The sequence below is a fragment of the Pseudophryne corroboree genome, chromosome 1 (genome assembly GCF_028390025.1).
Source record: "Pseudophryne corroboree isolate aPseCor3 chromosome 1, aPseCor3.hap2, whole genome shotgun sequence".
Taxonomy (NCBI): domain Eukaryota; kingdom Metazoa; phylum Chordata; class Amphibia; order Anura; family Myobatrachidae; genus Pseudophryne; species Pseudophryne corroboree.
The window spans coordinates 37,308,829-37,380,917 of NC_086444.1; positions in this window are offsets into that span (position 1 = coordinate 37,308,829).

Consider the following 72,089-nt stretch of genomic DNA (forward strand, 5'->3'; position numbering starts at 1 on the left):
TGACTCATCTGGGCAAAGAGGGTATGTGTAAACTAGTAAGAGCCTACTGGTGTGCGCCAGGATTCTCTTCTCATGCGGGTAAGAGAGCAATGACATGTCTTATCTGCTTGAGGAAGAATATTGGAAAGTCAATACCAACAGAACCATCCCATATCCCGCCAACAGATGGCCCTTTTCAGGTAATACAAATTGATTTCATACAGTTGCCACCCTGCAGAAATTTAAAGTATGTGTTGGTTTGTATTGACGTGTTTTCAAATTGGGTAGAAGCATTCCCCGCTGCCACAAATACTGCTACGTTCACTGCAAAGAAGATCATGCAGGAATTTGTGTGCAGATATGGTATCCCTAGGATAATTGAAAGTGATAGGGGTACCCATTTTACAGGTGAAGTCTTTCAGGTTATGTGCAAACTGATGGGAATTAATAGTAAGCTGCATACTCCGTACCGCCCACAGGCGAGTGCGAAAGTGGAAAGAGTAAACAGCACTATTAAGAACAAGCTGAGCAAGGTGATGGCTGAAACTGGATTGTTGTGGCCAGAAGCTTTGCCGCTTGTATTATACAGCATCAGAACCACTCCCAGGTCCCCCTTAAACCTATCACCCTTTGAGATTCTTTTTGGTCGACAACCCCATGTGATGATTGACCCCCAGGATGATTTGAAATGCAATAATGAAGTGACTGTGAAATATTTGGTTAAGATGAGCAAGCAGTTGAGGAATCAAAACAGCAATCTAAAGCTGGTGATTCCTGACCTGCCAGACAGTAATTGTCATGACATTGAACCTGGGGATTATGTAATGATTCGAAATTTTCTACGCTCAGGTTGCCTTATTGACCGGTGGGAAGGACCGTACCAAGTCTTACTAACCAGCACGACAGCATTGAAGGTTGCCGAGAGAGAGACTTGGGTCCACTCGTCCCACTGTAAGAAGGTCGCTGACCCAGAGAAAGCCCGTGACAAAGAGCAGAGTGTGGAGGAAATCGTATCACTGGAGTGCTTGTTCCGGGAAGGTTGAGAGGCAGGACTGTTGTCACGGCACCTGAGCACAGAGAACTACAAGACCAGAGGCGGTTGTCGCACCAAAACTTCTTTTTACTTTTTATTATTTTCTCCATCTCCCATTACCTTCCTTTCCCCCCTTCCTTGCTCCTTTTTCTCTCCCCCTTAACAAGATGGACTTACCCCAAGAGACTGCATTCCGGGTTTTCCTGTTGACCCTGTTGTTGACCAGAGCAGTCTGTTTCGGCGAGAGTACCAGAGAGGTCGAGAAAGGATCTGGAATGGGTTCTGATGGCAAGGACGGATTTGTAGAATTCCAAGAGCAACACATTCACCGAGCAAAGGCGAGTATCAGAAAACGATCTGGTAGTCACGAAACTAGGAGGCACTATGAAGGGTTATTGGCTGAGGAAAATTGTATTTGTAGAAACTGTGAAAACATAGTTGAGGACGGGTGCATCCAGAGATGTCAGTCCAGCCTTAATATCAACATGGACCGTCATCCATTGAGTGACTATCACTCATTAGTGGGTAAGGTTTTAAACCAAACAGAATGCTGGGTGTGCTCACAAGTACCTCAAGGTCAGAGCAAGTCAGGAATAGTACCGTATCCCTTAACAATAGATGAGGTACTTGAATTAAGGGGTGGGAGACCGGTGGACAAGAAATTTAATATTTCTAGGCCCCCTAGTTTGAAGCTCCACCAATATCATGTGGATAGGTCCTTAGTATGTTTCAACATTTCCAATCCCCGAAAGCCGGGAAATTGGGAAGTGAAATGGAATAACCAAACCATGGCATTTTCACACAGAGCCAATAGAATGCCCGTAGACTCAGAACTTATACGCCAAATAGCCGACGGTGGAAGGTATTTTCGGTACAGGTATACTCTAGGAAGTAGGACCATGCGGGTTGGAGAAGTATCTCCAGGGTACTGTGCACATATCATACAGCCTGATACGTGTACTGAACAGATGAGAGAGTTAGGGGTAGGATTTTTCACTTGGAAGGTTTGCAATATGGTAATGTCATATTCTGTCCCATATGTTCTCCCCGATGATGCATATTTCATATGCAGGAGGAAGGCGTATAAGTGGCTTGCCCCAAACTCAGAGAGATTGTGTTACATTGGAAGAGTGTTGCCAGAAGTAATGACCATAACCCATAATAAGATGAAAGACGTTCACCGCAATGCTCAAGCTCCTTACACTCACACTCATTATGAACACATCGTTAAGAGACACCTTATAGATAGGACAGAGCACGCAGCCTCTGATTTGATCCACGAATCCACCGGGATTCAATTCCTACTCGCGTTAGATATCACCCGTACCACCAGAGGAATTATAAATTTTAGGTATATTCATGCGCTAGCGAACCTGATAGATAATATCACCAAAATGTATGATGACACCTTCAGGTATACAGGGAGGGAATTGCAAGCTTACAAAACGGAACTGATCCAGCACAGGATGGTTCTCAATTACATCACAGCGGTGACAGGCGGGTACTGTGTCACCCTAGCAACTCAGTATGGTGTGAAGTGCTGCACGTATATTACAAACAGCACTGATGACCCAACCGAGGTCATAGATCAAAAGATGGACGATATCTTGCAGTTGAAATGGGAGTTCCGAAGGAGACACAACCTTACCCTTACTGCTGTGAGTAATGAACTGACCGGCTGGGTCTCATGGTTGAACCCACGCAATTGGTTCTCTGGTTTAGGAGAATGGGCTCAAAATGTTATCGTGAGTGTAGGAAAGTTTCTCCTTTGTATCCTGGGAGTCGTCGTAATGATTGGTTTGATATTTAGATGTGTTCGATCTTTAACGCGGCGCAAGCGCAGTACCAAAGTGATGAGTTTGAGGAGCGAGGGCATTGTTACACAAATTGATTTAATTTATGACCCATCAATTGAGACAATGGCCCTCATTCCGAGTTGTTCGCTCGGTAAAAATCTTCGCATCGCAGCGATTTTCCGCTTAATGCGCATGCGCAATGTCCGCACTGCGACTGCGCCAAGTAAATTTGCTATGCAGTTAGGAATTTTACTCACGGCTTTTTCATCGTTCTGGCGATCGTAATGTGATTGACAGGAAATGGGTGTAACTGGGCGGAAACAGGCCGTTTTATGGGCGTGTGGGAAAAAACGCTACCGTTTCCGGAAAAAACGCAGGAGTGGCCGGAGAAACGGAGGAGTGTCTGGGCGAACGCTGGGTGTGTTTGTGACGTCAAACCAGGAACGACAAGCACTGAAATGATCGCAGATGCCGAGTAAGGTTGAAGTTACTCAGAAACTGCTACGAGGTGTGTAATCGCAATATTGCGAATACTTCGTTCGCAATTTTAAGATGCTAAGATTCACTCCCAGTAGGCGGCGGCTTAGCATGAGCAAATCTGCTAAAATCCGCTTGCGAGCGAACAACTCGGAATGACCCCCAATGTTGTGATAAGACGTGATTCCACGGTCCGTTTCTTTCACCCGTTTCTCCTTTGTTTTTCTCCCAAGCAAAAATACATCCATTCGGAAGAAGACTTTGATGGACATTCTACAGACTTTGATGGACATTCTAAACACTTTTATAGACACTCTAAAGACTTTGATTAACACCCACAGCAAGGATACACCCATCCGGACAAGACTTCAACCAACACCCAAGGATGATTGCACAATTGTTATGTGAATGTATTTGTGATACGTGTCTTATCTTCATCTCTACAACCTTCAGGTAGTATCACACATAGTCGACAGGTGATATCCACATATTAGCATTCACATGTTTTTCCCCCTCCATGTATCATCAACTAAATGTGCACCCCATTTGTTGGAACAAGAAGCCAAAAAGAGCTCGGTAGTGTTTGTTGGCCCACTTACAGACCCTTAATACGGGATAAGAAGGATTTAATGTATACTTCGCAATACCTCGAAGCTTATCTAGAACATGTACGGCTTGATGATACATGCCCCCCTGACATGGATTTCATACATACATGCTTTTACTATCCCACTAAGCCATACATTTCCCGCCTACTCCTCTCCTCCTACCACCCAATCATTTATAGATATCGTATTGTATATTTTTCTGTTTAATGTTTAGATAGTGGCAGTTATTGTTGACTGCCAAAGGGTGGGCTGTCAAAGTTGAAAAATATCATAATGCATATGCCTTGTACTAACCCCATGCACATGCCCGCTGCTCGTGCACTCAGTCCACCGTGCGTGCACATATCCGCAATTTGCGTAAGATCGCTCCGGCGATCATGCGCATGATATGGGTATTTACGGCGGAGTTTGTGAGCGTGTAGCGTGTTAGTAGAACATTGCATATTTAACCCATATAGCGTATATTGTAGATACAGTTCCCCTAGACCATGTCAGCGAGTATTATTAGTTTAAACAGTTCCTGGACAGAGAGATTCCTCTTTGCATGATAGGAAGGGTCAGATAAAGGTTGGAAGGTGATGTCTAGTATCCAGCTGTAGGGTATTTTGAGGGTAACATTCCAGTGTTAGTTAGAGAAAGATCGCTTGTTCCTGCGTATAGTTATGTGCAAAAGTAGATTATGAACATTAACTGTATTTACTGTAAATTACATATGCGGCGGGAATCCAGAGGATACCACCCACAAGAGCAGTTGGGAAAGACATTGCCCACCTTTTCAAATCCACCTATGACCTTTGCTGTAATGTGGAGACATATCTCTGTGTCCAATGAACAATGAGATTACAGTGACCATTGTATTGTGTATGCATGTTGTGTATAAAAGAACCATTGTTGCCTGGCCGGTCAGAAGACTCTAAACGCTATCTGTATGACCAGCGGAGGACCGGATTCGGGTTGCGCTTGCGAATAATCTCATGTACGTACATTCTCTGTAGCCATTATTCTGTTTAGATTTACTTGTTAGCCTGTAGTGTATAAATTGTATTGTTTTATCTTTTGGAATCAATCCACGGTGGCCTTAGAACCCTGTGGTTTCAACTACAAACTGTGTTGTGTTTTCACTTTTCTTGCATGGGCTTTAAAGTAGATTTATCTGTATAAGGTGTATAAGCATTGATAAGGTGTACGCACTGCGGGTACTGTGTATCGCCAGCGTTACTTAAGATTTAAAGTGTAAGCATATTATTACATTGAATCATTAACACGGTTTAAAGGTTATCCATTGTGTGAGCGCTCACTGTGTGTACTCCGTACACTCAGCGCAGCATGCGTACGCCAAGTGCGTACCACGTGCAGGACTCTGTACGCAAATAGCATACAAAGTGCGTAGCACGTGCACGTAGTCGAGCGGCCGTAGCGGCTCAACGGTAATAGTGTACAAAGGGGTATAGTTTTGCGGTCTAAGATAATACCGACATTATCAACAGCATCACAGTATTATCCACAACCAAACTTGTATAACAGCATCCCAGCATTATCCACAACCAAACAAGTATAACAGCATCCCAGCATTATCCACAACCAAACATGTATAACAGCATCACAGCATTATCCACAACCAAGCATGTATAACAGCATCCCAGCATTATCCACAACCAAACATGTATAACAGCATCACAGCATTATCCACAACCAAACATGTATAACAGCATCCCAGCATTATCCACAACCAAACAAGTATAACAGCATCCCAGCATTATCCACAACCAAACATGTATAACAGCATCCCAGCATGATCCACAACCAAACATGTATAACAGCATCACAGCATTATCCACAACCAAACATGTATAACAGCATCCCAGCATTATCCACAACCAAACATGTATAACAGCATCCCAGCATTATCCACAACCAAACTTGTATAACAGCATCCCAGCATTATCCACAACCAAACAAGTATAACAGCATCCCAGCATTATCCACAACCAAACATGTATAACAGCATCACAGCATTATCCACAACCAAACATGTATAACAGCATCACAGCATTATCCACAACCAAACATGTATAACAGCATCACAGCATTATCCACAACCAAACAAGTATAACAGCATCCCAGCATTATCCACAACCAAACATGTATAACAGCATCACAGCATTATCCACAACCAAACATGTATAACAGCATCCCAGCATTATCCACAACCAAACATGTATAGCAGCATCCCAGCATTATCCACAACCAAACATGTATAACAGCATCACAGCATTAACCACAACCAAACAAGTATAACAGCATCACAGCATTATCCACAACCAAACAAGTATAACAGCATCCCAGCATTATCCACAACCAAACATGTATAACAGCATCACAGCATTATCCACAACCAAACATGTATAACAGCATCACAGCATTATCCACAACCAAACATGTATAACAGCATCCCAGCATTATCCACAACCAAACATGTATAACAGCATCCCAGCATTATCCACAACCAAACATGTATAACAGCATCACAGCATTATCCACAACCAAACATGTATAACAGCATCACAGCATTATCCACAACCAAACATGTATAACAGCATCACAGCATTATCCACAACCAAACATGTATAACAGCATCACAGCATTATCCACAACCAAACATGTATAACAGCATCACAGCATTATCCACAACCAAACATGTATAACAGCATCACAGCATTATCCACAACCAAACATGTATAACAGCATCACAGCATTATCCACAACCAAACATGTATAACAGCATCCCAACATTATCCACAACCAAACATGTATAACAGCATCACAGCATTATCCACAACCAAACATGTATAACAGCATCACAGCATTATCCACAACCAAACATGTATAACAGCATCCCAGCATTATCCACAACCAAACATGTATAACAGCATCCCAGCATTATCCACAACCAAACATGTATAACAGCATCACAGCATTATCCACAACCAAACATGTGTAACAGCATCACAGCATTATCCACAACCAAACATGTGTAACAGCATCACAGCATTATCCACAACCAAACATGTATAACAGCATCCCGGCATTATCCACAACCAAACATGTGTAACAGCATCACAGCATTATCCACAACCAAACAAGTATAACAGCATCACGGCATTATCCACAACGAAACATGTATAACAGCATCACAGCATTATCCACAACCAAACATGTATAACAGCATCACAGCATTATCCACAACCAAACATGTATAACAGCATCACAGCATTATCCACAACCAAACATGTATAACAGCATCCCAGCATTATCCACAACCAAACATGTATAACAGCATCACAGCATTATCCACAACCAAACATGTACAACAGCATCACAGCATTATCCACAACCAAACATGTATAACAGCATCACAGCATTATCCACAACCAAACATGTATAACAGCATCCCAGCATTATCCACAACCAAACATGTATAACAGCATCCCAACATTATCCACAACCAAACATGTATAACAGCATCCCGGCATTATCCACAACCAAACATGTGTAACAGCATCACGGCATTATCCACAACCAAACATGTATAACAGCATCCCAGCATTATCCACAACCAAACATGTGTAACAGCATCACAGCATTATCCACAACCAAACATGTATAACAGCATCCCGGCATTATCCACAACCAAACATGTGTAACAGCATCACGGCATTATCCACAACCAAACATGTGTAACAGCATCACAGCATTATCCACAACCAAACATGTATAACAGCATCCCAGCATTATCCACAACCAAACATGTATAACAGCATCCCAGCATTATCCACAACCAAACATGTATAACAGCATCCCGGCATTATCCACAACCAAACATGTGTAACAGCATCACGGCATTATCCACAACCAAACATGTATAACAGCATCCCAGCATTATCCACAACCAAACATGTGTAACAGCATCACAGCATTATCCACAACCAAACATGTATAACAGCATCACAGCATTATCCACAACCAAACATGTATAACAGCATCACAGCATTATCCACAACCAAACATGTATAACAGCGTCCCAGCATTATCCACAACCAAACATGTATAACAGCATCTCAGCATTATCCACATCCAAACATGTATAACAGCATCCCAGCATTATCCACAACCAAATATGTATAACAGCATCACAGCATTATCCACAACCAAACATGTATAACAGCATCACAGCATTATCCACAACCAAACATGTATAACAGCATCCCAGCATTATCCACAACCAAACATGTATAACAGCATCACAGCATTATCCACAACCAAACAAGTATAACAGCATCCCAGCATTATCCACAACCAAACATGTATAACAGCATCACAGCATTATCCACAACCAAACATGTATAACAGCATCCCAGCATTATCCACAACCAAACATGTATAACAGCATCCCAGCATTATCCACAACCAAACATGTATAACAGCATCCCAGCATTATCCACAACCAAACAAGTATAACAGCATCCCAGCATTATCCACAACCAAACATGTATAACAGCATCACAGCATTATCCACAACCAAACATGTATAACAGCATCACAGCATTATCCACAACCAAACATGTATAACAGCATCACAGCATTATCCACAACCATACTTGTATTACAGCATCCCAGCATTATCCACAACCAAACATGTATAACAGCATCACAGCATTATTCACAACCAAACATGTATAACAGCATCCCAGCATTATCCACAACCAAACAAGTATAACAGCATCACAGCATTATCCACAACCAAACATGTATAACAGCATCACAGCATTATCCACAACCAAACATGTATAACAGCATCACAGCATTATCCACAACCAAACATGTATAACAGCATCACAGCATTATCCACAACCAAACATGTATTACAGCATCCCAGCATTATCCACAACCAAACATGTATAACAGCATCACAGCATTATTCACAACCAAACATGTATAACAGCATCCCAGCATTATCCACAACCAAACATGTATAACAGCATCACAGCATTATCCACAACCAAACATGTATAACAGCATCACAGCATTATCCACAACCAAACATGTATAACAGCATCACGGCATTATCCACAACCAAACATGTATAACAGCATCACAGCATTATCCACAACCAAACATGTATAACAGCATCTCAGCATCATCCACAACCAAACATGTATAACAGCATCACAGCATTATCCACAACCAAACATGTGTAACAGCATCACAGCATTATCCACAACCAAACATGTATAACAGCATCACAGCATTATCCACAACCAAACATGTATAACAGCATCACAGCATTATCCACAACCAAACATGTATAACAGCATCACAGCATTATCCACAACCAAACATGTATAACAGCATCCCAGCATTATCCACAACCAAACATGTATAACAGCATCTCAGCAATATCCACATCCAAACATGTATAACAGCATCCCAGCATTATCCACAACCAAATATGTATAACAGCATCACAGCATTATCCACAACCAAACATGTATAACAGCATCACAGCATTATCCACAACCAAACATGTATAACAGCATCCCAGCATTATCCACAACCAAACATGTATAACAGCATCACAGCATTATCCACAACCAAACAAGTATAACAGCATCCCAGCATTATCCACAACCAAACATGTATAACAGCATCACAGCATTATCCACAACCAAACATGTATAACAGCATCCCAGCATTATCCACAACCAAACATGTATAACAGCATCACAGCATTATCCACAACCAAACATGTATAACAGCATCCCAGCATTATCCACAACCAAACATGTATAACAGCATCCCAGCATTATCCACAACCAAACATGTATAACAGCATCCCAGCATTATCCACAACCAAACAAGTATAACAGCATCCCAGCATTATCCACAACCAAACATGTATAACAGCATCACAGCATTATCCACAACCAAACATGTATAACAGCATCACAGCATTATCCACAACCAAACATGTATAACAGCATCACAGCATTATCCACAACCATACTTGTATAACAGCATCACAGCATTATCCACAACCAAACAAGTATAACAGCATCACAGCATTATCCACAACCAAACATGTATAACAGCATCACAGCATTATTCACAACCAAACATGTATAACAGCATCCCAGCATTATCCACAACCAAACATGTATAACAGCATCACAGCATTATCCACAACCAAACATGTATAACAGCATCACAGCATTATCCACAACCAAACATGTATAACAGCATCACAGCATTATCCACAACCAAACATGTATTACAGCATCCCAGCATTATCCACAACCAAACATGTATAACAGCATCACAGCATTATCCACAACCAAATATGTATAACAGCATCCCAGCATTATCCACAACCAAACATGTATAACAGCATCACAGCATTATCCACAACCAAACATGTATAACAGCATCCCAGCATTATCCACAACCAAACATGTATAACAGCATCACAGCATTATCCACAACCAAACAAGTATAACAGCATCCCAGCATTATCCACAACCAAACATGTATAACAGCATCACAGCATTATCCACAACCAAACATGTATAACAGCATCCCAGCATTATCCACAACCAAACATGTATAACAGCATCCCAGCATTATCCACAACCAAACATGTATAACAGCATCCCAGCATTATCCACAACCAAACAAGTATAACAGCATCCCAGCATTATCCACAACCAAACATGTATAACAGCATCACAGCATTATCCACAACCAAACATGTATAACAGCATCACAGCATTATCCACAACCAAACATGTATAACAGCATCACAGCATTATCCACAACCATACTTGTATTACAGCATCCCTGCATTATCCACAACCAAACATGTATAACAGCATCACAGCATTATTCACAACCAAACATGTATAACAGCATCCCAGCATTATCCACAACCAAACAAGTATAACAGCATCACAGCATTATCCACAACCAAACATGTATAACAGCATCACAGCATTATCCACAACCAAACATGTATAACAGCATCACAGCATTATCCACAACCAAACATGTATAACAGCATCACAGCATTATCCACAACCAAACATGTATTACAGCATCCCAGCATTATCCACAACCAAACATGTATAACAGCATCACAGCATTATTCACAACCAAACATGTATAACAGCATCCCAGCATTATCCACAACCAAACATGTATAACAGCATCACAGCATTATCCACAACCAAACATGTATAACAGCATCACAGCATTATCCACAACCAAACATGTATAACAGCATCACGGCATTATCCACAACCAAACATGTATAACAGCATCACAGCATTATCCACAACCAAACATGTATAACAGCATCTCAGCATCATCCACAACCAAACATGTATAACAGCATCACAGCATTATCCACAACCAAACATGTGTAACAGCATCACAGCATTATCCACAACCAAACATGTATAACAGCATCACAGCATTATCCACAACCAAACATGTATAACAGCATCACAGCATTATCCACAACCAAACATGTATAACAGCATCACAGCATTATCCACAACCAAACATGTATAACAGCATCCCAGCATTATCCACAACCAAACATGTATAACAGCATCTCAGCATTATCCACATCCAAACATGTATAACAGCATCCCAGCATTATCCACAACCAAATATGTATAACAGCATCACAGCATTATCCACAACCAAACATGTATAACAGCATCACAGCATTATCCACAACCAAACATGTATAACAGCATCCCAGCATTATCCACAACCAAACATGTATAACAGCATCACAGCATTATCCACAACCAAACAAGTATAACAGCATCCCAGCATTATCCACAACCAAACATGTATAACAGCATCACAGCATTATCCACAACCAAACATGTATAACAGCATCCCAGCATTATCCACAACCAAACATGTATAACAGCATCACAGCATTATCCACAACCAAACATGTATAACAGCATCCCAGCATTATCCACAACCAAACATGTATAACAGCATCCCAGCATTATCCACAACCAAACATGTATAACAGCATCCCAGCATTATCCACAACCAAACAAGTATAACAGCATCCCAGCATTATCCACAACCAAACATGTATAACAGCATCACAGCATTATCCACAACCAAACATGTATAACAGCATCACAGCATTATCCACAACCAAACATGTATAACAGCATCACAGCATTATCCACAACCATACTTGTATAACAGCATCACAGCATTATCCACAACCAAACAAGTATAACAGCATCACAGCATTATCCACAACCAAACATGTATAACAGCATCACAGCATTATTCACAACCAAACATGTATAACAGCATCCCAGCATTATCCACAACCAAACATGTATAACAGCATCACAGCATTATCCACAACCAAACATGTATAACAGCATCACAGCATTATCCACAACCAAACATGTATAACAGCATCACAGCATTATCCACAACCAAACATGTATTACAGCATCCCAGCATTATCCACAACCAAACATGTATAACAGCATCACAGCATTATTCACAACCAAACATGTATAACAGCATCCCAGCATTATCCACAACCAAACATGTATAACAGCATCACAGCATTATCCACAACCAAACATGTATAACAGCATCACAGTATTATCCACAACCAAACATGTATAACAGCATCACAGCATTATCCACAACCAAACATGTATAACAGCATCACAGCATTATCCACAACCAAACATGTATAACAGCATCTCAGCATCATCCACAACCAAACATGTATAACAGCATCACAGCATTATCCACAACCAAACATGTGTAACAGCATCACAGCATTATCCACAACCAAACATGTATAACAGCATCACAGCATTATCCACAACCAAACATGTATAACAGCATCACAGCATTATCCACAACCAAAAATGTATAACAGCATCACAGCATTATCCACAACCAAACATGTATAACAGCATCCCAGCATTATCCACAACCAAACATGTATAACAGCATCACAGCATTATCCACAACCAAACAAGTATAACAGCATCCCAGCATTATCCACAACCAAACATGTATAACAGCATCACAGCATTATCCACAACCAAACATGTATAACAGCATCCCAGCATTATCCACAACCAAACATGTATAACAGCATCACAGCATTATCCACAACCAAACATGTATAACAGCATCCCAGCATTATCCACAACCAAACATGTATAACAGCATCCCAGCATTATCCACAACCAAACATGTATAACAGCATCCCAGCATTATCCACAACCAAACAAGTATAACAGCATCCCAGCATTATCCACAACCAAACATGTATAACAGCATCACAGCATTATCCACAACCAAACATGTATAACAGCATCACAGCATTATCCACAACCAAACATGTATAACAGCATCACAGCATTATCCACAACCATACTTGTATAACAGCATCACAGCATTATCCACAACCAAACAAGTATAACAGCATCACAGCATTATCCACAACCAAACATGTATAACAGCATCACAGCATTATTCACAACCAAACATGTATAACAGCATCCCAGCATTATCCACAACCAAACATGTATAACAGCATCACAGCATTATCCACAACCAAACATGTATTACAGCATCCCAGCATTATCCACAACCAAACATGTATAACAGCATCCCAGCATTATCCACAACCAAACATGTATAACAGCATCCCAGCATTATCCACAACCAAACAAGTATAACAGCATCCCAGCATTATCCACAACCAAACATGTATAACAGCATCACAGCATTATCCACAACCAAACATGTATAACAGCATCACAGCATTATCCACAACCAAACATGTATAACAGCATCACAGCATTATCCACAACCATACTTGTATAACAGCATCACAGCATTATCCACAACCAAACAAGTATAACAGCATCACAGCATTATCCACAACCAAACATGTATAACAGCATCACAGCATTATTCACAACCAAACAAGTATAACAGCATCCCAGCATTATCCACAACCAAACATGTATAACAGCATCACAGCATTATCCACAACCAAACATGTATTACAGCATCCCAGCATTATCCACAACCAAACATGTATAACAGCATCACAGCATTATTCACAACCAAACATGTATAACAGCATCCCAGCATTATCCACAACCAAACATGTATAACAGCATCCCAGCATTATCCACAACCAAACATGTATAACAGCATCCCAGCATTATCCACAACCAAACATGTATAACAGCATCCCAGCATTATCCACAACCAAACAAGTATAACAGCATCCCAGCATTATCCACAACCAAACATGTATAACAGCATCACAGCATTATCCACAACCAAACATGTATAACAGCATCACAGCATTATCCACAACCAAACATGTATAACAGCATCACAGCATTATCCACAACCAAACATGTATAACAGCATCACAGCATTATCCACAACCATACTTGTATAACAGCATCACAGCATTATCCACAACCAAACAAGTATAACAGCATCACAGCATTATCCACAACCAAACATGTATAACAGCATCACAGCATTATTCACAACCAAACATGTATAACAGCATCCCAGCATTATCCACAACCAAACATGTATAACAGCATCACAGCATTATCCACAACCAAACATGTATTACAGCATCCCAGCATTATCCACAACCAAACATGTATAACAGCATCCCAGCATTATCCACAACCAAACATGTATAACAGCATCCCAGCATTATCCACAACCAAACAAGTATAACAGCATCCCAGCATTATCCACAACCAAACATGTATAACAGCATCACAGCATTATCCACAACCAAACATGTATAACAGCATCACAGCATTATCCACAACCAAACATGTATAACAGCATCACAGCATTATCCACAACCATACTTGTATAACAGCATCACAGCATTATCCACAACCAAACAAGTATAACAGCATCACAGCATTATCCACAACCAAACATGTATAACAGCATCACAGCATTATTCACAACCAAACATGTATAACAGCATCCCAGCATTATCCACAACCAAACATGTATAACAGCATCACAGCATTATCCACAACCAAACATGTATTACAGCATCCCAGCATTATCCACAACCAAACATGTATAACAGCATCACAGCATTATTCACAACCAAACATGTATAACAGCATCCCAGCATTATCCACAACCAAACATGTATAACAGCATCCCAGCATTATCCACAACCAAACATGTATAACAGCATCACAGCATTATCCACAACCAAACATGTATAACAGCATCACAGCATTATTCACAACCAAACATGTATAACAGCATCACAGCATTATCCACAACCAAACATGTGTAACAGCATAGAGGAAAGGAAAAAGGTGCGCAATGATGCACATGACACATACGGTACAGAGAAGAAAAGGTGAGAATGCTCCAAAAGTACAGCGGGAAGAAAAGAAAAAAGGTAAGTATTGTCTACATAATGAAGTCTAATCAGGGCCGAACCCCCCACTCCCCAGGTGTCTTCAATAGCCTGTGCCCCCCCCCCCTTCCAGTATCACTGCAGTAGCTGTGTCTCTCTCCCTATATCTCTGCAGCAGCAGCCTGTATTTGTCTTATCCCTCCCCCGACCGCTTACCTGGCTCTTCTCTTTGCTCCTCCTTAAAGCATCAACGGTGACACGCTCCCCACACATTGGGGGTCATTCCGAGTTGTTCGCTCGCTGCCGTTTTTCGCAGCGCAGCGAACTGGTGGAAAATGCGCATGCGCTAAGTATTTTAACATCAAACAAAGCAATTTTACACAGGTCTGAGCGACGCTTTTCAGTCGCTGTGCTGATCGTGAGTGATTGACAGGAAAGGGGCGTTTCTGGGAGGTAACTGGCCGTTTTCAGGGAGTGTGCTAAAAAACGCAGGCGTGACAGGTAAAAACGCAGGAGTGGCTGGAGAAATGGGGGAGTGGCTGGCCGAACACTGGGCGTGTTTGTGACGTCAAACCAGGAACTAAACGGACTGAGCTGATCGCAGTGTAGGAGTAGGTCTGGAGCTACTCAGAGACTGCAAGAAATTATTTAGTAGCAATTCTGCTAATCTTTCGTTCGCTATTCTGCTAAACTAAGATTCACTCCCAGAGGGCGGCGGCCTAGCGTGTGCAATGCTGCTAAAAGCAGCTAGCGAGCGAACAACTCGGAATACGGGCCCTCATTCCGAGTTGTTCGCTCGCAAGCTGCTTTTAGCAGCTTTGCACACGCTAAGCCGCCGCCTACTGGGAGTGAATCTTAGCTTATCAAAATTGCGAACGAAAGATTCGCAATATTGCGAAAAGTCTTCTCTGTGCAGTTTCTGAGTAGCTCGACACTTACTCTGCCACTGCGATCAGTTCAGTGCTTGTCGTTCCTGGTTTGACGCCACAAACACACCCAGCGTTCGCCCACACAATCCCCCGTTTCTCTAGCCACTCCCGCGTTTTTTCCCAGAAACGGTAGCGTTTTTTCAAACACTCCCATAAAACGGCCAGTTTCCGCCCAGATACACCCACTTCCTGTCAATCACATTACGATCACCAGAACGAAGAAAAAACCTCGTAATGCCGTGAGTAAAATACCCAACTGCATAGCAAATTTACTTGGCGCAGTCGCACTGCGGACATTGCGCATGCGCATTAGCGACTAATCGCTCCGTTGCGAAAAAAAAATAACGAGCGAACAACTCGGAATGACCACCATTGTTCTTCAGCGTGCGTGATGTCATGACGTAACACATGCAGCGCTGATAGGGAAAAACAAACTTTCCATAAAAGGTGATCCTGGTAACCTGAATGAGGAAGGGGCTGCGGTGCTGGGGGGAAGGCTGGTTAGTAGGTTAGAGGAGCTTTTAAACTAAGACCCTTGGGGGAGGGTTTAGCTAGAAACTACGGGTCATGCAGTGAGAACAGTAAAGATGGGGGTAGTGAACAATTTGGGGGAGGAGTAGGGGAGAGCGTAAGATCAGCCGGCAAGGGCAAAGGTATTTGCATGGGTATTGGCACAGGATTTACTGACACAGGTATTGCCCACGATATTCCCAGTTTATTACTTAATGATGATTATGGCTCAACGATACGTTTTATAGAAAATGATGTTAGGTCTAATAGAGATAGTAGTGAGGAAGGCTGTATTAAGTATGATGGGGATGGAAAGGGAGGGAGGAGAAAAACAGTCAGTAAGGATAATTCTAGAAAGACACTCGTACGTATAGATAAGATACCATTAAAACAAAGAGGCATGGGAAATACTAAGCTAAAATGTATGTGTCACAATCCTGACTGTAGGTTTCATATTTGGTGACTTACCCCTGCCATCTGTCCCGGATCCTGTGTCTTTTTTAAACAGGTTGTCAGCTCTGAGTTTTCCTGAGTTCTCTGCCTGAAAGGTAATAGTTAATTAGCTCCATCTGTGGTGATCTCCTGTGTGAGGCTGAATTCAGTAATCTGAAGTTTAGGCCTAAAAGCCAGCATCTTATGTTTTGCAGAAGTTCAGGCTTCAGTGTTCTCTCGGCCTGCTAGGCCTCATTCTACATCACAGCCTTGGCTAGAGTAGTCACATGACAGTGACTGTTCACCTGACCCAGAGTTGTTCAATCCTCTGCCAGCCTGAGACTCTCTGCATCACCTAATCCTGCTCACCAATCACCAAGGACCAGGAAGTATAAATCAGGAGGCTGAGTTAGAAACTGGGCCAGTTCCTTGTGTCACACTCACAGATATGTGTGAGTCTTCAAGCTGAGCTCCCTAAAGGTAACCTTTATACTCTGGTTCCTGTGAAAACTCTGTTCCTTGTTACCCTGTTTGGTTTACTTTTGTGTTGCCACTGATGATCACTATTTCCTCGAGTTTCAAAGTAAAGGCACAGCTGCAGTGGTTCATCTTAAAGGCACAGTATTATATTCCATAGTCTCAACTGAAAACCACAGCTGCCATGGTTCATCTTTACTGCTGTTGTAGTTGTGATCTCCAGAGCTCCCGTATCCCTGCAGCATCTCCGTGCCTCAGCATCTCCGTGCCTCAGTACCTCCGTGCCTCAGTACCTCTGTGTCTCAGTACCTCTGTGCCTCAGCATCTCCGTGCCTCAGCATCTCCGTGCCTCAGCATCTCAGTGCCTCAGTATCTCAGTGCCTCAGCACCTCCGTGCCTCAGTACCTCCGTGCCTCAGCACCTCCGTGCCTCAGTATCTCCGTGCCTCAGTACCTCCGTGCCTCAGTACCTCCCAGCACCGCCGTGCCTCAGCACCTCGTGCCTCCAGCATATCCATGCTTCCAGCATCTCCGTGTCTCAGCACCTCGTGCCTCCAGTACCTCCGTGCCTCAGCGCCTCCGTGCTTCCAGCACCTTGTGCCTCAGCACCCCCGTGCCTCAGCACCTCGTGCCTCCAGCGTCTCCGTGCTTCAGCATCTCAGTGCCTCCAAGCACCTCAGTGTCTCTACGCACCCCAATGTCTCTACGCACCCCAGTGTCTCTACGCACCCCAGTGTCTCTACGCACTTCCGTGCCTCCTAGCACCTCAGTGTCTCCAAGCATCCAGTGCACTTTAGCGCAGTTGTACCTGGTATTCTTCACTGATTCATCAGCGCCTTTCCAGTTCTGTCTTTCAGGAGACCTTCAGCGCCCACACGTGCTTCCTGTCTGCCGACCTAATCCTGCATGAGAAGAACCTAGATTCGGCCATCTCTGCCGCGGTTCCTCTTCCCAGTCACCGGAAGAAACCCCGAGTCCACAACATTCCCAAACCAGGTCAGTGGTAGTATTCATATAATCCTCCAGTCGCCCGCACAGACTTCACTAACACCGGGTTCACAAAACCTCAGTCATGACAGTAGGAACTGGCCACATGGACCCGGCCGAAAGTGTTTGTCTGACGCAGGACCTCCTAAGCATTATTGCAGGACGCTTGGAAGGTCTGGAGTCGACTCAGCATCAATTGGCACAGTGTCTGCAGCGGAATTCGTTCTCCAGAGATTCTCTGACCTTCTGCACTAAGACTCCTGACCAACTGCAGATTTTCTACCAGATGTTATTACAGTTACAAGAACTTTTGTCGAGTATTCTTTCTGTGATGCCTGATCTCTTCAGGAATACTGCCAACGTTGTTGATCCTGTTTTGTCCCAACCAGTTAATAGAGTCTCTTCCTCTGTGCAAGGAAAAGTTGTTCATCAGAGCTACCCATGGCCCAAACTCTCTGAAGCTGAACGTCAGCGGCGTAGGGAGCTACACCTCTGTCTTTACTGTGGAAATTCCGGTCATTTTGTTAAACACTGCATTCTTCGTAAGCCAGGGAATGGTGACAAATCTCAGTATCACAGTGCTCATGTCTACAAGTCATCCACAGTAGCTGATCCTGCTACTGCTGACAGGGGTATCAAGATGGCTACTCTGAAAGAGACTCAAATTTATGACTGGGGTCCGGTGATTAAACGACCTTATCCCAAGTTGGGTGTCCAGAGAAGAATATTCAAGCCATTTAGAGTCACAGAGGAATCCGTGTCATTAGCCCAAGGAGGGGCATCCGTGTCATTAGCCCAAGGAGGGGCGTCCGTGTCATTAGCCCAAGGAGGGGCGTCCGTGCCTACAGCCCAAGGAGGGGCGTCCGTGCCTACAGCGCAAGGAGAGGCGTCCGTGCCTTCAGCCCAAGGAGGGGCGTCCGTGTCTACAGCCCAAGGAGGGGCGTCCGTGTCTTCAGCCCAAGGAGGGGCGTCCGTGTCTTCAACCCCAGTGAGGGGTTCAGAGCGTCCAGCCCCAGTGAGGGGTTCAGAGGGTCCAGCCCCAGGGAGACTACAGAGTGCTGCCCAGCCAGAGAGTCTACAGAGTGCTGCCCAGCCAGAGAGTCTACAGAGTGCTGCCCAGCCAGAGAGTCTACAGAGTGCTGCCCAGCCAGAGAGTCTACAGAGTGCTGCCCAGCCCCGTGAAGTGGGGGCTCTTGCCTCATCCCAGCCCCATGAAGAGGGGGCTCTTGCCTTAGCCCAGCCCCGTGAAGAGGGGGCTCTTGCCTCAGCCCAGCCCCGTGAAGAGGGGGCTCCTGCCTTAGTTCAGCCCCGTGAAGAAAGGGCTCAGCCCGTCCCGGTTCCAGCCGGTCCAGCAATACTCCAGGCCCAGCCTGGTCAGTCCGTCCCGGTTCCAGCCGGTCCAGCAATATTCCAGGCTCCACCTGGTCAGTCCTTCCCGGTTCCAGCCAGTCCAGCTATACTCCAGGCCCAGCCTGGTCAGTCCGTCCTGGTTCCAGCCGGTCCAGCAATACTCCAGGCCCAGCCTGGTCAGTCCGTCCCGGTTCCAGCCGGTCCAGCAATACTCCAGGCCCTGCCTGGTCAGTCCGTCCCAGTTCCATCTGGTCCAGCGATACTCCAGGACCAGTCTGGTCAGTCTTCGTTGGCTCCAGCCAATTCAAGTATCCTCAGATCCAATTCAGTCCTACTCATCCAGCCAAAGCTTTCTTCAGCTTCAGCCTCTAAGCTTTCGTCTGATGGTTTTCCACCTATTTACTTTGATGGAAATTTATTGCAATATGCCGCTCTGGTTGAACAATTTCTCTCTCGGATGGAGTCTGATCCTTTAGGTGCAGTAACTCCTTCCAACGTTACTCGATATCTGTTCCTGGCATTCAGAGGAAGAGCTTTGGAGTGGGCCAACATGCTTTTTGAGAGTAATGATCCTGTGTTCCATGACTTACAGACTTTTAGTAATGCTGTGGTTAAAGAATTTGGTCCTAAACCTTTGGAATCTAACTCGGTAAAAAATCATGCTCTAAAGGGAATGCAGAAGGAAGTTTGTGCTGTCCTCCCAGGGATAATCTAAGAATCTCCTTCGGAAATTCCGCTGTCCTTGGTTAAAACCAAATATTCCCGTAAGAAGAAGAGGCATCAACGAAGGTCCTAAATTCTTCTGTATGAATTTCTCAAGTTCCTCTAAGATTCAAGATGGGTGTCCGGAGTCCACCCTTGAAGAGGGGGATACTGTCACAATCCTGACTGTAGGTTTCATATTTGGTGACTTACCCCTGCCATCTGTCCCGGATCCTGTGTCTTTTTTAAACAGGTTGTCAGCTCTGAGTTTTCCTGAGTTCTCTGCCTGAAAGGTAATAGTTAATTAGCTCCATCTGTGGTGATCTCCTGTGTGAGGCTGAATTCAGTAATCTGAAGTTTAGGCCTAAAAGCCAGCATCCTATGTTTTGCAGAAGTTCAGGCTTCAGTGTTCTCTCGGCCTGCTAGGCCTCATTCTACATCACAGCCTTGGCTAGAGTAGTCACATGACAGTGACTGTTCACCTGACCCAGAGTTGTTCAATCCTCTGCCAGCCTGAGACTCTCTGCATCACCTAATCCTGCTCACCAATCACCAAGGACCAGGAAGTATAAATCAGGAGACTGAGTTAGAAACTGGGCCAGTTCCTTGTGTCACACTCACAGATATGTGTGAGTCTTCAAGCTGAGCTCCCTAAAGGTAACCTTTATACTCTGGTTCCTGTGAAAACTCTGTTCCTTGTTACCCTGTTTGGTTTACTTTTGTGTTGCCACTGATGATCACTATTTCCTCGAGTCTCAAAGTAAAGGCACAGCTGCAGTGGTTCATCTTAAAGGCACAGTATTATATTCCATAGTCTCAACTGAAAACCACAGCTGCCGTGGTTCATCTTTACTGCTGTTGTAGTTGTGATCTCCAGAGCTCCCGTATCCCTGCAGCATCTCCGTGCCTCAGCATCTCCGTGCCTCAGCATCTCCGTGCCTCAGTACCTCAGTGCCTCAGCACCTCAGTATCTCCGTGCCTCAGTATCTCCGTGCCTCAGCATCTCAGTACCTCAGTACCTCCGTGCCTCAGCATCTCCGTGCCTCAGCATCTCAGTGCCTCAGTATCTCCGTGCCTCAGCACCTCCGTGCCTCAGTACCTCCGTGCCTCCCAGCACCTCCGTGCCTCAGTATCTCCGTGCCTCAGTATCTCCGTGCCTCAGTATCTCTGTGCCTCAATACCTCCGTGCCTCAATACCTCCCAGCACCTCCGTGCCTCAGCACCTCGTGCCTCCAGCATCTCCGTGCTTCCAACATCTCCGTGTCTCAGCACCTCGTGCCTCCAGTACCTCCGTGCCTCAGCACCTCCGTGCTTCCAGCACCTCGTGCCTCAGCACCCCCGTGCCTCAGCACCTCGTGCCTCCAGCGTCTCCATGCTTCAGCATCTCAGTGCCTCCAAGCACCCCAGTGTCTCTACGCACCCCAGTGTCTCTACGCACCCCAGTGTCTCTAAGCACTTCCGTGCCTCCTAGCACCTCAGTGTCTCCAAGCATCCAGTGCACTTTAGCGCAGTTGTACCTGGTATTCTTCACTGATTCATCAGCGCCTTTCCAGTTCTGTCTTTCAGGAGACCTTCAGCGCCCACACGTGCTTCCTGTCTGCTGACCTAATCCTGCATGAGAAGAACCTAGATTCGGCCATCTCTGCCGCGGTTCCTCTTCCCAGTCACCGGAAGAAACCCCGAGTCCACAACATTCCCAAACCAGGTCAGTGGTAGTATTCATATAATCCTCCAGTCGCCCGGACAGACTTCACTAACACCGGGTTCACAAAACCTCAGTCATGACAGTATGCTTGCGAACGCAAGAAACCTATCAGGTAAAATAGGGGAATTGAAAAGGCTTGCATCAAAGTACAGGTTGAGTATCCCTTATCCAAAATGCTTGGGACCAGAGGTATTTTGGATATGCGATTTTTCTGTATTTTGGAATAATTGCATACCATAATGAGATATCATGGTGTTGGGACCTAAATATAAGCACAGAATGCATTTATGTTACATATGCACCTTATACACACAGCCTGAAGGTCATTGTAGCCAATATTTTTTGTAACTTTGTGCATTAAACAAAGTGTGTGTACATTCACACAATTCATGTATGTTTCAAATACACCTTATACACACAGCCTGAGGGTCATTTAATACAATATTTTTAATAACTTTGTGTATTATAAACAAAGTTTGTATACATTGAGCCATCAAAAAACAAAAGTTTCACTGTCTCACTCTCACTAAAAAAAGTCCGTATTTCGGAATATTCCGTATTTCGGAATATTTGGATATGGGATACTCAACCTGTATCAGTATGATATTATAGGTAGAGATGTGCGGCGGGCACTTTTCGGGTTTTGGTTTTGGATCTGGATAATTTAAAAAAAAAACATAAAAACAGCTAAAATCACATAATTCGGGGGTAATTTTGATCCTACGATATTATTAACCTCAATAACATTCATTTCCACTCATTTCCTGTCTTTTCTGAACACCTCACACCTCACAATATTGGCCCTCATTCCGAGTTGATCGGTCGCAAGGCGAATTTAGCAGAGTTACACACGCTAAGCCGCCGCCTACTGGGAGTGAATCTTAGCTTCTTAAATTTGCGACCGATGTATTCGCAATATTGCGATTACTAACTACTTAGCAGTTTCAGAGTAGCTCCAGACTTACTCTGCCTGTGCGATCAGTTCAGTGCTTGTCGTTCCTGGTTGACGTCACAAACACACCCAGCGTTCGCCCAGGCACTCCCACCGTTTCTCCGGCCACTCCTGCGTTTTTTCCGGAAACGGTAGCGTTTTCAGCCACACGCCCCTGAAACGCCGTGTTTCCGCCCAGTAACACCCATTTCCTGTCAATCACATTACGATCGCCGGAGCGAAGAAAAAGCCGTGAGTAAAAATACTTTCTTCATAGTAAAGTTACTTGGCGCAGTCGCAGTGCGAACATTGCGCATGCGTACTAGGCGGATTTTCACTGCGATGCGATGAAAAATACCGAGCGAACAACTCGGAATGAGGGCCATTGTTTTTTAGGCCTAAAAGTTGCACCGAGGTGACTGTATGACTAAGCTAAGCGACACAAGTGTGCAGCACAAACACCTGGCCCATCTAGGAGTGGCACTGCAGTGGCAGTCAGGATGGCACTTTTCAAAAACTAGGCCCCAAACAGCACATGATGCAAAGACGTAAAAGAGGTACAATGAGGTAGCTGTGTGACTAAGCTAAGCAACGCAAGTGTGCGGCACAAACACTTGGCCCATCTAGGAGTCGCACGCAGTGGCTGAATGTCAAAAGTGACCCCCAATTTTCGGGCTACCGACAGCGGGTCGACAACAAAAAGGTCGACACACCTTATGTCGACGCCAATTGGTCAATACACCTTAGGTCGCCGTGGGCAAAAGGTCGACATGGACAAAAGGTCGACAGGAACAAGGTCAACATGTGCCGCACAGCCCACCGTTCGGGTTCTCCAACCCCTGCTCCTTGAAAACGGAGCATTGCCGCCCCCCTCCCGCCCCGCACCTGCCTCTGCCTGATTGACAGGCAGAGTCAAACGCATTTTCTGAGCCCCCCCACAGAAAATGCGGACGCATGCGCATTAGGGTCCGCTGCGCATGCGCCTGCGACACCCCCGCAAAGATTCCAGGCGGATCGCGATTTACGATCCATCCTTAATTAGCCCCAGTATGCGGTACAGGAGAGTTTACCTCTACACCACACAGGGCAAACCCTGTAAAAATTATTTGGATTAAATATTAATAACACCTTTATTTGGAGTAAATAATATACAGAACAGGAAAGCACCGCTGAACTTATATGGCAGCACCACTGGACTGGACTAAAACGGCAATACCACTGGACTGGACTTATACAGCAGTACCACTGGACTGGATTTATACGGCAGTATCACTGGATTTATACGGCTGTACCACTGGACTGGATTTATACGGCAGTACCACTGGAGTAGATTTATACGGCAGTATCACTGGATTTATACGGCTGTACCACGGACTGGATTTATTCGGCAGTACCACTGGATTTATACGGCTGTACCACTGGACATATATGGCAGTATCGTTGGACTTATACTGCAGTATCACTGGACTTATACGGCAGTACAACTGGACTGGACTTATACGGCAGTACCACTGGACTTATACGGCAGTAACACTGTACTGGATTTATACGGCAGTACCACTGGACTTATATGGCAGTATCACTGGACTTATACGGCAGTATCACTGGACATATACGGCAGTATAACTGGACATATACGGCAGTACCAATGGACTTATACGGCAGTACCAATGGACTGTACTTATACGGCAGTACCACTGTACTTATACGGCAGTACCACTGGACTTATACGGCAGTATCAATGGACTTATACGGCTGTATCACTGGACTTATACGGCAGTATCACTGGACTTATACGGCAGTATCACTGGACTAATACAGCAGTATCACTGGACTTATACGGCACTACCACTGAACCTTTACGGCAGTACCACTGGACTGGACTTATACGAAAGTACCACTGAATTTATACGGCAGTATCACTGGACTTATATGACAGTACCACTGGACATATACAGCAGTATCACTGGACTTATACAGCAGTATTACTGGACTTATACGGCAGTACCACTGGACATATACGGCAGTATCACTGGACTTATACGGCATGTATCAATGGACTTATATGGCAGTATCACTGAATTTATACGGCAGTATCACTGGACTTATATGACAGTACCACTGGACATATACAGCAGTATCACTGGACTTATACAGCAGTATTACTGGACTTATACGGCAGTACCACTGGACATATACGGCAGTATCACTGGACTTATACGGCACTACCACTGGACTTATATGGCAGAACCACTGGACTGGACTTCAACGGCAGTACCACTGGACTTATACGGCAGTACCACTGGACTTATACGGCAGTATCACTGGACTTATATGACAGTACCACTGGACATATACAGCAGTATCACTGGACTTATACGGCCGTATCAATGGACTTCTTCGGCAGTATCACTGAACTTATACGACAGTATCACTGGACTTATACGGCAGTATCACTGGACTTATACGGCAGTATCACTGGACTTATACGGCAGTATCACTGGACTTATACGTCACTACCACTGGACTTATATGGCAGTACCACTGGACTTATACGGAAGTACCACTGGACTTATACGGAAGTACCACTTGACTTATATGGCAGTACCACTGGACTTATATGGCAGTATCAATGGCTTATACGGCAGTATCACTGAACTTATACGGCAGTATCACTGGACTTATACGGCAGTATCACTGGACTTATACGGCAGTATCACTGGACTTATACGGCAGTATCACTGGACTTATACGGCAGTATCACTGGACTTATACGGCAGTATCACTGGACTTATACGGCAGCATCACTGGACTTATACGGCAGCATCAATGGACTTATACGGCAGTACCACTGGACATATACGGCAGTACCACTGGACTTATACGGCACTACCACTGAACTTATACGGCAGTACCACTGGACTGGACTTATACGAAAGTACCACTGACTTATACGGCAGTACCACTGGACTTATATGGCAGTACCACTAGACTTATACGGCAGTATCACTGGACTTATACGGCAGTATCACTAAACTTACACGGAAGTATCACTGGACTTATACGACAGTACCACTGGACTTATACGGCAGTATCACTGGACTTATACGGCAGTATCACTGGACTTATACGGCAGTATCACTGGACTTATACGGCAGTATCACTGGACTTATACGGCAGTACCACTGGACTTATACGGCAGTACCACTGGACTTATATGGCAGTACCACTGGACATATACGGCAGTATCACTGGACTTATACGGCAGTATCACTGGACTTATACGGCAGTATCACTGGACTTATACGTCACTACCACTGGACTTATATGGCAGTACCACTGGACTTATATGGCAGTACCACTGTACTTATACGACAGTCCCTCTGGACTTATACAGCCGTATCAATGGACTTCTTCGGCAGTATCACTGAACTTATACGACAATATCACTGGACTTATACGGCAGTATCACTGGACTTATACGGCACTACCACTGACTTATACGGCAGTACCACTGGACTTATATGGCAGTACCACTGGACTTATATGGCAGTATCAATGGCTTATACGGCAGTATCACTGAACTTATACGGCAGTATCACTGGACTTATACAGCAGTATCACTGGACTTATACGGCAGTATCACTGGACTTATACGGCAGTATCACTGGACTTATACGGCAGTATCACTGGACTTATACGGCAGTATCACTGGACTTATACGGCAGTATCACTGGACTTATACGGCAGCATCAATGGACTTATACGGCAGTATCACTGGACTTATACGGCAGTACCACTGGACATATACGGCAGTACCACTGGACTTATACGGCACTACCACTGAACTTATACGGCACTACCACTGGACTGGACTTATACGAAAGTACCACTGACTCATTTATACGGCAGTACCACTGGACTTATATGGCAGTACCACTCGACTTATACGGAAGTACCACTGGACTTATACGGAAGTACCACTGGACTTATATGGCAGTACCACTGGACTTATATGGCAGTATCAATGGCTTATACGGCAGTATCACTGAACTTATACGGCAGTATCACTGGACTTATACAGCAGTATCACTGGACTTATACGGCAGTATCACTGGACTTATACGGCAGTATCACTGGACTTATACGGCAGCATCACTGGACTTATACGGCAGCATCAATGGACTTATACCGCAGTACCACTGGACATATACGGCCGTACCACTGGACTTATACGGCACTACCACTGAACTTATACGGCAGTACCACTGGACTGGACTTATACGAAAGTACCACTGACTTATACGGCAGTACCACTGGACTTATATGGCAGTACCACTGGACTTATACGGCAGTATCACTGGACTTATACGGCAGTATCACTGAACTTATACGGAAGTATCACTGGACTTATACGACAGTACCACTGGACTTATACGGCAGTATCACTGGACTTATACGGCAGTATCACTGGACTTATACGGCAGTATCACTGGACTTATACGGCAGTATCACTGGACTTATACGGCAGTATCACTGGACTTATACGGCAGTACCACTGGACTTATACGGCAGTACCACTGGACTTATATGGCAGTACCACTGGACATATACGGCAGTATCACTGGACTTATACGGCAGTATCACTGGACTTATACGGCAGTATCACTGGACTTATACGTCACTACCACTGGACTTATATGGCAGTACCACTGGACTTATATGGCAGTACCACTGTACTTATACGACAGTCCCTCTGGACTTATACAGCCGTATCAATGGACTTCTTCGGCAGTATCACTGAACTTATACGACAATATCACTGGACTTATACGGCAGTATCACTGGACTTATACGGCACTACCACTGACTTATACGGCAGTACCACTGGACTTATATGGCAGTACCACTGGACTTATATGGCAGTATCAATGGCTTATACGGCAGTATCACTGAACTTATACGGCAGTATCACTGGACTTATACGGCAGTATCACTGGACTTATACGGCAGTATCACTGGACTTATACGGCAGTATCACTGGACTTATACGGCAGTATCACTGGACTTATACGGCAGTATCACTGGACTTATACGGCAGTATCACTGGACTTATACGGCAGCATCAATGGACTAATACGGCAGTATCACTGGACTTATACGGCAGTACCACTGGACATATACGGCAGTACCACTGGACTTATACGGCACTACCACTGAACTTATACGGCAGTACCACTGGACTGGACTTATACGAAAGTACCACTGACTTATACGGCAGTACCACTGGACTTATATGGCAGTACCACTAGACTTATACGGCAGTATCACTGGACTTATACGGCAGTATCACTAAACTTACACGGAAGTATCACTGGACTTATACGACAGTACCACTGGACTTATACGGCAGTATCACTGGACTTATACGGCAGTATCACTGGACTTATACGGCAGTATCACTGGACTTATACGGCAGTACCACTGGACTTATACGGCAGTACCACTGGACTTATATGGCAGTACCACTGGACATATACGGCAGTATCACTGGACTTATACGGCAGTATCACTGGACTTATACGGCAGTATCACTGGACTTATACGTCACTACCACTGGACTTATATGGCAGTACCACTGGACTTATATGGCAGTACCACTGTACTTATACGACAGTCCCTCTGGACTTATACAGCCGTATCAATGGACTTCTTCGGCAGTATCACTGAACTTATACGACAATATCACTGGACTTATACGGCAGTATCACTGGACTTATACGGCACTACCACTGACTTATACGGCAGTACCACTGGACTTATATGGCAGTACCACTGGACTTATATGGCAGTATCAATGGCTTATACGGCAGTATCACTGAACTTATACGGCAGTATCACTGGACTTATACAGCAGTATCACTGGACTTATACGGCAGTATCACTGGACTTATACGGCAGTATCACTGGACTTATACGTCACTACCACTGGACTTATATGGCAGTACCACTGGACTTATACGGAAGTACCACTGGACTTATACGGAAGTACCACTGGACTTATATGGCAGTACCACAGGACTTATATGGCAGTATCAATGGCTTATACGGCAGTATCACTGAACTTATACGGCAGTATCACTGGACTTATACAGCAGTATCACTGGACTTATACGGCAGTATCACTGGACTTATACGGCAGTATCACTGGACTTATACGGCAGTATCACTGGACTTATACGGCAGTATCACTGGACTTATACGGCAGTATCACTGGACTTATACGGCAGTATCACTGGACTTATACGTCACTACCACTGGACTTATATGGCAGTACCACTGGACTTATACGGAAGTACCACTGGACTTATACGGAAGTACCACTGGACTTATATGGCAGTACCACAGGACTTATATGGCAGTATCAATGGCTTATACGGCAGTATCACTGAACTTATACGGCAGTATCACTGGACTTATACAGCAGTATCACTGGACTTATACGGCAGTATCACTGGACTTATACGGCAGTATCACTGGACTTATACGGCAGTATCACTGGACATATACGGCAGTACCACTGGACTTATACGGCACTACCACTGAACTTATACGGCAGTACCACTGGACTGGACTTATACGAAAGTACCACTGACTTATACGGCAGTACCACTGGACTTATATGGCAGTACCACTAGACTTATACGGCAGTATCACTGGACTTATACGGCAGTATCACTAAACTTACACGGAAGTATCACTGGACTTATACGACAGTACCACTGGACTTATACGGCAGTATCACTGGACTTATACGGCAGTATCACTGGACTTATACGGCAGTATCACTGGACTTATACGGCAGTATCACTGGACTTATACGGCAGTACCACTGGACTTATACGGCAGTACCACTGGACTTATATGGCAGTACCACTGGACATATACGGCAGTATCACTGGACTTATACGGCAGTATCACTGGACTTATACGGCAGTATCACTGGACTTATACGTCACTACCACTGGACTTATATGGCAGTACCACTGGACTTATATGGCAGTACCACTGTACTTATACGACAGTCCCTCTGGACTTATACAGCCGTATCAATGGACTTCTTCGGCAGTATCACTGAACTTATACAACAATATCACTGGACTTATACGGCAGTATCACTGGACTTATACGGCACTACCACTGACTTATACGGCAGTACCACTGGACTTATATGGCAGTACCACTGGACTTATATGGCAGTATCACTGAACTTATACGGCAGTATCACTGGACTTATACAGCAGTATCACTGGACTTATACGGCAGTATCACTGGACTTATACGGCAGTATCACTGGACTTATACGGCAGTATCACTGGACTTATACGGCAGTATCACTGGACTTATACGGCAGTATCACTGGACTTATACGGCAGCATCAATGGACTTATACGGCAGTATCACTGGACTTATACGGCAGTACCACTGGACATATACGGCAGTACCACTGGACTTATACGGCACTACCACTGAACTTATACGGCACTACCACTGGACTGGACTTATACGAAAGTACCACTGACTCATTTATACGGCAGTACCACTGGACTTATATGGCAGTACCACTCGACTTATACGGAAGTACCACTGGACTTATACGGAAGTACCACTGGACTTATATGGCAGTACCACTGGACTTATATGGCAGTATCAATGGCTTATACGGCAGTATCACTGAACTTATACGGCAGTATCACTGGACTTATACAGCAGTATCACTGGACTTATACGGCAGTATCACTGGACTTATACGGCAGTATCACTGGACTTATACGGCAGCATCACTGGACTTATACGGCAGCATCAATGGACTTATACCGCAGTACCACTGGACATATACGGCCGTACCACTGGACTTATACGGCACTACCACTGAACTTATACGGCAGTACCACTGGACTGGACTTATACGAAAGTACCACTGACTTATACGGCAGTACCACTGGACTTATATGGCAGTACCACTGGACTTATACGGCAGTATCACTGGACTTATACGGCAGTATCACTGAACTTATACGGAAGTATCACTGGACTTATACGACAGTACCACTGGACTTATACGGCAGTATCACTGGACTTATACGGCAGTATCACTGGACTTATACGGCAGTATCACTGGACTTATACGGCAGTATCACTGGACTTATACGGCAGTATCACTGGACTTATACGGCAGTACCACTGGACTTATACGGCAGTACCACTGGACTTATATGGCAGTACCACTGGACATATACGGCAGTATCACTGGACTTATACGGCAGTATCACTGGACTTATACGGCAGTATCACTGGACTTATACGTCACTACCACTGGACTTATATGGCAGTACCACTGGACTTATATGGCAGTACCACTGTACTTATACGACAGTCCCTCTGGACTTATACAGCCGTATCAATGGACTTCTTCGGCAGTATCACTGAACTTATACGACAATATCACTGGACTTATACGGCAGTATCACTGGACTTATACGGCACTACCACTGACTTATACGGCAGTACCACTGGACTTATATGGCAGTACCACTGGACTTATATGGCAGTATCAATGGCTTATACGGCAGTATCACTGAACTTATACGGCAGTATCACTGGACTTATACGGCAGTATCACTGGACTTATACGGCAGTATCACTGGACTTATACGGCAGTATCACTGGACTTATACGGCAGTATCACTGGACTTATACGGCAGTATCACTGGACTTATACGGCAGTATCACTGGACTTATACGGCAGCATCAATGGACTAATACGGCAGTATCACTGGACTTATACGGCAGTACCACTGGACATATACGGCAGTACCACTGGACTTATACGGCACTACCACTGAACTTATACGGCAGTACCACTGGACTGGACTTATACGAAAGTACCACTGACTTATACGGCAGTACCACTGGACTTATATGGCAGTACCACTAGACTTATACGGCAGTATCACTGGACTTATACGGCAGTATCACTAAACTTACACGGAAGTATCACTGGACTTATACGACAGTACCACTGGACTTATACGGCAGTATCACTGGACTTATACGGCAGTATCACTGGACTTATACGGCAGTATCACTGGACTTATACGGCAGTACCACTGGACTTATACGGCAGTACCACTGGACTTATATGGCAGTACCACTGGACATATACGGCAGTATCACTGGACTTATACGGCAGTATCACTGGACTTATACGGCAGTATCACTGGACTTATACGGCAGTATCACTGGACTTATACGGCAGTATCACTGGACTTATACGGCAGTATCACTGGACTTATACGGCAGCATCAATGGACTTATACGGCAGTATCACTGGACTTATACGGCAGTACCACTGGACATATACGGCAGTACCACTGGACTTATACGGCACTACCACTGAACTTATACGGCACTACCACTGGACTGGACTTATACGAAAGTACCACTGACTCATTTATACGGCAGTACCACTGGACTTATATGGCAGTACCACTCGACTTATACGGAAGTACCACTGGACTTATACGGAAGTACCACTGGACTTATATGGCAGTACCACTGGACTTATATGGCAGTATCAATGGCTTATACGGCAGTATCACTGAACTTATACGGCAGTATCACTGGACTTATACAGCAGTATCACTGGACTTATACGGCAGTATCACTGGACTTATACGGCAGTATCACTGGACTTATACGGCAGCATCACTGGACTTATACGGCAGCATCAATGGACTTATACCGCAGTACCACTGGACATATACGGCCGTACCACTGGACTTATACGGCACTACCACTGAACTTATACGGCAGTACCACTGGACTGGACTTATACGAAAGTACCACTGACTTATACGGCAGTACCACTGGACTTATATGGCAGTACCACTGGACTTATACGGCAGTATCACTGGACTTATACGGCAGTATCACTGAACTTATACGGAAGTATCACTGGACTTATACGACAGTACCACTGGACTTATACGGCAGTATCACTGGACTTATACGGCAGTATCACTGGACTTATACGGCAGTATCACTGGACTTATACGGCAGTATCACTGGACTTATACGGCAGTATCACTGGACTTATACGGCAGTACCACTGGACTTATACGGCAGTACCACTGGACTTATATGGCAGTACCACTGGACATATACGGCAGTATCACTGGACTTATACGGCAGTATCACTGGACTTATACGGCAGTATCACTGGACTTATACGTCACTACCACTGGACTTATATGGCAGTACCACTGGACTTATATGGCAGTACCACTGTACTTATACGACAGTCCCTCTGGACTTATACAGCCGTATCAATGGACTTCTTCGGCAGTATCACTGAACTTATACGACAATATCACTGGACTTATACGGCAGTATCACTGGACTTATACGGCACTACCACTGACTTATACGGCAGTACCACTGGACTTATATGGCAGTACCACTGGACTTATATGGCAGTATCAATGGCTTATACGGCAGTATCACTGAACTTATACGGCAGTATCACTGGACTTATACGGCAGTATCACTGGACTTATACGGCAGTATCACTGGACTTATACGGCAGTATCACTGGACTTATACGGCAGTATCACTGGACTTATACGGCAGTATCACTGGACTTATACGGCAGCATCAATGGACTAATACGGCAGTATCACTGGACTTATACGGCAGTACCACTGGACATATACGGCAGTACCACTGGACTTATACGGCACTACCACTGAACTTATACGGCAGTACCACTGGACTGGACTTATACGAAAGTACCACTGACTTATACGGCAGTACCACTGGACTTATATGGCAGTACCACTAGACTTATACGGCAGTATCACTGGACTTATACGGCAGTATCACTAAACTTACACGGAAGTATCACTGGACTTATACGACAGTACCACTGGACTTATACGGCAGTATCACTGGACTTATACGGCAGTATCACTGGACTTATACGGCAGTATCACTGGACTTATACGGCAGTACCACTGGACTTATACGGCAGTACCACTGGACTTATATGGCAGTACCACTGGACATATACGGCAGTATCACTGGACTTATACGGCAGTATCACTGGACTTATACGGCAGTATCACTGGACTTATACGTCACTACCACTGGACTTATATGGCAGTACCACTGGACTTATATGGCAGTACCACTGTACTTATACGACAGTCCCTCTGGACTTATACAGCCGTATCAATGGACTTCTTCGGCAGTATCACTGAACTTATACGACAATATCACTGGACTTATACGGCAGTATCACTGGACTTATACGGCACTACCACTGACTTATACGGCAGTACCACTGGACTTATATGGCAGTACCACTGGACTTATATGGCAGTATCAATGGCTTATACGGCAGTATCACTGAACTTATACGGCAGTATCACTGGACTTATACAGCAGTATCACTGGACTTATACGGCAGTATCACTGGACTTATACGGCAGTATCACTGGACTTATACGTCACTACCACTGGACTTATATGGCAGTACCACTGGACTTATACGGAAGTACCACTGGACTTATACGGAAGTACCACTGGACTTATATGGCAGTACCACAGGACTTATATGGCAGTATCAATGGCTTATACGGCAGTATCACTGAACTTATACGGCAGTATCACTGGACTTATACAGCAGTATCACTGGACTTATACGGCAGTATCACTGGACTTATACGGCAGTATCACTGGACTTATACGGCAGTATCACTGGACTTATACGGCAGTATCACTGGACTTATACGGCAGCATCACTGGACTTATACGGCAGCATCAATGGACTTATACGGCAGTACCACTGGACATATACGGCAGTACCACTGGACTTATACGGCACTACCACTGAACTTATACGGCAGTACCACTGGACTGGACTTATACGAAAGTACCACTGACTTATACGGCAGTACCACTGGACTTATATGGCAGTACCACTAGACTTATACGGCAGTATCACTGGACTTATACGGCAGTATCACTAAACTTACACGGAAGTATCACTGGACTTATACGACAGTACCACTGGACTTATACGGCAGTATCACTGGACTTATACGGCAGTATCACTGGACTTATACGGCAGTATCACTGGACTTATACGGCAGTATCACTGGACTTATACGGCAGTACCACTGGACTTATACGGCAGTACCACTGGACTTATATGGCAGTACCACTGGACATATACGGCAGTATCACTGGACTTATACGGCAGTATCACTGGACTTATACGGCAGTATCACTGGACTTATACGTCACTACCACTGGACTTATATGGCAGTACCACTGGACTTATATGGCAGTACCACTGTACTTATACGACAGTCCCTCTGGACTTATACAGCCGTATCAATGGACTTCTTCGGCAGTATCACTGAACTTATACAACAATATCACTGGACTTATACGGCAGTATCACTGGACTTATACGGCACTACCACTGACTTATACGGCAGTACCACTGGACTTATATGGCAGTACCACTGGACTTATATGGCAGTATCAATGGCTTATACGGCAGTATCACTGAACTTATACGGCAGTATCACTGGACTTATACAGCAGTATCACTGGACTTATACGGCAGTATCACTGGACTTATACGGCAGTATCACTGGACTTATACGGCAGTATCACTGGACTTATACGGCAGTATCACTGGACTTATACGGCAGTATCACTGGACTTATACGGCAGTATCACTGGACTTATACGGCAGTATCACTGGACTTATACGGCAGCATCAATGGACTTATACGGCAGTATCACTGGACTTATACGGCAGTACCACTGGACATATACGGCAGTACCACTGGACTTATACGGCACTACCACTGAACTTATACGGCACTACCACTGGACTGGACTTATACGAAAGTACCACTGACTTATACGGCAGTACCACTGACTTATATGGCAGTACCACTCGACTTATACGGAAGTACCACTGGACTTATACGGAAGTACCACTGGACTTATATGGCAGTACCACTGGACTTATATGGCAGTATCAATGGCTTATACGGCAGTATCACTGAACTTATACGGCAGTATCACTGGACTTATACAGCAGTATCACTGGACTTATACGGCAGTATCACTGGACTTATACGGCAGTATCACTGGACTTATACGGCAGCATCAATGGACTTATACGGCAGTATCACTGGACTTATACGGCAGTACCACTGGACATATACGGCAGTACCACTGGACTTATACGGCACTACCACTGAACTTATACGGCACTACCACTGGACTGGACTTATACGAAAGTACCACTGACTTATACGGCAGTACCACTGGACTTATATGGCAGTACCACTCGACTTATACGGAAGTACCACTGGACTTATACGGAAGTATCACTGAACTTATACGGCAGTATCACTGGACTTATACGGCAGTATCACTGGACTTATACGGCAGTATCACTGGACTTATACGGCAGTATCACTGGACTTATACGGCAGCATCAATGGACTAATACGGCAGTATCACTGGACTTATACGGCAGTACCACTGGACATATACGGCAGTACCACTGGACTTATACGGCACTACCACTGAACTTATACGGCAGTACCACTGGACTGGACTTATACGAAAGTACCACTGACTTATACGGCAGTACCACTGGACTTATATGGCAGTACCACTAGACTTATACGGCAGTATCACTGGACTTATACGGCAGTATCACTAAACTTACACGGAAGTATCACTGGACTTATACGACAGTACCACTGGACTTATACGGCAGTATCACTGGACTTATACGGCAGTATCACTGGACTTATACGGCAGTATCACTGGACTTATACGGCAGTATCACTGGACTTATACGGCAGTACCACTGGACTTATATGGCAGTACCACTGGACTTATATGGCAGTACCACTGGACATATACGGCAGTATCACTGGACTTATACGGCAGTATCACTGGACTTATACGGCAGTATCACTGGACTTATACGTCACTACCACTGGACTTATATGGCAGTACCACTGGACTTATATGGCAGTACCACTGTACTTATACGACAGTCCCTCTGGACTTATACAGCCGTATCAATGGACTTCTTCGGCAGTATCACTGAACTTATACGACAATATCACTGGACTTATACGGCAGTATCACTGGACTTATACGGCACTACCACTGACTTATACGGCAGTACCACTGGACTTATATGGCAGTACCACTGGACTTATATGGCAGTATCAATGGCTTATACGGCAGTATCACTGAACTTATACGGCAGTATCACTGGACTTATACAGCAGTATCACTGGACTTATACGGCAGTATCACTGGACTTATACGGCAGTATCACTGGACTTATACGTCACTACCACTGGACTTATATGGCAGTACCACTGGACTTATACGGAAGTACCACTGGACTTATACGGAAGTACCACTGGACTTATATGGCAGTACCACAGGACTTATATGGCAGTATCAATGGCTTATACGGCAGTATCACTGAACTTATACGGCAGTATCACTGGACTTATACAGCAGTATCACTGGACTTATACGGCAGTATCACTGGACTTATACGGCAGTATCACTGGACTTATACGGCAGTATCACTGGACTTATACGGCAGTATCACTGGACTTATACGGCAGCATCACTGGACTTATACGGCAGCATCAATGGACTTATACGGCAGTACCACTGGACATATACGGCAGTACCACTGGACTTATACGGCACTACCACTGAACTTATACGGCAGTACCACTGGACTGGACTTATACGAAAGTACCACTGACTTATACGGCAGTACCACTGGACTTATATGGCAGTACCACTAGACTTATACGGCAGTATCACTGGACTTATACGGCAGTATCACTAAACTTACACGGAAGTATCACTGGACTTATACGACAGTACCACTGGACTTATACGGCAGTATCACTGGACTTATACGGCAGTATCACTGGACTTATACGGCAGTATCACTGGACTTATACGGCAGTATCACTGGACTTATACGGCAGTACCACTGGACTTATACGGCAGTACCACTGGACTTATATGGCAGTACCACTGGACATATACGGCAGTATCACTGGACTTATACGGCAGTATCACTGGACTTATACGGCAGTATCACTGGACTTATACGTCACTACCACTGGACTTATATGGCAGTACCACTGGACTTATATGGCAGTACCACTGTACTTATACGACAGTCCCTCTGGACTTATACAGCCGTATCAATGGACTTCTTCGGCAGTATCACTGAACTTATACAACAATATCACTGGACTTATACGGCAGTATCACTGGACTTATACGGCACTACCACTGACTTATACGGCAGTACCACTGGACTTATATGGCAGTACCACTGGACTTATATGGCAGTATCAATGGCTTATACGGCAGTATCACTGAACTTATACGGCAGTATCACTGGACTTATACAGCAGTATCACTGGACTTATACGGCAGTATCACTGGACTTATACGGCAGTATCACTGGACTTATACGGCAGTATCACTGGACTTATACGGCAGTATCACTGGACTTATACGGCAGTATCACTGGACTTATACGGCAGTATCACTGGACTTATACGGCAGTATCACTGGACTTATACGGCAGCATCAATGGACTTATACGGCAGTATCACTGGACTTATACGGCAGTACCACTGGACATATACGGCAGTACCACTGGACTTATACGGCACTACCACTGAACTTATACGGCACTACCACTGGACTGGACTTATACGAAAGTACCACTGACTTATACGGCAGTACCACTGGACTTATATGGCAGTACCACTCGACTTATACGGAAGTACCACTGGACTTATACGGAAGTACCACTGGACTTATATGGCAGTACCACTGGACTTATATGGCAGTATCAATGGCTTATACGGCAGTATCACTGAACTTATACGGCAGTATCACTGGACTTATACAGCAGTATCACTGGACTTATACGGCAGTATCACTGGACTTATACGGCAGTATCACTGGACTTATACGGCAGCATCACTGGACTTATACGGCAGCATCAATGGACTTATACCGCAGTACCACTGGACATATACGGCCGTACCACTGGACTTATACGGCACTACCACTGAACTTATACGGCAGTACCACTGGACTGGACTTATACGAAAGTACCACTGACTTATACGGCAGTACCACTGGACTTATATGGCAGTACCACTGGACTTATACGGCAGTATCACTGGACTTATACGGCAGTATCACTGAACTTATACGGAAGTATCACTGGACTTATACGACAGTACCACTGGACTTATACGGCAGTATCACTGGACTTATACGGCAGTATCACTGGACTTATACGGCAGTATCACTGGACTTATACGGCAGTATCACTGGACTTATACGGCAGTATCACTGGACTTATACGGCAGTACCACTGGACTTATACGGCAGTACCACTGGACTTATATGGCAGTACCACTGGACATATACGGCAGTATCACTGGACTTATACGGCAGTATCACTGGACTTATACGGCAGTATCACTGGACTTATACGTCACTACCACTGGACTTATATGGCAGTACCACTGGACTTATATGGCAGTACCACTGTACTTATACGACAGTCCCTCTGGACTTATACAGCCGTATCAATGGACTTCTTCGGCAGTATCACTGAACTTATACGACAATATCACTGGACTTATACGGCAGTATCACTGGACTTATATGGCACTACCACTGACTTATACGGCAGTACCACTGGACTTATATGGCAGTACCACTGGACTTATATGGCAGTATCAATGGCTTATACGGCAGTATCACTGAACTTATACGGCAGTATCACTGGACTTATACGGCAGTATCACTGGACTTATACGGCAGTATCACTGGACTTATACGGCAGTATCACTGGACTTATACGGCAGTATCACTGGACTTATACGGCAGTATCACTGGACTTATACGGCAGCATCAATGGACTTATATGGCAGTATCACTGGACTTATACGGCAGTACCACTGGACATATACGGCAGTACCACTGGACTTATACGGCACTACCACTGAACTTATACGGCAGTACCACTGGACTGGACTTATACGAAAGTACCACTGACTTATACGGCAGTACCACTGGACTTATATGGCAGTACCACTAGACTTATACGGCAGTATCACTGGACTTATACGGCAGTATCACTAAACTTACACGGAAGTATCACTGGACTTATACGACAGTACCACTGGACTTATACGGCAGTATCACTGGACTTATACGGCAGTATCACTGGACTTATACGGCAGTATCACTGGACTTATACGGCAGTATCACTGGACTTATACGGCAGTACCACTGGACTTATATGGCAGTACCACTGGACTTATATGGCAGTACCACTGGACATATACGGCAGTATCACTGGACTTATACGGCAGTATCACTGGACTTATACGGCAGTATCACTGGACTTATACGTCACTACCACTGGACTTATATGGCAGTACCACTGGACTTATATGGCAGTACCACTGTACTTATACGACAGTCCCTCTGGACTTATACAGCCGTATCAATGGACTTCTTCGGCAGTATCACTGAACTTATACGACAATATCACTGGACTTATACGGCAGTATCACTGGACTTATACGGCACTACCACTGACTTATACGGCAGTACCACTGGACTTATATGGCAGTACCACTGGACTTATATGGCAGTATCAATGGCTTATACGGCAGTATCACTGAACTTATACGGCAGTATCACTGGACTTATACAGCAGTATCACTGGACTTATACGGCAGTATCACTGGACTTATACGGCAGTATCACTGGACTTATACGGCAGTATCACTGGACTTATACGGCAGTATCACTGGACTTATACGGCAGTATCACTGGACTTATACGGCAGTATCACTGGACTTATACGGCAGCATCAATGGACTTATACGGCAGTATCACTGGACTTATACGGCAGTACCACTGGACATATACGGCAGTACCACTGGACTTATACGGCACTACCACTGAACTTATACGGCACTACCACTTGACTGGACTTATACGAAAGTACCACTGACTTATACGGCAGTACCACTGGACTTATATGGCAGTACCACCGGACTTATACGGAAGTACCACTGGACTTATACGGAAGTACCACTGGACTTATATGGCAGTACCACTGGACTTATATGGCAGTATCAATGGCTTATACGGCAGTATCACTGAACTTATACGGCAGTATCACTGGACTTATACAGCAGTATCACTGGACTTATACGGCAGTATCACTGGACTTATACGGCAGTATCACTGGACTTATACGGCAGCATCACTGGACTTATACGGCAGCATCAATGGACTTATACGGCAGTACCACTGGACATATACGGCCGTACCACTGGACTTATACGGCACTACCACTGAACTTATACGGCAGTACCACTGGACTGGACTTATACGAAAGTACCACTGACTTATACGGCAGTACCACTGGACTTATATGGCAGTACCACTGGACTTATACGGCAGTATCACTGGACTTATACGGCAGTATCACTGAACTTATACGGAAGTATCACTGGACTTATACGACAGTACCACTGGACTTATACGGCAGTATCACTGGACTTATACGGCAGTATCACTGGACTTATACGGCAGTATCACTGGACTTATACGGCAGTATCACTGGACTTATACGGCAGTATCACTGGACTTATACGGCAGTACCACTGGACTTATACGGCAGTACCACTGGACTTATATGGCAGTACCACTGGACATATACGGCAGTATCACTGGACTTATACGGCAGTATCACTGGACTTATACGGCAGTATCACTGGACTTATACGTCACTACCACTGGACTTATATGGCAGTACCACTGGACTTATATGGCAGTACCACTGTACTTATACGACAGTCCCTCTGGACTTATACAGCCGTATCAATGGACTTCTTCGGCAGTATCACTGAACTTATACGACAATATCACTGGACTTATACGGCAGTATCACTGGACTTATACGGCACTACCACTGACTTATACGGCAGTACCACTGGACTTATATGGCAGTACCACTGGACTTATATGGCAGTATCAATGGCTTATACGGCAGTATCACTGAACTTATACGGCAGTATCACTGGACTTATACGGCAGTATCACTGGACTTATACGGCAGTATCACTGGACTTATACGGCAGTATCACTGGACTTATACGGCAGTATCACTGGACTTATACGGCAGTATCACTGGACTTATACGGCAGTATCACTGGACTTATACGGCAGCATCAATGGACTTATACGGCAGTATCACTGGACTTATACGGCAGTACCACTGGACATATACGGCAGTACCACTGGACTTATACGGCACTACCACTGAACTTATACGGCAGTACCACTGGACTGGACTTATACGAAAGTACCACTGACTTATACGGCAGTACCACTGGACTTATATGGCAGTACCACTGGACTTATACGGCAGTATCACTGGACTTATACGGCAGTATCACTGGACTTATACGGAAGTATCACTGGACTTATATGACAGTACCACTGGACTTATACGGCAGTATCACTGGACTTATACGGCAGTATCACTGGACTTATACGGCAGAATCACTGGACTTATACGGCAGTATCACTGGACTTATACGGCAGTACCACTGGACATATACAGTAGTATCACTGGACATATACGGCAGTATCACTGGACATATATGGCAGTACCACTGGACATATACGGCAGTATCACTGGACTTTTATACAGCAGTACCACTGGACTTATACGGCAGTATCACTGGACTTTTATGGCAGCATAGGGACACCCCCACTGGGTTGATGCAGGACAACACAGCACCACTGGACTGGACTTATACAGCAGCACTGGACATATGGGAGCAGAGGACACCACCACTGTGACTGGACTGATGCAGCACAAGACACCACCACTTGACTGATGCAGCACAAGACAGCCCTGGAATGACTCATAAGACAGTGCAGGTCGCCACACCACTTTCCCGCACAGACAGACACTGAGGAGAGATACACGTCCTCTCTCTACACTCTCCAGGACTGGAGTGAAAATGGCAGCGACGCGCGGCTCCTTATATGGAATCCAAAACCCGCAAGAATCCGACAGCGGGATGATGACATTTTGCCTCGATCTGGTTTCCGAGTCTGGCGGGAAGTCCTGAGCCAGACTCGGATCCAGGCTCGGGACATGATGTTCGGTAGGATCCGGTTCTCAGAGATCTGAACCCGCTTATCTCTAATTATAGGGATTACGGAAACATGGTGGGACAACTCTCACGAATGGCCTGCGTATTTGGATGGATATTCTCTTTTCAGGAGTGATAGGGCTACCAAAAGGGGAGGAGGGATATATCTCTTTGTTAAACCATCTCTAAAACCAAACTTAATAGATGTATCGAATATACTCGAGTATAAGCCGACTTTTTCAGCACGTTTTTTTGTGCTGAAAAAGCCCCCTCGGCTTATACTCGAGTCAGTGGAAGGAGGGACACGGAGGGCACAGCGCGCGGCTCTCCCGTGTCCCTCCTGCGTCTCCGTCTCCGGCGGCGTGTGTGTATTAAATGAAGTGCCCGTTCGTGAGCTCTGATTGGCTCACGAACCGCCACTTCATTTAACACACACACGCTGCCAGAGACGGAGACGTAGGAGGGAAACAGGAGAGCCGCGCTCTGTGCCCTCCGTGTCCCTCATTCAGAAGACCGCGCGGGAGCGATGGAGGGTAAGTACCCTTCCTGGCACTGTGGGGCATATCTGGCAGCATGAGGGCACATCTGGCACGGTGGGGCATATCTGGCATATCTGGCAGCATGAGGGCACATCTGGCACTGTGGGGCATATCTGGCAGCATGAGGGCACATCTGGCACTGTGGGGCATATCTGGCAGCATGAGGGCACATCTGGCACTGTGGGGCATATCTGGCAGCATGAGGGCACATCTGGCACTGTGGGGCATATCTGGCAGCATGAGGGCACATCTGGCACTGTGGGGCATATCTGGCAGCATGAGGGCATATCAGGCACATCTGGCGCTGTGGGGTATCTGGCACTGTGGGGCATATCTGGCAGCATGAGGGCATATCTGGCACTGTGGGGCATATCTGGCAGCATGAGGACATATCTGGCACATCTGGCACTGTGGGGCATATCTGGCAGCATGAGGGCATACCTGGCACTGTGGGGCATATCTGGCAGCATGAGGGCATATCTGGCACTGTGGGGCATATCTGGCAGTATGAGGGCATATCTGGCAGTATGAGGGCTGTGTACGGCTAGAGCTGCATTTCCCACCCTAGGCTTATACTCGAGTCAATGAGTTTTCCCTGGTTTTTGTGGTAAAATTAGGTGCCTCGGCTTATATTCGGGTCGACTTATACTCGAGTATATACGGTAATTTATGAGGGGACAGGAGATAACGTGGAGTCGCTATGGGTTGAGATCACTAGTGCGGGCACTGAAACAAAGAAACTAGTCATTGGCACGTGCTATAAGCAACTGAATATTTGCATACATGAGGAGGAACAACTCCTACAGCAAATTGAAAAAGCTGCGGGAATGAGGGACATCCTAGTGTTAGGGGATTTTAACTATCCTGATATAAATAACGATTCATGTGTAAAATCTAGGAGCAGCAGATTCTTAAATACATTAAAAGATCAATACTTGACTTAATTAGTCGAGGACCCAACTAGAGGTAAAACTTTCCTGGACCTACCGTATTTTTCGGACCATAAGACGCACCTAGTTTTTAGAGTAGGAAAACTGGAAAAAAAATATTCTGAACCATTTCTGCTTTATCATCCTTGCGCTGCCTCCCTAGTTTTCACCAACCTCTAAGAGATATTTCTGTGTGATATCTCAGACTCCTACAAGGATTCTGTACAGTGCAGCCTTCTGTCAGAGCCAGCATACAGAGACACACACACATCAGTGCCAGCATACACACAGACACACACACACACACACACACACACACACACACACACACACACACACACTGACAGTACCAGTGGTTCCCCACGTCCAGGCTCTCAGCTAACGCTGCCCGCGGTGCACTCCTGAGGAGGGAGGAGGTGGGGGGTAGCGGGGGAGTCATATGATGCCGGCTCTGCTGCTGAGATGGGCTCTGAGATGCGGGCGCTCTGCGCTCTGCTGATGACGGCGCAGCAGCAGCATCCAGGACCCACCGCTACCCGCCGTCCGCCGGCGCTACCCGCAAACACGTCTTATTCGCTCCCTAAGACGCACATACTTCCCCCCCCACATTTTTGGGGAGAAAAAGTGCGTCTTATGGTCCGAAAAATACGGTAATTATTACCAATATTGTGGACATTATATCAAACATTAAAGTTGGGGAGACCTTGGGAAACAGTGATCACTATATGATCACATTCGACATCAGTTTCAAGAAACATACCAATAAGGGATAAACCAAAACATTTAACTTTAAAAAAGCTAACTTCAATATGCTAAAACGGGCACTAAATGACATTGACTGGGAAGTTTTGTTTCATGGTACAGACACAATGGAAATGTGGGTAACTTTAAAAAGGTTGCTTGATAGCAATATTCACAAATTCATTCCCATGAGCAGTAAACGCAGGAGTCTTAAACACAAACCCATGTGGCTTAATAAGGAGGTCAAAGAAGCAAATGCATGCTTTCAAAACATTTAAATCTAATGGAGGGGAGGAGTCCCTTCAGTATTATAAGGAATGTAACAAAAGATGCAAAAAAGTAATAAGAGCAGCTAAAATTGTAAACAAAAAGCAAATCGCTATAGAGAGTAAAACCAACTCTAAAAAGTTTTATAAGTAGATAAACAGTAAAAGGTTAAAGAAGGAGTGTGTAGGTCCATTAAAAAATTAACTGGGATCTTTGATAAACAATGGCAAAATAAAAGAGGAAATAGTGAACAATTTTTTTCCCTCAGTATTCACCAGGGAGGATCCGACGGTGAAAGTAGTGCATAACAATAGTGAAGAAAATTACTCTTGGCTTGATACTGTTTTAAGTGAGGAAGTAGTCCTGGAGAGACTAAACAAAATAAAGATTAATAAATCACCAGGCCCAGATGTCTCACGGAAGTCTCCAGCATCTCCGCTGCCTAGATACCCCGTCCACCGCATCGGCTTGGCGTCCTGGTTGTCATGGAGCCAGCGGCCAGGGAGCAGAAGACTGAACGTCCCGGTCGCCTAGCAATGACCCGAAGCTGCGGAGATCACTAGCCGTGGCTTGTGACACTGCATTGGGAGTAAATACTTCAGTTTTACATCAGGAGAGCAAAGCAGTATATGTGCCAGGGTTATCCCAGGATATATGGACAGAGATTGGTATATAGTGCTCTAATGAAGTATAACATACATGAGGCAGTGTCTGGACAGTGTTATTATTACATTCCAAAAGACATTTATCATTTAAGTTAAAATTAAATACAGATGCAAATAAAAAATAAAAATAGTAATTACCATCACTATTATATCTAAACTCCTTACCCTCATATCTTTGCTTGGTCTCTCCCAGTGGACCTCCTCTCCCTCCCATATGAATAAGAGCCCACTTGGAGCCTAAGTCAGACCTGATCGCTGCTGTGCGTTTTCACACAGCAACCGATCAGGTCTGAACTGCACATTGTCTCAGCCCTGCGATTGCTTCTGCCTGATTGACAGACAGAGGCAGTCGCTGGGCGGGAAAAGGCGGGCCGGCGGCGTTTGGACACTGTTTTAGGGGCGCAGTCTAGGCAACTCAGGCGTGCCCGAACCATGCAGGGGGCAGGCCATGGCGGCTGCATGACGTCACATGCAGCCGCTGTGACCCAGACAGCGACGAGTAGCTCCCTGCCGGTGCGCAGGAGCTGCGCTGGTAGGGAGCTACTCTTCAAGTACAAAAGCATTGCCGCTGTGCGATGCTTTTGTACTTGTGTGGCTTGGAAGGACATAACATGCAATCCTGTCATTTTCATTTCAAAAATATTTCCACGATCAGACCCTTTCTCACCCAGGATGCCACTAAGAACCTAATCTATTCATTCGTCATCTCCAGACTGGACTACTGTAATCTTCTCCTATCTGGCATCCTATATAGTATCCCTGACAAATGCCTCTCTCCACTCCAATCTATCCTCAATGCTGCGGCCCGGCTCATCTTCCTCACCAATCGTACTACAGTACGTCTACTTCTCCTCTATTACAAGCCCTTCACTTGCTCCCCTTTCCCTTCAGAATCAAATTCAAGCTTCTCAAACTTTTTTACAGAGCACTCACCTATTCTTCTCCCATTTACATCTCTGACCATTCTCTTCGCTCCACTAATGCACTCCTCTCCTCTCCTGCCTATTGACTATCTCCTCCCACTCCTACCTCCAAGATTTTGCACATGCTGCTCCCTGTCTCTGGAATTCTCTACCTCTCCCCCTCAGACTCGCCACCTTTCTACAAAATGTCAAATGGCTCTATCTCTCTACAAACCTTCAGACGGGCTCCCAAGACCCACTTCTTCACCAATCCTAGCAAACTCTCATCCTAAGCCCTCTGTCCCACGCTCACTGTCTACCCCATCTGTGTCACCCCTGTCTGCCCCTCCCCTGTAGAATGTAAGCTCTCGTGAGCAGGGCCCTGTTCCCTCATGTTTTTCCTTCTCTTACTTCAACTAACTTCTATTCCATACTCCCTTCAACAGCACCAAATCCTTTGGTTTTCTGCCATCCTGTTGCTTATTTCAGTATCGTCTGCTTATGCAGCAATGGTTATATACCCTGTACTTGTCCTATATTGTCTTGGACTGTAAAGTCACTGTTTTCTTGTTTTGCTTACTTATTTATGTACTCTGTAATTGGGTGCTGTGGATTCCTTGTAGCGTCATATAAAGGATAATAACAATCATAATCATCATCATCATCATCATCATCAGTGCATGTTTTGCTCTAGGGATCTAGCACCTGCAAGATAGAGACCTCTTAGAAGATTATTGGACCCTTGTGCAGCCGTTACAAAACCCAGTGTCACACTGGCGCCATAGTGGTGCAACCTCAGTAGCCCCTCCCATCATAGGCTTGGGCTGGGGGGCAGGTAGTGTATGTCCCTTTGGCCAGAAGTGCTAGTGTGTATAGTGTACAGTATGTTCCAGAGGCAGACAGTAGTGTGCTTAGTGTATTTACCCGGACCTGGGGGTGTACTGTATTTTTCTGAGGCCGGGGAGTAGGGTGTGGAATTTATGGCTTTTTAGTAGTGATGAGCGGGTTCGGTTCCTCGGAATCCGAACCCCCCGAACTTCACCCATTTTACACGGGTCCGAGGCAGACTCAGATCCTCCCGCCTTGCTCGGTTAACCCGAGCGCGCCCGAACGTCATCATCCCGCTGTCGGATTCTCGCGAGATTCAGATTCTATATAAGGAGCCGCGCGTTGCCGCCATTTTTCACTTGTGCATTGGAAATGATAGTGAGAGGACGTGGCTGGCATCCTCTCACTTTGTTTCAGGGGGCTGCAGTGCAAATATCTTTATTCTGGGGGCCAGCTGTATTATAGGAGGAGTACAGTACAGAGTTTTGCTGCCAGTGACCACCAGTATACGTTGTCTGCCTGAAAAACGCTCCATATCTGTGCTCAGTGTGCTGCATATATCTGTGCTCACACTGCTTTATTGTGGGGACTGGGGACCAGCAGTATTATATAGGAGGAGTACAGTGCAGAGTTTTGCTGACCAGTGACCATCAGTATTATACGTTCTCTGCCTGAAAAACGCTCCATATCTGTGCTCAGTGTGCTGCATATATCTGTGCTCACACTGCTTTATTGTGGGGACTGGGGACCAGCAGTATTATATAGGAGGAGTACAGTGCAGAGTTTTGCTGACCAGTGACCATCAGTATTATACGTTCTCTGCCTGAAAAACGCTCCATATCTGTGCTCAGTGTGCTGCATATATCTGTGCTCACACTGCTTTATTGTGGGGATTGGGGACCAGCAGTATTATATAGGAGGAGTACAGTGCAGAGTTTTGCTGACCACCAGTATATAATATATAGCAGTACGGTACAGTAAGCCACTGCTCTACCTACCTCTGTGTCGTCAAGTATACTATCCATCCATACCTGTGGTGCATTTCAGTTTTGCACAGTTTGCTGACCACCAAGTATATAATATATAGCAGTACGGTACAGTAGGCCACTGCTCTACCTACCTCTGTGTCGTCAAGTATACTATCCATCCATACCTGTGGTGCATTTCAGTTGTGCGCAGTATATATAGTAGTAGGCCATTGCTATTGATACTGGCATATAATTCCACACATTAAAAAATGGAGAACAAAAATGTGGAGGGTAAAATAGGGAAAGATCAAGATCCACTTCCACCTCGTGCTGAAGCTGCTGCAACTAGTCATGGCCGAGACGATGAAATGCCATCAACGTCGTCTGCCAAGGCTGATGCCCAATGTCATAGTAGAGAGCATGTAAAATCCAAAAAACAAAAGTTCAGTAAAATGACCCAACAATCTCAATTAAAAGCGTCTGAGGAGATGCGTAAACTTGCCAATATGCCATTTACGACACGGAGTGGCAAGGAACGGCTGAGGCCCTGGCCAATGTTCATGGCTAGTGGTTCAGCTTCACATGAGGATGGAAGCACTCATCCTCTCGCTAGAAAACTGCAGTGCCACTCCTAGATGGGCCAGGTGTTTGTGTCGGCCACTTGGGTCGCTTAGCTTAGTCACACAGCTACCTCATTGCGACTCTTTTTTCTTTGCATCATGTGCTGTTTGGGGACAATTTTTTTGAAGTGCCATCCTGTCTGACACTGCAGTGCCACTCCTAGATGGGCCAGGAGTTTGTGTCGGCCACTTGGGTCGCTTAGCTCAGTCACACAGCTACCTCATTGCGCCTCTTTTTTTCTTTGCATCATGTGCTGTTTGGGGACTATTTTTTTGAAGTGCCATCCTGTCTGACACTGCAGTGCCACTCCTAGATGGGCCAGGTGTTTGTGTCGGCCACATGGGTCGCTTAGCTTAGTCACACAGCTTCCTCATTGCGCCTCTTTTTTTCTTTGCATCATGTGCTGTTTGGGGACTATTTTATTGAAGTGCCATCCTGTCTGACACTGCAGTGCCACTCCTAGATGGGCCAGGTGTTTGTGTCGGCCACTTAGGTCGCTTAGCTTAGTCATCCAGCGACCTCGGTGCAAATTTTAGGACTAAAAATAATATTGTGAGGTGTGAGGTGTTCAGAATAGACGGGAAATGAGTGGAAATTATGGTTATTGAGGTTAATAATACTATGGGATCAAAATGACCCCCAAATTCTATGATTTAAGCTGTTTTTGAGGGGTTTTTGTAAAAAAATACCCGAATTCAAAACACACCCGAATCCGACAAAAAATTTCAGGGAGGTTTTGCCAAAACGCGTCCGAATCCAAAACACGGCCGCGGAACCGAATCCAAAACCAAAACCCGAAAAATGTCCGGTGCACATCACTACTTTTTAGGAGCGGGAGTGGTGGCAGTGCGGGTAGTGTATATCTTTGGAGCTGCAGAAGCAGGGTGAGCAGTTTATATCCCTGGAGCCAGGGTAGGGTGGGCAGTGTGTGTTCATGGGGCAAGGAGGGTTGCTAGATTGGATAGTGTATGTCCATGGTTTGCAGGGGTAATGCATCTAGGGGGCCACAGGGTAGAGTGGGGAGTGCTTGGGGTTACTGTAAATCTAGAGGGCCAGAGGTAGGGTGGAGAGTGTAGATTCCTTGGGCCAGGGTAGATAGTTTATGTGTCCAGGGTCACGGGGTAGAGTGGGTAGTGTATGTCTTTGGGGTGGGGGGTATTTTGGCTAGGGTATATTCTGGAGGCCGATTTAGCATAGGGCATAGTTCAGAGGCGATTGGGTAGGGTGGGTTACGGATATCTTTTTTCGGAGGCTGTGGTGGTGGTTAGAGTGGGTTTTGTACTGTGAGGCCAGGAATAAGGCTGGTTAGCCTATCGCCACCCACCAGAGTCGGTGCCTGAAACATGAGCCCCATACACTCTACTCCTGGTTAATGGCACCCAGAAATGCTGAGAGTGGCAGCAGATGACAACTTCCTGTTTGTGTTTCACAGTATTGCGCCAATCCCGAAATCGTGGCAACCATTACTGGCAGACCACTGAATTGTCCCAGGTTGGCAGACACTGTAATCTGACCTGGTGGAGCATGGGATTGGCCCATCGGGGGCTTTACCACTACCCTGATTGCCCAGTCCTCCCCTGGGCAGGAGATTCCATCTGAACCTCTGGCACTTATACTATTCAGGCTAGGCATGCTGGTTCTACTTACTTGTTCTTGCTCGCAAACACACATCATGCAAGGTTCTCACTGACCCTTAATTGAGTCTGACCCTACAACTATATATTCATTTCTAGAAAGATAAGGGCTTCTTACCAGTAAGGTATATGTTTTTATTATTTTATTAATGAATGTATTATTTTGATTTTGCAACAATCATTGCTTGGTTTTTACATCCTTCTTCACTTTTAGCTTATTATTTCATGTGCTGCCGGATTGTCCGCGTTTTTGCTAATGATAGAGAATTTATAACCCCCCCTCCTTTCCATGCTGGTGTAACGTTCCTCCGGCCTCTGAATAACTAGCAGAAATTGACTGTAAATGTCTTCTCTTGAGTATGTCTTGCTTGTGTTTTATCAGCGCAGGGACCTGCGTGTGGAGAGAAAATTGCATGATGTGAATTGGCGTTCAGCACTGACATCAGCAATCTACCAAGTCATCATTTATCGGCTCCCTCGGTAATTTACATTCAGGAGCAATGAGCAGATTCAGCAATGACAAATGATCGCCCTGTACTTTCTAACAGCGGATAGATTTGCCCGAGCCTCGGCATAATGAAACTTTGTGTTCTCCGGTAATGGGTAAAAATACATAGAAGGTTTATAATTGCACAGTAATGTGTCACCTTGCAGCGGGGGCTTCTACAGAAACTGCTGTATCCATAGCTAATTCTGCTCTGCTGAATTGGCTCTCTGCTATTGAGGGAGCTGCTTGTTCTGCATAGAAAAGAGCCCATTAATGGTGCATTAGAGTTCACAAGAGTTTAGCGGTGGATAGACGAAAAATAAAAATCCAGGTAAAGGCTCTAATTGATTCTTATACCTCCAGGCAGTAAATCGCCTGCAGCTGCTGTTTTCCCGTAATAAGTGGAAAAGACGTGACAACGAGTTTAGCTGTGAGGGCTATAAACATAGTGTAAGCAGAAAGAGGACAATCGCTAAAGATTAGGTCAATGCACTAATGCCAGTCCTGGGTCGCCTACAACATGCAGAATGTTTACCTGACTGAATTTCTAGGCCAGCGGCAACATCCTAGCAGGGACCCCCAGTTGGTGTTCACGGAGTGGGTGCCAAACCTACACACTGTTACTTCCCTGACAGGGCCGAAGCTAGGATTTTCGTCACCCGGGTAAGGCAGTAATTTTGTCAGATACGTTGCGCCGGAAGATGTCTGCTGTCTCACTGGAGCGGCATAGCACTGCCGGTAAAAAAAAACACAAAAAAATCCTGTTCCTCTGTAAATTCATGACGCCCCCTAAAATCCTGCACTCGGGGCACATGCCCCCGTAAACCCCCCCCCTAGTTACGGCCCTGTCCCTGATTCGGCCCTGTCCCTGATTCATTGAAACATTCATAGTTCATTAACACGCTGTAGAGAATACATTTTACATTTAATAATTAGGACAAGCTGCAAACTTCTTACCCTTAGTTTTACATTTATATAGAGAAAGCCTTGCTATAGACATACAGTATATTCTGAAGGGGTGGCCAGCCGTTACCCATCGGTAAGAAGGGCTCCTGTCATCCCTGGACCATTATCGGGAGAGGCACTGTACAAATGATCTCATCCATGACTTCTTGTGGACTGCAGGTACCTGGAGGCCAGATGTACTAACCTTGGTGATAAAGGGCTATATTTACTAATATTTGGATGGAGATAAAGCACCGGCCAATCATTCATCTCCTAACTGCCATGTCACAGGCAGCCCAGGAGCAGAGTATTTTGTCCCTCCTGGAATGGGTCTTGTTGGGAGGTATGGGACAGTAATGTAGACAGGTAGGGGTAAATTTACTAAGATAGGAGTTCTGTTTAACATGAGATGTTTCCCATAGCAACCAATCAGATTCCAGATATTAACTTCTAGAAGGTGCTAGATAAATGAGAAGTACAATCTGATTAGTTGCTATGGGCAACATCAATCAAAATCTCAAGTAAAGATAGTCAATATCGCTGGTTCTGGGCTCCGGGGAGTTCAGGGGAAATTGCAAAATCAAAATCGAAGATAGTCAATATCTCACCGTGTGTATGCACCTTTAGTAAAGTTACCCCGTAGAGTGTACTGTACACTGTTCTTAAGAGCTTACAGTCTAAGGGGCTAATTCAGACCTGATTGCTAGGCTGCATTTAGTACAGCGGGCGATCAGGTCTAAACTGCGTATGCACCACAATGCGCAGGCGCATTGCACGGGTACAAAGCGGATCTCAGCCATGGGTTTGTGCGAAGAATCCATTCGCACGGGCGTTCGCGAGGAGATTGACAGGAAGAAGGCGTTTGTGGGTGTCAACTGACCGTTTTCTGGGAGTGTTTGGAAAAACGCAGGCGTGTCCAAGCGTTTGCAGGGCGGGTGTCTGACGCCAATTCCGGCCCCGGATAGGCTGATGTGATCGCAGCGGCTGAGTAAGATCTGGGCTGTGCAGAGACTGCACAAGATCTGTTTGTACAGCTCTGCTATACATGCGTTTGCATACTTGCGAAGTGAAAATACACTCCCCCTATGGGCGGCGAGTATGCGAACGCAGGACTGCGACAAAAAAAACCCTAGAGAGCGATCGACTCTGAATTAGCTCCTAAGTGCTGAGAATGGAGTAAAACATGAACCGTAGAAGGCAAGATCGGACATGGCACGTGGGAGTTGTGAAATCTATTGAAAAAGAAAATGTAAATCTATTTTTGGGGATTTCTTTTCAAATTCAACAAAGGAAAAGGCACGCAGAGCGCCCGTCGCTGGGACATATTTTAATAAAGCATCAATGAGCCTTTTATAACTTACTGATCAAATTAAAGAGGGAACAAAACAAATGGAACACAAATGAAGAACAATTATAGGTACGATGTAGAGAATTGTCACAACTATTTCCATCTGTCCGGAGTCATTCCGCATGGCGAGCGAAGCGAGGGGACACGGTGCACTAATTGGGGTCACTTTGCGAAGAAAACGACACCAAGAATTTAGAAAAAACTCACGTCGACCTTGGTCATATCGACCTAATGACCGTGTCGACCTATTTCAGATGTAGACCTTGTCACTGTTGACCAATAGTGGTCGATCTAATGACTGTTGACCCTATGACCCACACCCGCTCAGTTTATGTATAGAATGTGTGACTAATGCCGGTGTAGGGTGATAATTCTGAGAGCGTCAGATGCAGCACTTGGATCTGCAATGCTGGCAGGAGGCGGGGTTTCTGCAAGTCGCCTCCTGCTGCTTTAGCAGTATAGTACAGTACTACACACCAGCGTCCCCGTAGCTGTACAATAACCTACAACTCAGGGACGTGCCGTGAGGTAAATGGCTCAGGAGGCACTGGCTAGTACCAGAGCCAGATTTACACACAATTTATGAGCCCAAGGGTACACATGGGCATTATACACAGGTGCAGCAGTATATACATGTGGGCATTATACACAGGTGCAGCAGTATAAACATGTGGGCATTATACACAGGTGCAGCAGTATATACATGTGGGCATTATACACAGGTGCAGCAGTATATACATGTGGGCATTTATACACAGGTGCAGCAGTATATACATGTGGGCATTATACACAGGAGCAGCAGTATATACTAGTGATGTGCACCGGAAATTTTTCGGGTTTTGTGTTTTGGTTTTGGGTTCGGTTCCGAGGCCGTGTTTTGGGTTCGAACGCGTTTTGGCAAAACCTCACCGAAATTTTTTTGTCGGATTCGGGTGTGTTTTGGATTCGGGTGTTTTTTTCAAAAAAACATAAAAAACAGCTTAAATCATTGAATTTGGGGGTCATTTTGATCCCATAGTATTATTAACCTCAATAACCATAATTTACACTCATTTCCAGTCTATTCTGAACACCTCACACCTGACAATATTATTTTTAGTCCTAAAATTTGCACCGAGGTCGCTGGATGGCTAAGCTAAGCGACACAAGTGGCCGACACAAACACCTGGTCCATCTAGGAGAGGCACTGCAGTGTCAGGCCGGATGGCCCTTCCAAAAAATACTCCCCAAACAGCACATTACGCAAAGAAAAAAAGAGGCGCAATGAGGTAGCTGTGTGAGTAAGCTAAGCGACCCTAGTGGCCGACACAAACACCTGGCCCATCTAGGAGTGGCACTGCAGTGTCAGGCAGGATGGCCCTTCCAAAACATACTCCCCAAACAGCACATGACGCAAAGAAAAAAAGAGGCGCAATGAGGTAGCTGTGTGAGTAAGCTAAGCGACCCTAGTGGTCGACACAAACACCTGGCCCATCTAGGAGTGGCACTGCAGTGTCACGCAGGATGGCCCTTCCAAAAAATACTCCAAAAACAGCACATGACGCAAAGAAAAAAAGAGGCGCAATGAGGTAGTGTTAGGGTCTCCTGCCCTGTGCTGCCACGTCGTCATGGCAACCGGGAGACAAGTGCTAGTGGAGTAACCTGAGCGCAGCTGATACTCCGGTTCGGGTCTTTTGCTGTGCAGTGGTTATAGGCTCTGTGCACGGCAGGGGATCCGGTGCTGGTTTTTGTGCTCACAGTCTGTGAGGTCTGAGTGGGGCGTGGACAGCACCTACTTTATAAGGCCTCTTTTCAGGGTAAGCAGATGCTGCTGAATCTTTGTTGGTTAGTCAGTTCATGAAAGTTAGCCAGTACTGTGTAGCTTTGTATTTGTTTGTTGCTTACTGCAAATAGGCCTGGGGATTTGGTATTACACTCTGCCAATCCAGACCTAGCAGTAAGACTGGAGTCAGTCGTTTAGCTTGCTGGGGTTCTGTTACCACTCTGTGAACTTAGCAAGTTTGCGGCTGTATTCTAAGACTTGCCTGTCTAATCCTGTCTCACTGTGCTAGGTGTCAGGGGTCAGTTTAGTGGCAGTAAGCTAAAACCTGTGCACTGCAAGTGAGAAATAGGATTGAGGAGACTCTCCTTGTGTCTATCATTCCATCTCTGACCAAGGAGTTTACTGCCACACCCGTTGGTAACCCTTTAGGGTTTTGCTGTTGCCCTTAGCAACAGCATTTCGGGTTCTCTATGTATTAAAACACAACATCTTGCTTTTTCCATCTGTGCAGTTCTAATACAAAGGAGATACCCAGTTCCTTAGCCTCTGGACTTCTCTGTTCACTTTGTGTGTATTTTGTTACCCTATTACCTTCTGTGTACGTTATGTCATATTCCCCAGTTTGTCTGTGAGTCCATTTGTTTTGCATAACAGTTCAAACACCAGTACATTCCTGCAGACACTGGAGTGCATAACAGTTCTGACACCAGTACTTTCCTGCAGGCACTGGTGTGCATAACATATTCAGCAGCCTAATACTCCTGTTGAAATTTTGTGGGAATATGGAGCATACCCCTCAAAATACGTTGCAACAGGTGGTCGATCAGGTGCAGGTCCTGACTCGACAATTTAATGATTTGTCCATTAAAATGCACACCTCCCAGGCTGCTGGTGGAGCTCCCGCAGCAGCAGCACCTGCAGGGGTTAAGGAGCCGAAAGTAAATCTCCCGGATCGTTTTTCTGGAGAACGCTCGCAGTTCTTTTGTTTCAAGGAGAGCTGCAAGCTATACTTCCGGCTTAGGCCTCAGTCTTCTGGGTCGGAGATTCAGCGGGTGGGCATAGTGATTTCCTTGCTACAAGGAGACCCACAGGTCTGGGCATATGGGTTGCAGCCTGACTGTCCGTCGCTTAAAAGTGTTGATGCTTTTTTTACGGCACTGGGCATGTTGTATGATGACCCTGACAAGACGGCCTCAGCCGAGGCTCAGATTTCGATCCTTAAGCAAGGGCGAAGGCCAGTTGAGGTTTACTGTACGGAGTTTCGGAGGTTGGCCCATGATACCCAGTGGAATGACCCAGCCCTGAGACACCAGTACCGAAGAGGTCTTTCTAACCAGATAAAGGACCAACTGGTACAATATCCCTTGCCTGATAGCTTGGATCAGCTCATGCAGTTATCCATCCGGGTGGATAGACGGCTGAGAGAGCGTAGGCTTGAAAGGGAGACTGAGATTTCCTTCCTTCCCAAGGGAACCTCAGACTCTGAGGAATTTTCTGAGGAGCCTATGCAGATTGGGGCTACCCGCCTCTCCTCGCGTGAGAAGACGCGGAGGAGACAGCAGGGGTTGTGTTTGTACTGTGGGAATAAAGGTCATGTGGTAGTATCATGCCCAGAAAAGCCGGAAAACTTCAGGGCCTGAGGGTGATGGGAAATATCCTGTCAGGCCAGAAGTCAGAATTTCCCAAGAAGACTTTTATCATTCCGGTGACCTTGAAGATCCTCGGTCAAACTGTCAAGACTGAGGCCTTTGTGGACAGTGGGGCCGACGGGGTTTTTATGGACCGCCAATTCGCCCTGAAACACTCTGTTCCCTTAGTACCCTTGGCATCGGAAATTGAGATTTGTGGGTTAAACGGGGAACCATTATCCCAAGGTAAAATTACCTCTTGCACTAGCCAGATTTCTTTGTTTATTGGAGCCACACACTCTGAAAAATTGTCCTTTTATGTGACTGTCTGTACTTTTGCCCCATTGGTGTTGGGGTTACCCTGGTTAAGGGCCCACAATCCTCAATTTGACTGGGTCTCTAGGGAGATTCTTAGTTGGGGTACTGATTGTTTCAGGAGTTGCTTGAGCCTTCCAGTCAGGCTCTCGCAGCTAAGTTTGCCAGGATTGCCAGGGTGTTATGCAGATTTTGCGGACGTGTTCTCCAAAAAAGTTGCAGAGGTACTACCTCCCCATCGCCCCTATGACTGTGCCATTGATTTGTTGCCAAATGCTAAGCTTCCCAAGAGCAGGTTGTACTCCCTGTCACGTCCTGAGACTCAGGCTATGGCAGAGTACATTCAGGAGAACTTGGCTAAGGGATTTATCAGACCTTCACAGTCTCCAGTTGGGTCGGGGTTCTTCTTCGTGGGTAAAAAGGACGGTTCGTTGCGACCCTGCATCGACTTCAGGGAATTGAACCGTATCACGATTAAAAACTCATACCCACTGCCTCTCATTTCGGTCTTGTTTGACCAGCTTCGTACTGCCACCATTTTTTCTAAGATTGACCTACGCGGTGCGTACAATCTAATCCGAATAAGAGAGGGGGATGAATGGAAGACTGCCTTTAATACCCACTCAGGGCATTATGAATATTTGGTGATGCCTTTTGGGCTCTGTAATGCCCCGGCAGTCTTCCAGGATTTCATGAATGATGTGCTCAGGGAATATTTGGATAGATTCTTAGTTGTATACTTAGATGACATCCTAATCTTCTCCCATTCCCTGGAGGAACATCGGAAGCATGTACGCTTAGTCCTCCAGAAACTCAGAGACCACCGGCTTGGGGCGAAGCTGGAGAAGTGCGAATTTGAAGTTCAGCAAATCGCATTTCTAGGATATATTATCTCCCCAGAAGGTTTCCAAATGGAGGGTTCCAAGGTACAGGCAGTCCTGGATTGGGTGCAGCCCACTAGTTTGAAGGCGCTTCAGCGTTTCCTGGGCTTTGCGAATTTTTATAGACGATTTATCGCTGGATTTTCGTCTATAGTGGCGCCCTTGGTGGCACTCACTAAGAAAGGGGCGGATGTTGCTCACTGGTCTTGTGAGGCTAAAGCGGCTTTTGCCCGTCTCAAAAGGGCATTTGTTTCGGCCAAGGTGCTGCGACACCCAGATCCAGAGCGTCCTTTTGTGGTGGAGGTGGATGCCTCTGAGATGGGTATTGGGGCAGTGCTTTCTCAGATGGGAGTGTCTGATAATCGCCTTCATCCCTGTGCTTACTTTTCCCGTAAATTTTCGCCTGCCGAGATGAATTATGACGTGGGTAACCGGGAATTGTTGGCTATTAAGGATGCACTCGAGGAGTGGAGACACTGGCTTGAGGGGGCTAAGTTTGTGGTCTCAATTCTCACTGACCATAAGAATCTGGCATATTTAGAGTCAGCGAAGCGTCTCAATGCCAGGCAGGCACGATGGGCTTTGTTTTTTGCTCGCTTTAATTTTTTGATAACATATCGCCCTGGGTCAAAAAACATCAAGGCTGATGCGCTCTCGCGGAGTTTTGCTCCAATCCAGGAGACCACCGAGGAGCCGTTGCCCATTGTTTCCCCATCATGTATTAAAGTGGGCATTACCCAGGACCTCTTATCATTAGTCCTTAGAGCACAGGAGCAGGCTCCTCCAGACCTTCCGGTAGGTCTTTTGTTTGTGCCTCCTAGGTTAAGACAGCGAGTGTTCCTGGAATTCCATGCCAAGAAGTCGGCAGGTCACCCGGGTATTGCCAGAACTCGGGAGTTGCTATCTAGGGCGGTGTGGTGGCCCTCGGTGGCTAAGGATGTGGATCAGTGGGTTCGGGCATGTGACATCTGTGCCCGAAATAAGACTCCTAGAGGGGTTCCTGTTGGCCCATTACATCCACTCTCTATCCCATCTAAGCCATGGACCCACATTTCAATGGATTTTGTGGTGGACTTGCCCAAATCCTCGGGGATGACAGCCATCTGGGTTGTCGTTGACAGGTTTTCGAAGATGGCGCACTTCGTTCCACTGGTTGGGCTGCCATCAGCCAGATGCCTGTCTGAATTATTTATGCTGCATGTTGTGCGTCTCCACGGGTTGCCACTTGATGTGGTCTCTGACCGCGGATCCCAGTTTGTGGCCAAATTCTGGAGGGCATTTTGTTCCGATCTCCAGATTTCTGTCAGCTTGTCGTCAGGCTACCATCCGCAGTCTAATGGGCAGACTGAAAGGGTGAACCAGTCCTTGGAGCAGTTCCTCAGGTGTTATGTCTCCAAGTGTCAGACTGACTGGGTTGCTCATCTGTCCATGGCGGAGTTTGCCTATAACAACGCGGCTCACTCTGCTACAGGGATCTCTCCCTTCCTTTGTGTGTATGGGCATCATCCTAAGGCCAATTCTTTTGACCCCCTGGACTCCACGCCTGGTGGTTCCTCTGTGGTTTCGGTCCTTAGAGGTATTTGGCGGAAAGTGAAGAAAGCCCTTGTGTCTGTGTCATTAGTGACCAAAAGGGTTTTTGATAAGCGGAAAAGACCCTGCAGCTTCAAATTAGGAGACTTCGTCTGGTTGTCTACCAAGAATTTGAAGTTGAGACAGCCATCTCATAAGTTAGGGCCCCGGTTCATCGGCCCTTATAAGATCACCAGGGTTATAAATCCGGTGGCATTTCAGTTAGATCTGCCCCGTTCTTTGGGTATCAATAAAACATTTCATTGTTCCCTTTTAAAACGGGCGATTAGTAATCCTTCTTCCAGTGGAAGACCTTCCCCTCTTCTGATACGTGGCCAGAGGGAGTTTGTTGTTGAAAGGATTCTTGACTCCAAGGTGGTTCGGGGTCGGCTGTCATTTTTGGTGCACTGGAAGGGGTATGGCCCGGAGGAGCGGTCGTGGGTGCGCAGTTGTGATCTTCATGCCCCCAGACTGATACGCTCTTTCTTCTCGCAGTTCCCCGATAAACCCGGTTGTAGGGGTTCTTTGACCCCTCGTCAGAGGGGGGGTACTGTTAGGGTCTCCTGCCCTGTGCTGCCACGTCGTCATGGCAACCGGGAGACAAGTGCTAGTGGAGTAACCTGAGCGCAGCTGATACTCCGGTTCGGGTCTTTTGCTGTGCAGTGGTTATAGGCTCTGTGCACGGCAGGGGATCCGGTGCTGGTTTTTGTGCTCACAGTCTGTGAGGTCTGAGTGGGGCGTGGACAGCACCTGCTTTATAAGGCCTCTTTTCAGGGTAAGCAGATGCTGCTGAATCTTTGTTGGTTAGTCAATTCATGAAAGTTAGCCAGTACTGTGTAGCTTTGTATTTGTTTGTTGCTTACTGCAAATAGGCCTGGGGATTTGGTATTACACTCTGCCAATCCAGACCTAGCAGTAAGACTGGAGTCAGTCGTTTAGCTTGCTGGGGTTCTGTTACCACTCTGTGAACTTAGCAAGTTTGCGGCTGTATTCTAAGACTTGCCTGTCTAATCCTGTCTCACTGTGCTAGGTGTCAGGGGTCAGTTTAGTGGCAGTAAGCTAAAACCTGTGCACTGCAAGTGAGAAATAGGATTGTGGAGACTCTCCTTGTGTCTATCATTCCATCTCTGACCAAGGAGTTTACTGCCACACCCGTTGGTAACCCTTTAGGGTTTTGCTGTTGCCCTTAGCAACAGCATTTCGGGTTCTCTATGTATTAAAACACAACATCTTGCTTTTTCCATCTGTGCAGTTCTAATACAAAGGAGATACCCAGTTCCTTAGCCTCTGGACTTCTCTGTTCACTTTGTGTGTATTTTGTTACCCTATTACCTTCTGTGTACGTTATGTCATATTCCCCAGTTTGTCTGTGAGTCCATTTGTTTTGCATAACAGTTCAAACACCAGTACATTCCTGCAGACACTGGAGTGCATAACAGTTCTGACACCAGTACTTTCCTGCAGGCACTGGTGTGCATAACAGGTAGCTGTGTGACGACTAAGCTAAGCGACAAAAGTGGCCGACACAAACACCTGGCCCATCTAGGAGAGGCACTGCAGTGTCAGGCAGGATGGCCCTTCCAAAAAATACTCCCCAAACAGCACATTACGCAAAGAAAAAAAGAGGCGCAATGAGGTAGCTGTGTGAGTAAGCTAAGCGACCCTAGTGGCCGACACAAACACCTGGCCCATCTAGGAGTGGCACTGCAGTGTCAGGCAGGATGGCCCTTCCAAAACATACTCCCCAAACAGCACATGACGCAAAGAAAAAAAGAGGCGCAATGAGGTAGCTGTGTGAGTAAGCTAAGCGACCCTAGTGGTCGACACAAACACCTGGCCCATCTAGGAGTGGCACTGCAGTGTCACGCAGGATGGCCCTTCCAAAAAATACTCCCCAAATAGCACATGACGCAAAGAAAAAAAGAGGCGCAATGAGGTAGCTGTGTGAGAAAGCTAAGCGACCCTAGTGGCCGACACAAACACCTGGCCCATCTAGGAGTGGCACTGCAGTGTCACGCAGGATGGCCCTTCCAAAAAATACTCCCCAAACAGCACATGACGCAAAGAAAAAAAGAGGCGCAATGAGGTAGCTGTGTGAGTAAGCTAAGCGACACAAGTGGCCGACACAAACACCTGGCCCATCTAGAGGTGGCACTGCAGTGTCAGGCAGGATGGCCCTTCCAAAAAATACTCCCCAAACAGCACATGACGCAAAGAAAAAAAGAGGCGCAATGAGGTAGCTGTGTGAGTAAGCTAAGCGACCCTAGTGGCCGACACAAACACCTGGCCCATCTAGGAGTGGCACTGCAGTGTCAGGCAGGATGGCCCTTCCAAAAAATACTCCCCAAACAGCACATGACGCAAAGACAAAAAAGAGGCGCAATGAGGTAGCTGTGTGAGTAAGCTAAGCAACCCTAGTGGCCGGCACAAACACCTGGCCCATCTCACGCAGGATGGCCCTTCCAAAAAATACTCCCCAAACAGCACATGACGCAAAGAAAAATGAAAGAAAAAAGAGGTGCAAGATGGAATTGTCCTTGGGCCCTCCCACCCACCCTTATGTTGTATAAACAGGATATGCACACTTTAACCAACCCATCATTTCAGCGACAGGGTCTGCCACACGACTGTGACTGAAATGACTGGTTGGTTTGGGCCCCCACCAAAAAAGAAGCAATCTCTCCTTGCACAAACTGGCTCTACAGAGGCAAGATGTCCACCTCATCATCATCGTCCGATTCATCACCCCTTTCACTGTGTACATCCCCCTCCTCACAGATTATTAATTCGTCCCCACTGGAATCCACCATCTCAGGTCCCCGTGTACTTTCTGGAGGCAATTGCTGCTGGTGAATGTCTCCATGGAGGAATTGATTATAATTCATTTTAATGAACATCATCTTCTCCACATTTTCAGGAAGTAACCTCGTACGCCGATTGCTGACAAGGTGAGCGGCGGCACTAAACACTCTTTCGGAGTACACACTGGAGGGAGGGCAACTTAGGTAGAATAAAGCCAGTTTGTGCAAGGGCCTCCAAATTGCCTCTTTTTCCTGCCAGTATACGTACGGGCTGTCTGACGTGCCTACTTGGATGCGGTCACTCATATAATCCTCCACCATTCTTTCAATGGTGAGAGAATCATATGCAGTGACAGTAGACGACATGTCAGTAATCGTTGGCAGGTCCTCCAGTCCGGACCAGATGTCAGCATCAGCAGTCGCTCTAGACTGCCCTGCATCACCGCCAGCGGGTGGGCTCGGAATTCGTAGCCTTTTCCTCGCACCCCCAGTTGCGGGAGAATGTGAAGGAGGAGATGTTGACGGGTCGCGTTCCGCTTGACTTGACAATTTTCTCACCAGCAGTTCTTTGAACCTCTGCAGACTTGTGTCTGCCGGAAAGAGAGATCCAACGTAGGTTTTAAATCTAGGATCGAGCACGGTGGCCAAAATGTAGTGCTCTGATTTCAACAGATTGACCACCCGTGAATCCTGGTTAAGCGAATTAAGGGCTCCATCCACAAGTCCCACATGCCTAGCGGAATCGCTCTGTTTTAGCTCCTCCTTCAATGCCTCCAGCTTCTTCTGCAAAAGCCTGATGAGGGGAATGACCTGACTCAGGCTGGCAGTGTCTGAACTGACTTCACGTGTGGCAAGTTCAAAAGGTTGCAGAACCTTGCACAACGTTGAAATCATTCTCCACTGCGCTTGAGACAGGTGCATTCCACCTCCTTTGCCTACATCGTGGCCAGATGTATATGCTTGAATGGCCTTTTGCTGCTCCTCCATCCTCTGAAGCATATAGAGGGTTGAATTCCACCTCGTTACCACCTCTTGATTCAGATGATGGCAGGGCAGGTTCAGGTGTTTTTGGTGGTGCTCCAGTCTTCTGTATGCGGTGCCTGTACGCCGAAAGTGGCCCGCAATTCTTCTGGCCACCGACAGCATCTCTTGCACGCCCCTGTCGTTTTTTAAATAATTCTGCACCACCAAATTCAAGGTATGTGCAAAACATGGGACGTGCTGGAATTTGCCCAGATGTAATGCACGCACAATATTGCTGGCGTTGTCCGATGCCACAAATCCCCAGGAGAGTCCAATTGGGGTAAGCCATTCTGCGATGATCTTCCTCAGTTGCCGTAAGAGGTTTTCAGCTGTATGCGTATTCTGGAAAGCAGTGATACAAAGCGTAGCCTGCCTAGGAACGAGTTGGCGTTTGCGAGATGCTGCTACTGGTGCCACCGCTGCTTTTCTTGCAGTGGGAGGCAATACATCTACCCAGTGGGCTGTCACAGTCATGTAGTCCTGAGTCTGCCCTGCTCCACTTGTCCACATGTCCGTGGTTAAGTGGACATTGGGTACAACTGCATTTTTTAGGACACTGGTGAGTCTTTTTCTGACGTCCGTGTACATTCTCGGTATCGCCTGCCTAGAGAAGTGGAACCTAGATGGTATTTGGTAACGGGGGCACACTACCTCAAGCAATTGTCTAGTTCCCTGTGAACTAACGGCGGATACTGGACGCACGTCTAATACCAACATAGTTGTCAAGGCCTCAGTTATCCGCTTTGCAACAGGATGACTGCTGTGATATTTAATCTTCCTCGCAAAGGACTGTTGGACAGTCAATTGCTTACTGGAAGTAGTACAAGTGGTCTTCCGACTTCCCCTCTGGGATGACGATCAACTCCCAGCAGCAACAACAGCAGCGCCAGCAGCAGTAGGCGTTACACTCAAGGATGCATCGGAGGAATCCCAGGCAGGAGAGGACTCGTCAGACTTGCCAGTGACATGGCCTGCAGGACTATTGGCTTTCCTGGGTAAGGAGGAAATTGACACTGAGGGAGTTGGTGGTGTGGTTTGCGCGAGCTTGGTTACAAGAGGAAGGGATTTACTGGTCAGTGGACTGCTTCCGCTGTCGCCCAAAGTTTTTGAACTTGTCACTGACTTATTATGAATGCGCTGCAGGTGACGTATAAGGGAGGATGTTCCGAGGTGGTTAACATGTATATACTGCTGCACCTTTATATAATGCCCACATGTATATACTGCAGCACCTTTGCATAATGCCCACATGTATGTGCTGCTGCACCTGTGTATAATGCCCACATGTATATACTGCTGCACCTGTGTATAGTGCCCACATGTATATACTGCTGCTCCTGTGTATAATGCCCACATGTATATACTGCTGCACCTGTGTATAATGCTCACATGTATATACTTCTGCACCTGTGTATAATGCCCACATGTATATACTGCTGCACCTGTGCATAATGCCCACATGTATATACTGCTGCACCTGTGTATAATGCCCACATGTATATACTGCTGCACCTGTGTATAATGCCCACATGTATATACTGCAGCACCTGTGTTTATTGCCCACATGTATATACCGCTGCACCTGTGTATAATGCCCACATGTATATACTAGTGATGAGCGGGTTCGGATCCTCGGAATCCGACCCGCCCGAACTTCACCTTTTTTTTACACGGGTCCGAGCGACTCGGATCCTCCCGCCTTGCTCGGTTAACCCGATAGTTTAGTTTAGCAGTCTGCTGACAGTGTCCACCAGGTCCGTTATACAGTATATTATATATATAAGCAGCAGTACGGTAGGCCACGGCTGTACCTACCTCTGTGTCGTCAGTGCACTCGTCGTCCATAAGTAATATAATACTATACTATCCATCCATCTACATTGTATACCTGTGGTGTTTTTTTTTTCTTCATACTAGTTTAGCAGTCTGCTGACAGTGTCCACCAGGTCCGTTATACAGTATATTATATATATAAGCAGCAGTACGGTAGGCCACGGCTGTACCTACCTCTGTGTCGTCACTCGTCATCCATAAGTAATATAATACTATACTATCCATCCATCTACATTGTATACCTGTGGTGTTTTTTTTTTCTTCATCCTAGTTTAGCAGTCTGCTGACAGTGTCCACCAGGTCCGTTATACAGTATATTATATATATAAGCAGCAGTACGGTAGGCCACGGCTGTACCTACCTCTGTGTCGTCACTCGTCGTCCATAAGTAATATGGATATAGAAAAAAAAAACATCACAGGTATACAATGTAGATGGATGGATAGTATAGTATTATATTACTTATGGACGACGAGTGACGACACAGAGGTAGGTACAGCCGTGGCCTACCGTACTGCTGCTTATATATATAATATACTGTATAACGGACCTGGTGGACACTGTCAGCAGACTGCTAAACTAGTATGAAGAAAAAAAAAAACACCACAGGTATACAATGTAGATGGATGGATAGTATAGTATTATATTACTTATGGACGACGAGTGCACTGACGACACAGAGGTAGGTACAGCCGTGGCCTACCGTACTGCTGCTTATATATATAATATACTGTATAACGGACCTGGTGGACACTGTCAGCAGACTGCTAAACTAGTATGAAAAAAAAAAAAAAACACAGGAGTGTTTTTCAGGCAGACAAACGTATACTGGACTGGTGGTCACTGTCAGCAAAACTGTGCACTGTACTCCTGCTACAACTGCTCCCCAGTCCCCACAATTAGGCAGTGTGAGCAGAGCAGTTCACTCAGCACAGATATATCATGCAGCAGCGCAGCACACTGAGTGAGCACAGATATGGTGGTCGGAGCGTTTTTTTCAGGCAGAGAAACAAAGGATTAAACTCACTGGTGGTATAATCAAAACCCTGCACTGTACTCCCTAACAGCTGCTCCCCGTCCCCAATCCTCCCCACAATTATAACTAGCTAAGTCACTCTGTGTTCTACTATAACGGAGAGGACACCAGCCACGTCCTCTCCCTATCAATCTCAATGCACGTGTGAAAATGGCGGCGACGCGCGGCTCCTTATATAGAATCCGAGTCTCGCGAGAATCCGACAGCGGGATGATGACGTTCGGGCGCGCTCGGGTTAACCGAGCAAGGCGGGAGGATCCGAGTCGCTCGGACCCGTGTAAAAAAAAGGTGAAGTTCGGGCGGGTCGGATTCCGAGGATCCGAACCCGCTCATCACTAGTATATACATGTGGGCATTATACACAGGTGCAGCGGTATATACATGTGGGCAATAAACACAGGTGCTGCAGTATATACATGTGGGCATTATACACAGGTGCAGCAGTATATACATGTGGGCATTATACACAGGTGCAGCAGTATATACATGTGGGCATTATGCACAGGTGCAGCAGTATATACATGTGGGCATTATACACAGGTGCAGAAGTATATACATGTGAGCATTATACACAGGTGCAGCAGTATATACATGTGGGCATTATACACAGGAGCAGCAGTATATACATGTGGGCACTATACACAGGTGCAGCAGTATATACATGTGGGCATTATACACAGGTGCAGCAGTACATACATGTGGGCATTATGCAAAGGTGCTGCAGTATATACATGTGGGCATTATATAAAGGTGCAGCAGTATATACATGTGGGCATTATACACAGGAGCAGCAGTATATACATGTGGGCATTATACACAGGTGCAGCAGTATATACATGTGGGCATTATACACAGGTGCAGCAGTATATACATATGGGCATTATACACAGGTGAAGCAGTATATACATGTGGGCATTATACACAGGTGCAGCAGTATATACATATGGGCATTATACACAGGTGCAGCAGTATATAGATGTGGGCATTATACACATGGGCATTATACACAGTTGCAGCAGTATATACATGTGGGTATTATACACAGGTGCAGGAGTATATACATGTGGGCATTATACACAGGTGCAGGAGTATATACTACTGGAAATTTGGGAGTTTTGATCAGAGATGTGCGGATACGGAAGGCAGGGGAGGGGGCACTGCCTCACCTGTCATAGACTTTTTACTCCAGAGTTTTGACTATAAAATGATTAGAATAATACAAAGAAGATATTTCTAACATATTCTTTGTATTTTTCATATACTTTATATAGTAAAAACTCTGGTCCAAACATGAGTATGACAAGAAAGGCTCTGCCTCACCTGCCACACCCCATCGCACGTCACTGGTACAACCATGAATCAGGTACCATGGGGGTCATTCCGACCTGTTCGCACACTGATGTTTTTCGCAGCGGTGCGAATGGGTTGGTTGTGCACATGCGCGGCGGCCGCAATGCGCAGGTGCGTCGTTGCCCAGGGACAACAGTCACTGGGCAACGAAATGAAGAACGAAGAAAGTGATCGCTTCCGCGATCGCAAGAAGATTGACAAGTTGCTACGTGCGATCAACTCGGAATGATCCCCTTTGTCAACTTATTTGTGTTATCACAGCTCTGTTTTTATGTGTTATGCAAACCACCACTCATGCAATTTTTAGATCCTAACTACCGGATTTACTATTGTGTGGTTCGGAGACTACAACCACCTTAACCGCTTTCGGTTATAGCCAAACCAAGAGCGGTCATTACCAGCGTTATCCTCACAAAATGTTTGATACCCCATTGAAAATAATCAAAAGAATATTCCCAAAGTAGTTGGAAAACAATAATTACGCTAGCGGCATAAAAGTAAACCTATATTGTAGAAAATAAAAATAATAATAATGTTTACTTAATGAATACATATAATGGAGAACCCCCCCATCCCCCATCCCCCAACATAAAGTAGTGACCTCCATACAAAGCCAAAGAAAACAGGATTCCCCTATCCAAAGTACTGAGGAGGAGGACCCATGACTTCTGGACATTTTAGTAATGGTCCTTTATGTATTCCAGAACCTTCTCATGTGCTAGGACTGTAGGAATTCTTTGTATTATTCAATAGTCTGTAAACTCTTACAGATATAGATTTGTATGATATTTGTGAGGATCAATGTGTTAGTGAATAGCCAGTTATTCCATATTTGTGGCAAAGTTACTACGATTATGTTTAGTGCATTGTTATTTGTCCATATGTAATACTGAGTTATTGATTCATTTTTTGCTGTTTTATATAGATAGTGCAGGAACAAATGACTCATATACTGCTTAATACTGTGTGTACTGAATATGTAGACCTTACACCTTACCTCCCAACAACTTAGTGACCTGAATTGGGACTCCTCCGTGTACCATAGGCGCTCCCGCCCAAAAAGGGGTCATAGTTTTTCAGGAATGCCGCGATCGTGAGCCACGTCTCCCATTTTTGTCATGAGGGGGGCATGTCGAGAGCTGTGTGAGCTGTTGGCATGCCCCCAACCACCCTGTCTCCCATGAATAGACGGGATCTTTTCACCGCTGCTCGGCCAGGGTTAGGCTGTGGTTGTGAGGGTAACTTAGGGTTAGGCTGCTGGGAGAGGTTAGGGTTAGACTGCGGGTGTGAAGATTAGGCTCTGAGTTAGGGTTAGACTGCGAGCAGGGCCGGTTCTAAGACTTTTTGCGCCCCGGGCAAAATATGGGGCGTGGCTTCAATTGGGGGCGTGTCACGACGCTGAAAGAAAAAAATAAAAAAAATAAAAAGTATACTTACCATCCCCGTTCCTGATCCAGACCCCCTCCGCCGGCGGCGCCGCTCTTCTCCTCTCTTCTCTTCGATCTATGGGAGAGACGTTATTACGTCTCTCCCATAGAACAGCACAGACACTAGAGGTCAATTATGACCCCTAGTGTCTGTGCCACTATGCTGTGCGGTGCGCGATGACGTCATCGCGCATCGCACAGCAAAGGTCCTCTACACGAAGGGAAACTAGACCGTAGCGTCTAGTTTCCCTTCATGGAGAGGACCTGTGCTGTGCGGTGCGCGATGACGTCATCGCGCACCGCACAACTAAGGTCCTCTCAATGAAGGGAAACTAGACGCTACGCGTCTGGTTCCCTTCAAAGCGGGGGGCACAGCAGGGCACTGCGGGGGGCACAGTGGCGGATCTTGCCCTGGTGCGGCGCCCTCCGGATGGCGCCGGCGCCCTCCGGAAGGCGGCGCCCCGGGCAAAAGTACCGCTTGCCCGTGGCAAGAACCGCCACTGACTTCGAGTGTGAGTTTAGGGTTTGGCTGCGGGGAGTGGTTAGGGATAGACCGTAGGTGGGAGGGTTAGGCTCTAGCTGTGGAGTTGATGTGAGGTGAATGTTAAATGTTGGGGGAGGTTAGGGTTAGACTGTGGGTAGGAAGGTTAGGCTCTTGCTGTGGAAGTGAGGTTAAGGTTAGACTGTGGGTTTTCTCTGGCTGTGGGGGGAGTTTAGGATTATTCTGTGGGTGGAAGGTTTAGGCTGTGAGGTTAGGGTTAGACTGTGGGTAAGAGGGCTAGGCTCTGGCTGTGGAGTTTATGTGAGGTGAATGTTAAATGTTGGGAGAGGTTAGGGTTAGACTGTGGGTAGGAAGGTTAGGCTCTTGCTGTGGAAGTGAGGTTAAGGTTAGACTGTGGGTTTTCTCTGGCTGTGGGGGGAGTTTAGGATTATTCTGTGTGTGGAAGGTTAGGCTCTGGCTGTGAGGTGAGGTTAAGGTTAGACTGTGGGTAGGAGGGTTAGGCTCTGGCTGTGGAGGCGAGGTTAAGGTTAGACTGTGGGTAAGAGAGTTAGGCTCTGGCTGTGGAGGTGAGGTTAAATATTAGACTGTGGGTGGGAGGGTTACGCTCTGGCTGTGGGGTGAGGTTAAGGTTAGACTGTGGGTAGGAGGGTTAGGCTCTGGCTGTGGGGTGAGTTAAGGTTAGACTATGGGTAAGAGAGTTAGGCTCTGGCTGTGGAGGTGAGGTTAAATATTAGACTGTGGGTAGGAGGGTTACGCTCTGGCTGTGGGGTGAGGTTAAGGTTAGACTGTGGGTAGGAGGGTTAGGCTCTGGCTGTGGGGTGAGGTTAAGGTTAGACTGTGGGTAGGAGGGTTAGGCTCTGGCTGTGGGGTGAGGTTAAGGTTAGACTGTGGGTAGGCGGGTTAGGCTCTGGCTGTTGGGGGAGGTGGGAGGGTTAGACTGCGGAAGGAAGAGTTAGGCTCTGGCTGTTGGAGGAGGTTAGGGTTAGACTGTGGGTAGGAAGGTTAGGCTCTGGCTGTGGAAGTGAGGTTAAGGTTAGACTGTGGGTAGGCTCTGGCTGTGGGGGGAGTTTAGGGTTATTCTGTGGGTGGAAGGTTTAGGCTGTGAGGTTAGGGTTAGACTGTGGGTAAGAGGGCTAGGCTCTGGCTGTGGAGTTTATGTGAGGTGAATGTTAAATGTTGGGGGAGGTTAGGGTTAGATTGTGGGTAGGAAGGTTAGGCTCTGGCTGTGGAGGTGAGGTTAAGGTTAGTCTGTGGGTAGGCTCTGGCTGTGGGGGGAGGTTAGGGTTATTCTGTGGGTGGAAGGT